This window comes from Meles meles, chromosome 15 (assembly GCF_922984935.1).
Source record: "Meles meles chromosome 15, mMelMel3.1 paternal haplotype, whole genome shotgun sequence".
Lineage (NCBI taxonomy): Eukaryota > Metazoa > Chordata > Mammalia > Carnivora > Mustelidae > Meles > Meles meles.
The window spans coordinates 80,427,244-80,499,332 of NC_060080.1; positions in this window are offsets into that span (position 1 = coordinate 80,427,244).

Genomic DNA, 72,089 nt, shown 5'->3' on the forward strand with positions numbered 1-72,089 from the left:
AACTCCAATTCTCCTGAAGCTGTTCCAAAAAATTGAAGCAGAAGGAAAACTTCCAGACTCTTTTTATGAAGCCAGCATTACCCTGATCCCCAAACCAGGCAAAGACCCTACCAAAAGGGAGAATTTCAGACCAATATCACTGATGAATATGGATGCAAAGATTCTCAACAAGATCCTAGCAAACAGGATCCAGCAGCACATTAAAAAGATTATCCACCATGACCAGATGGGATTCATCCCTGGGTTGCAAGGTTGGTTCAACATTCGCAAATCAATCAATGTGATAGAACAAATCAATAAGAGAAGAGAGAAGAACCACATGGTCCTCTCAATTGATGCAGAAAAAGCATTTGACAAAATCCCGCATCCGTTCCTGATGAAAACGCTTCAAAGTATAGGGATAGAGGGAACATTCCTGAATTTCATAAAATCTATCTATGAAAGACCCACAGCAAATGTCATCCTTAATGGGAAAGAGCTTGCAACCTTCCCGTTGAGATCAGGAACACGACAAGGATGTCCACTCTCACCACTCTTGTTCAACATAGTATTAGAAGTTCTAGCAACGGCAATCAGAAAACAAAGAGGAATAAAAGGTATACAAATTGGCAAGGAAGAAGTCAAAGTCTCTCTCTTCTCAGATGACATGATTCTTTACATGGAAAACCCCAAAGACTCCACCTCCAAACTACTAGAACTCATACAGCAATTCAGTAACGTGGCAGGATACAAAGTCAATGTACATAAATCAGTGGCTTTCTTATACACTAACAATGAAAATACAGAAAGGGAAATTAGAGAATCGATTCCATTTACTAGAGCACCAAGAACCATAAGATACCTGGGAATAAACCTAACCAAAGAGGTAAGGGACCTGTACTCAAGGAACTACAGAACACTCATGAAAGAAATTGAAGAAGACACAAAAAGATGGAAGACTGTTCCATGCTCTTGGATTGGAAGAATAAACATTGTTAAAATGTCTATACTGCTTAGAGCAATCTATACTTTTAATGTCATTCCGATCAAAATTCCACCGGTATTTTTCAAAGAGCTGGAGCAAATAATCTTAAAATTTGTATAGAATCAGAAGAGACCCTGAATTGCTAAGGAAATGTTGAAAAACAAAAACCAAACTGGCGGCATCACGTTACCTGATTTCAAGCTTTACTACAAAGATGTGATCACCAAGACAGCGTGGTACTGGCATAAAAACAGACACATAGACCAGTGGAACAGAGTGGAGATCCCAGATATGGACCCTTAACTCCATCGTCAAATAATCTTCGACAAAACAGGAAAAAATATTCAATGGAAAAAAGACAGTCTCTTCAATAAATGGTGCTGGGAAAACTGGACAGTGATATGTAGAAGAATGAAACTCGACCATTCTCTTACACCATACACAAAGATAAACTCGAAATGGATCAAAGACCTCAACGTGAGACAGGAATCCATCAGAATCCTAGAGGAGAACATAGGCAGTAACCTCTTCGATATCAGCCACAGCAACTTCTTTCAAGATATGTCTCCAAAGGCCAAGGAAACAAAAGCGAAAATGAACTTTTGGGACTTCATCAAGATCAAAAGCTTCTGCACAGCAAAGAAAACAGTCAACAAAACAAAAAGGCAACCACGGAATGGGAGAAGATATTTGCAAATGACAGTACAGACAAAAGGTTGATATCCAGGATCTATAAAGAACTTCTCAAACTCAACACACACAAAACAGAGAATCATATCAAAAAATGGGCAGAAGATATGAACAGACACTTCTCCTACGAAGACATACAAATGGCTATCAGACACATGAAAAAATGCTCATCATCACTAGCCATCAGGGAGATTATCATTTGTCTCCCTCCTGATCAAGAAGATGGGATCAGGAGGGAGACAAATGATAAGAGACCCTTAATCTCCCACTGATCCATCCAGGTGCCCCAAGAAACCCTTAATCTCACAAAACAAACTGAGGGTTGCTCGAGGGTGGGGGATTGGAGAGGAGGTGGGTGGGTTATAAATGTAGATTATATGATGTCCACAAAAACTATTCATTTAAATGGAGAAGTCCATCACACAGTTTTACTTCTATATCTTGTAATTTTCTAGAAAAATAAATCTGAAAATAATTCTTAGAGAACACCAATTCTTACTAATCATGACACAAGAATGCAAATTCTTTTACTAATCTACATGTAAATGTATGTCCTAAGTGGAGACTGCTTTTACCTGGTATTTCAGGCAAAATTCTCAGTTTTAAGCAACAGAAATTGATTGGCTATTTAGGTAAAGATGACTCATCCAGAAAATGCCAGGCTCCCAAAATCAATGGAAGGTTGGAGATGCAGTCCTGGAAACCAATGAGAAAATTAGATATAAGGCAGCACTGGGAGGCCTAGAAAAGTCATAGAGCAGAACACATGGGTCAGCATACCAAGACTTCCATGACAATGAAAGAACTTCCACCGTCCTATACATCTTCAAGTTCAAAGTCTCAAGAATATCCAGTTGGCTAAGTCTTAGATGGCTGCCTAGCTCATGCGTCCACCCACCTGGCTGCTCTGGGTCAGAAAATCTGAGGTGTTAATTCTCTTTGTATGTAGGACCTCCTCCACCAAGACACCTACACAGGATAAGAAATACCCTACCCTTAAAATAATGGGGTGTATTATTGGAGGAAGGGAAGTTGATGCTGAAGAGCTAAAATAACAACAATAAGGAGTAAACAATAACAAAGAAAATAACAAGGTGAATCATCATTTAGGATTCACTTGACATAAATTAACATATGCCCTGGAATATGAAAATGAACCACTCATTGGGTTGATCTGTAATTAAGATCTTGTATTTTATGAAGATGATTTGAAGACATAGTTTGCTGCTTTCAGTTAATCTTTAAGGAAGTCTTAGAGCTGATAGATTTTTTTTCCAGATGTTAACTGGGAAACTCCTGGTATCACTTAAACATAGGATATGTGTCAATTAGGCAATTATTAAAATCATCTTAGCTAATAACTGGAAAGAATTGAATCCTATTGTTGTTTGTTTAACCAAAATTGAATAATTCAAATACCACAGAGAACATTACTAAGTACTTCCCTTTATATTATTCTTCTTCTTTTTTTTTTTTTTTAATTTATTTTTTCAGCGTAACAGTATTCATTCTTTTTGCACAACACCCAGTGCTCCATGCAAAACGTGCCCTCCCCATCACCCACCACCTGTTCCCCCAACCTCCCACCCCTGACCCTTCAAAACCCTCAGGTTGTTTTTCAGAGTCCATAGTCTCTCATGGTTCGCCTCCCCTCCCCAATATCCATAGCCCGCTCCCCCTCTCCCAATCCCACCTCCCCCCAGCAACCCCCAGTTTGTTTTGTGAGATTAAGAGTCATTTATGGTTTGTCTCCCTCCTCTATGTCTTCATGTTCTTTCTTTTCTCTAAATTGATGTCCCCTCCATGAGACACAATTTCATCACGTTTTAAAGTCCTTCTGAGTAATGTTTTTGATCCAATCAGTAGACTTCACTGAGTCCCTACTCTGTGCTAGTTTATGCCCAGAACTGAAGTTACAAATAGAATGAGGACACAGTCTTGATCCTCAGAAAAGTCATAGTCTAGCTGAGAAGTCAGACATTGGCCTGAGCTAGAGAGCTCACAGTCTAATGCAGGAGATGGATACCTAAGTAGATAATAATAATTAACAATAGCGATACAGGCAGGATGTTATGGGAGATACCAGGAAGGACTGGGCAGTAGAGATGAGGGGAGGATCAGAGAAGGCTCACTGGAGTAGGTGACATCTGAACTGGGGAAAAGATCTCAACACACCACAGGCAGGGCAAGGAAGAAAACACAATGGACTGTGTGAAGATCACCAGAAGCAGTCTGGTTTTGTGTGGTTTCCCCTCAGATTTGTGCTTGTGGTTGTACTCAGTGTAATGTAGGGGTTGCAGAAATATGTGTATGTTTTTGTAACCTTATAAAAACAGAGGGCCAAGTGATAGTAAAATGTGATGATGCCAAAGCTGGAAGAGATTCTGTAGAAATAGGACAGGATGAGGTCAAAAGCAGAGGGTGTGAATCCCAGTCCTTCCCCCTTACTAGCTGTGTAATCTTAAGTGGGTAACTCAATTCTCCAAGCCTCAGTTTTCTTCATCTATAAAATGGAGAGAAACTCACATTAAGCTATTCATTCCAAGGAGTAAATGAATAGAGAAAGGTTGAACACAACGCTTGGTACAAAAATGTTGTTCATTGACTACTATTTTGTTTTTCTCTTCTCCTCCACTTCCAGAAAATACAAACAAGGCAATTTCTTCTTGCTAAGATTGTGTGCACTTGATTTCTTCATGTATCACCTAGGACGGGTTGACACAGCTGAGTTTCTCATGGTTTTACCTAATTGAATCTGAACACCATCAGAATAGGTCAAAGCAATATCCAAGAACCGTTTATTTCACACATTGGTGACATGTACTCTTCAGTAACAGGGGACGTATTCACGGATGCTGCCATCACACCAGGTTAGATGCTCCTTTCTGAATTGTCAGTGATACTGGATTAGGAATGTTGTCTAAGGGAAAAGACATAACATGTGACTCAGCAGGTTGTTTGGGGCATATTTTGCTTCCTCTGCTTTCTGTGAGACCAAACCCATGAAGAGTTTATGGGTCCTTTTCAAAAGTTAAAATCACAATTCAGATGATTATAAATCATGTTATAATAAATCAAATTAATGATTCTGCTATAACAGTCATAAAACAACAAAGTAACATCCCACAGTGTAAAAGGTTTGGTTTAAATAACCTATCCAAAAGATGCCAATTGAGGTTTTTCTCCAGCACTTACATGTTCATTTTTACATCAAATAATAAGCCCTTTTTCTGAGCCTCTTCACAAGTCAAGGTTCTTCTCATTCATTCATTGATTCAAAAAGCATTAATTGAGTTTCTTTTGCTGGGCAATTATTCTAGTCACTGAATGGGTAGAGATTAAAAAAAAGACAAAATCCTTGTTACTGAGTTGCTGTCTGGTTGGGTAAACTATCTGAAGATGACACCTTACAAAATAATGTTGAAGCTATTTTTATTTTTATCTTTCAGAAAGTATTAAGAAAACCCCCTCCTTTCCATCGCTTTTGTAAAATTCTGCCCCACTCCACCTCAGCCCTGGTTGTGAGATTGCCTACTGTAGGTGCAGGCTAAATAATTCCACTGGATTGTCAAGGGTTATCAGCAAGGAAATCCTGGAGTCTTAGAACGTCTTGAGAGTAAAATGTTCCTGACAGATGTATTCCCTCAGAATAAAATGAAAAAAATAAGAATCAAAGTTGGTTAGTAAGTGGTTGTCACCAGCACTGGAGATGGAAAGACCAACCTGAATCTGACATGCTAGTGCTGGCAGCATTAGGGTGGCTGGACACTGCCATCTCATCCCAGTACCATTTTGCAAAGCAATTTTGTGCACCTTCTTCTGTTCAGTCCTCACCACAGCCCTTAAATCTGGGGTTCTTATTCCCATTTCACCTAGACTAAGAGAAGTTGTGTGACTGCCCTAGGTTATCCAGCTCGCAAGAAGCAGGTCAAAAGGACAAATCAGAGGGACTTAGATCAGCAGAGCTCAGGCATTAAATACCTAACTTGGTTGGCCTCTTGGCAGTTGGAGATCAAGATAGACCAGCTCAAAAAGAGTGGGATAAAAAAAAAAAAAAAAAAAAAAAGAGTGGGATAGACTCATGAAAGAGAATGTAAAGACTTGCCTGGGAACTGAAACCTACCAGGACTTTAGACTCTGACTTTCAAACCAGAGGTTACTTTAAAGTTCATCCAGAAAACTTTAGAATCTGGTCACTTCTCCAAATCTCTAAAGTTAATGAATAGTCCAGTTAGGTAAGAAGTTCCAGTGTCTTGACTCCTAGGCCAGTTCTCAACTTCACCACATTATTTGCTGGCTAGAAAGGTCAGTGGAAGTTCAACTGTTAGTAAAAACTTGAAGGAGCCTAGACTTATCTTTGACGGTAGTTGTTCTCAATGAACCAAACTCCCAGTGTTCATATACCCCTGCATTTTTCCTTTCCCTTTGAATCGAAGCTGATTCTGTGTTCTTCTTTAACCCATTGACCATAGAGGAAGTGACAGGGTACCAGTTTCCATGCTAAGCCTTAAAAGGGCCTGGCAGCTTTCTTTTTTGTACACTGGAAGAAGACAGTCACTGTGGAAGAAGTTTGACTATTTGGAGACTGCCCCCCCCGAGAGATATCTAATCTAGCCATATGGAGAGACCACACAGAGAAGAACTGAGGCCCCTGGCTAACAGCCTCAGCTGAGCTTTGAGCCAACAAGTTAACACCACCTTCCCAGCCATGAGAGTGGGGCCATCTTGCAAGTGCACCCTTGAGTCCAGGTCAAAACTATCAGCCATGTAGAGCAGAGTTGAACTGTCTCAGCCAAGTCTTACCCAAATTACAGGATTGCGAACAAATAAACAGAAAGGTTATTGGAGTGAGCCACCAAGTTTGGAGACGATTTGTTACATACCAGGAAGTAGCTACAACAGTGAAGGTATGTGCTGGTGGCTCCAAGAATCTGGAACTACCAAATTCGGAAGACTTATCTCCTTAGTTGGACAGAGCCACACACTGCATCCACTGGCTTATCTCTAACATCCTTCTGGTTCTAAAGATCTTTGAGCTTGTGACTCCCTATGACTCTTCCCTATGACTCTAAACAAGCCTGCTGTCTGCATGATAAAGAGATTGTTGCCCCCCAGAAGGTGACGGGCCTGACAGGGATTGCTTTTCTCAACAAGGGTTAGAAATGTAGGTGACAAGAAGGGAGGGAGACTGGTATTCTAGAGGTAGAGGGATACAGAAGAAGAAGCTCCAAGAATTTGGGTGCTGGCAACAAGGAGATGAAACTCAGAGTTGGTCTCCATAAAGGACATTTGGGAACATTTACAGATTAATTACCCAGGCATCCATAGAAAAAGCACCGTGCAAGCCAGAGACAGGCAGGTCAACAGAAATTGACTTGAGAAAGTAACTTTTGATTCATTCAGTATTAGAGGAAGCACTTTAAAAACTACTGGACCTGGGGGAGTCAAGATGGTGGGGAAGTAGGAGGAGGCGCCGTTTCAACCTGTACCCTAAAGTGAGCTGATTACCTACCAAAGAACTCCAATCACCCATGAAATCAGCCTGAGATCAGAATTATACACGTCTGGATTTCTACAGGAGCAGAAGACGCCAATGGCAGATAAAGCAGAGTGGGAACATCGGACTGATATCGGAAGATAAACAAAAGGGGGAGGGAGCCACCAGAGGTGACCAATTGGAAAGTACCACCCCAATATGAGAGTGCCCTGCATCTGGGGACCAGCATTAACTTGGAGTCTGGTTGAAAGCACTCAAAAAAAAAAAGCAAAGGATCATGGGGGGAAATATTGGGAATCGGGGCAGCTAGGGACAGGAGCCTAAGTCCCCAGACCCAGGACAGCCTCCCTGGCGCTGAGTCAGAGAGAGTGCGGTGGAGAAATCAGGTCTTGGTCCCTGAGCCGCCAGGGCACCTGAGCCACCAACGAGCCCGAGAACGAGTGGGGTCTGGCTCCCTTGAGGGGCTGGGAGCCTGGCCAGATGGCAATCCTGAAATGCGAGCATCCCACACCCTCCCCTGGGAGAGGTGCTCATAGGTGCTAGCCTGGAGCTCTGGCATCCGGAGAAACCAGACATTCCCAGCCCAGGCCAGTGGGAAAATCTCAGTGTCCAATCGCAGCTTGGAACCTCTCTGGTGGTTTGGAGCTGCCCAGACAGCTGCCGCTGCCCTGGTATTGGGTACAACGAGGTGATCCTGCATCCCCAGGGACCGCGACTCAGAAGCTACTCTGCCAGCAGCTCTGCAGAGCATTCTGAGGCTTCTCTCTGAGAGGGAGGTCGGGGTGCAGTTTGGTCTCCTCTAAACCTCCTTTAAAACCATCAAAAGCTGTCAAGGCAAGAGAAAACAGATGAAAGAACATAAAAACCTCCAGAGAACAAAAGCCTGAAAAAAAAAAACACAGTTTCCTCAGAGCACACCCCCTTGAGGGAGGCTGGAGAACCTAACTCAGGGAACATCATTGTCTGAAAACCCCCGTGGCAGGCCCCTCCCCCAGAAAACCAACCAGGAAGGAAGAAAAAAAAAGACTACAAGAGAAAAACCACCACTACTTCATAAATACAACTTTTATTTTTAACTCTTTACCAATATTCTGGGTTTTTTTATACATACAGATAATTTTTTAACCTATTTACCATCACACTGAGATGTCCAGTACATCAAATTCCAAAATAACCTTCTAGCCTGGACTTTTTTTTTTTTTTTTTTTTTTTTTTAGTTTTTTTAACTTTTTAAATCTTTTTAACTTTTTTTTTTCTCATTTTATTTATTTTTTCAGCGTAACAGTATTCATTCTTTTTGCACAACACCCAGTGCTCCATGCAAAACGTGCCCTCCCCATTACCCACCACCTGTTCCCCCAACCTCCCACCCCTGACCCTTCAAAACCCTCAGGTTGCCCCAACCTCCCACCCCTGACCCTTCAAAACCCTCAGATTGTTTTTCAGAGTCCATAGTCTCTTATGGTTCGCTTTCCCTCCCCAATGTCCATAGCCCGCTCCCCCTCCCCCAATCCCACCTCCCCGCAGCAACCCCCAGTTTGTTTTGTGAGATTAAGAGTCATTTATGGTTTGTCTCCCTCCCAATCCCATCTTGTTTCATTTATTCTTCTCCTATCTCCTACCCCCCCATGTTGCTTCTCCATGTCCTCATATCAGGGAGATCATATGATAGTTGTCTTTCTCCGATTGACTTATTTCACGAAGCATGATACGCTCTAGTTCCATCCACGTCGTCGCAAATGGCAAGATTTCATTTCTTTTGATGGCTGCATAGTATTCCATTGTGTATATATACCACATCTTCTTTATCCATTCATCTGTTGATGGACATCTAGGTTCTTTCCATAGTCTGGCTATTGTAGACATTGCTGCTATAAACATTCGGGTACACGTGCCCCTTCGGACCACTATGTTTGTATCTTTAGGGTAAATACCCAGTAGTGCAATTGCTGGGTCATAGGGTAGTTCTATTTTCAACATTTTGAGGAACCTCCATGCTGTTTTCCAGAGTGGTTGCACCAGCTTGCATTCCCACCAACAGTGGAGGAGGGTTCCCCTTTCTCCACATCCTCTCCAGCATCTGTCATTTCCTGACTTGTTCATTTTAGCCATTCTGACTGGTGTGAGGTGATATCTCATTGTGGTTTTGATTTGTATTTCCCTGATGCCGAGTGACGTGGAGCACTTTTTCATGTGTCTGTTGGCCATCTGGATGTCTTCTTTGCAGAAATGTCTGTTCATGTCCTCTGCCCATTTCTTGATTGGATTGTTTGTTCTTTGGGTGTTGAGTTTGCTAAGTTCCTTATAGATTTTGGATACTAGCCCTTTATCTGATATGTCGTTTGCAAATATCTTCTCCCATTCTGTCAGTTGTCTTTTGGTTTTGTGAACTGTTTCCTTTGCTGTGCAAAAGCTTTTGATCTTGATGAAATCCCAACAGTTCATTTTTGCCCTTGCTTCCCTTGCCTTTGCCGTTGTTCCTAGGAAGATGTTGCTACGGCTGAGGTCGAAGAGGTTGCTGCCTGCATTCTCCTCAAGGATTTTGATGGATTCCTTTCTCACATTGAGGTCCTTCATCCATTTGGAGTCTATTTTTGTGTGTGGTGTAAGGAAGTGGTCCAATTTCATTTTTCTGCATGTGGCTGTCCAATTTTCCCAGCACCATTTATTGAAGAGATAGCCTGGACTTTTTGATACATACACCCTTTTTTTCTTTTGCTTTTCTATTTAAAACAATTTTTTTTAATTTTAACTTAGTTTAGTCTAGTTTATTCTTTTTAATTTTTATTTTCTACTCTATATATAGAGTTAAACTTCAAGGCAACCCCCTTTCCCCAATCAATACTACCCCTATAGGCAAACCAATTTTTAATCCCCCTGTAAGTTAGGAAAGTTGAGTCCGTTAACAAAACATCAAGATACATCCAGGAAGAATCAAAATAACCTTACTCGCCCACACTGAGAATTTATAACCACTCTCCAACTTTTTCTTCTGCCAGTGTTTCTGTGTATTTGTGTTTGTCCTGATAGTATATAAATCTTATACGTGGGGTTCTTTCTGATGAGGTTCTTCCTTTTTTTTTGCTTATATATATATATATTTTTCTCTTGTCATATACTTTTGTTTTATTTGATTATTTACAGCATAACTGTGTTCATTGTTTTGGCATCACACCCACTGCTGCATGCATTACGTGCCCTCCCTATTGCCCGCCACCTGGTTTCTCAACCTCCCACCCCCCCCGCCCCTTCAAAACCCTCTGGTTGTTTTTCAGAGTCCATAGTCTCTCATGGTTCATCTCCCCTTCCAGTTTCCCTCAATTCCCGCTCCTCTCCATCTCCCCATGTCCTCCATGTTATTTGTTATGCTCCACAAATAAGTGAGACCATATGATACTTGACTCTCTCTGCTTGACTTATTTCACTCAGCATAATCTCTTCCAGTCCCATCCATGTTGCTACAAAAGTTGGGTATTCATCCTTTCTGATGGAGGCATAATACTCCACCGTGTATATGTACCACATCTTCCTTATAAATTCATCCGTTGAAGGGCATCTTGGTTCTTTCCACAGTTTGGCGACCGTAGCCATTGCTGCCATAAACACTGGGGTACAGATGGCCCTTCTTTTCACTACATCTGTATCTTTGGGGTAAATACCCAGCAGTGCAATTGCAGGGTCATACGGAAGCTCTATTCTTTTTTTATATATATATATATATTTTTTTTTATTTGTTTATTTACAGTATAACAGTGTTCATTGTTTTGGCATCACACCCAGTGCTCCATGCAGTACGTGCCCTCCCTATTACCCACCACCTGGTTCCTCAACCTCCCACCCCACCCCCCCCACCCCCCCCCCGCCACCCCTTCATAACCCTCTGGTTGTTTGTCAGAGTCCATAGTCTCTCATGGTTCATCTCCCCTTCCAGTTTCCCTCAACTCCCTCTCCTCTCCATCTCCCATGTCCTCCATGTTATTTGTTATGTTCCATAAATAAGTGAGACCATATGATACTTGACTCTCTCTGCTTTACTTATTTCGCTCAGCATAATTTCTTCCAGTCCCGTCCACGTTGCTACAAAAGTTGGGTATCCGTCCTTTCTGATGGAGGCATAATACTCCATTGTGTATATGGACCACATCGTCCTTATCCATTCATCCGTTGAAGGGCATCTTGGTTCTTTCCACAGTTTGGCGACTGTAGCCACTGCTGCAATAAACACTGGGGTACAAATGGCCCTTGTTTTCACTACATCTGTATCTTTGGGGTAAATACTGAGCAGTGCAATTGCTGGGTCATAGGGAAGCTCTATTCTTAATTTCTTCAGGAATCTCCACACTGTTCTCCAAAGTGGCTGCACTTGCATTCCCACCAAACATGTAAGAGTGTTCCCCTTTCTCCACATCCTCTCCAACACAGGTTGTTTCCTGTCTTGCTAATTTTGGCCATTCTAATTGGTGTCAGGTGGTATCTCAATGTGGTTTTAATTTGAATCTCCCTGATGGCTAGTAATGATGAACATTTTTTCATGTGTCTGATAGCCATTTGTATGTCTTCATTGGAGAAGTGTCTGTTCATATCTTCTGCCCATTTTTTGATATGATTCTCTGTTTTGTGTGTGTTGAGTTTGAGGAGGTCTTTATAGATCCTGGATATCAACCTTTTGTCTGTACTGTCATTTGCAAATATCTTCTCCCATTCCGTGGGTTGCCTTTTTGTTTTGTTGACTGTTTCCTTTGCTGTGCAGAAACTTTTGATCTTGATGAAGTCCCAAAAGTTCATTTTCGCTTTAGTTTCCTTGGCCTTTGGAGACATATCTTGAAAGAAGTTGCTGTCGCTGATATCAAAGAGATTGCTGCCTATGTAATCCTCTAGGATTCTGATGGATTCCTGTCTCACGTTGAGGTCTTTTATCCATTTCGAGTTTATCTTTGTGTATGGTGTAAGAGAATGGTTGAGTTTCATTCTTCTACATATCGCTGTCCAGTTTTCCCAGCACCATTTATTGAAGAGACTGTCTTTTTTCCATTGAATATTTTTTCCTGATTTGTCAAAGATTATTTGACCATAGTGTTGAGGGAACATATCTAGGCTCTTCACTCTTTTCCACTGGTCAATGTGTCTGTTTTTATGCCAGTATCTTGCTGTCTTGGTGATCACAGCTTTGTAGTAAAGCTTGAAATCGGGTAACGTGATGCCGCCAGTTTGGTTTTTGTTTTTCAACATTTCCTTAGCAATTTGGGTCTCTTCTGATTCCATACAAATTTTAGGATTATTTGCTCCAGCTCTTTGAAAAATATCGGTGGAATTTTGATCGGAATGGCATTAAAAGAATAGATTGCTCTAGGCAGTATAGACATTTTAACAATGTTTATTCTTCCAATCCAAGAGCATGGAACAGTCTTCCATCTTTTTGTGTCTTCTTCAATATCTTTCATGAGTGTTCTGTAGTTCCTCGAGTATAGGTCCTTTACCTCTTTGGTTAGATTTATTCCCAGGTATCTTATGGTTCTTGGTGCTATAGTAAATGGAATCGATTCTCTAATTTCCCTTTCTGTGTTTTCATTGTTAGTGTATAAGAAAGCCACTGATTTCTGTACATTGACTTTGTAGCCTGCCACCTTACTGAATTGCTGTATGAGTTCTAGTAGTTTAGGGTGGAGTCCTTGGGGTTTTCCATATAAAGAATCATGTCATCTGTGAAGAGAGAGAGTTTGACTTCTTCATTCCCAATTTGGATACATTTTATTTCTCTTTGTTGTCTGATTGCCATTGCTAGTACTTCTAATACTATGTTGAACAAGAGTGGTGAGAGTGGGCATCCTTGTCGTGTTCCTGATCTCAACGGGAAGGCTGGAAGCTTTTTCCCATTGAAGATGATATTTGCTGTGGGTCTTTCATAGATAGATTTTATGAAGTTCAGGAATGTTCCCTCTATCCCTATACTTTGATCCTTTTTAATCAGGAACGGATGCGGGATTTTATCAAATGCTTTTTCTGCATCAATTGAGAGGACCTTGTGGTTCTTCTCTCTTCTCTTATTGATTTGTTCTATCACATTGATTGATTTGCAAATGTTGAACCAACCTTGCAACCCAGGGATGAATCCCACCTGGTCATGGTTGATAATCTTTTTAATGTGCTTCTGGATCCTGTTTGCTAGGACATTGTTGAGAATCTTTGCATCCATATTCATCAGTGATATTTGTCTGAAATTCTCCTTTTTGGTAGGGTCTTTGCCTGGTTTGGGGATCAGGGTAATGCTGGCTTCATAAAAAGAGTCTGGAAGTTTTCCTTCTGCTTCAATTTTTTGAACAGCTTCAGGAGAATTGGAGTTATTTCTTCTTTGAAAGTTTGGTAGAATTCCCCAGGGAATCCGTGAGGTCCTGGGCTCTTGTCTTTTGGGAGGTTTTTGATCACTGCTTCAATCTCGTTACTAGATATTGGTCTATTCAGGTTGTCAATTTCTTCCTGGTTCAATTTTGGGAGTTTGTAGCTTTCCAGGAATGCATCCATTTCATCTAGGTTGCTTAGGTTATTGGCATATAACTGTTGGTAATAATTTCTGATGATTGTTTCTATTTCCTTGGTGTTAGTTGTGATCTCTCCCTTTTCATTCATAATTTTATTAATTTGGGCTTTCTCTCTTTTCTTTTGGATTAGTGTGGCCAATGGTTTATCGATCTTATTGATTCTTTCAAAAAACCAGCTTCTAGTTTCATTGATACGTTCTACTGTATCTCTCATTTCCACCTCATTGATCTCTGCTCTAATCTTGATTATTTCCCTTCTTGCGTGTGGAGTTGGTTTGATCTGTTGTTGATTCTCCAGTTCTTGAAGGTGTAGAGACAGCTGGTGTATTCTGGATTTTTCAATTTTTTTGAGGGAGGCTTGGGTGGCTATGGATTTCCCCTTAGAACCGCCTTTCCTGTATTCCATAGGTTTTGGACCGATGTGTCTTCATTGTCCTTGGTGTCCATGAATTGTTTAAGTTCATCTTTGATCTTCTGGTTGATCCAAGCATTCTGAAGCAAGGTAGTCTTTCGCTTCCAGGTGTTTGAGTTCCTTCTGAACTTTTCCTTGTGATTGAGTTCCAGTTTCAAAGCATTGTGATCAGAGAATATGCAGGGAATAATGTCAGTCTTTTGGTATCGGTTGAGTCTTGCTATGTGACCCAGTACATGGTCTGTTCTGGAGAAGGTTACATGTGCACATGAGAAGAATGAGTATTCTGTTGTTTTAGGGTGGAATGTTCTGTATATGTCTATGAGGTCCATCTGGTCCAATGTTTCATTCAATGCTCTTATTTCTTTATTAATTTTCTGCTTCGATGATCTGTCTATTTCTGAGAGAGGCGTATTAAGATCCCCTACTATTATTCTATTCATATCAATATGACTCTTTATCTTGATTAATAGTTTTCTTATGTAATTGGGTGCTCCCATATTGGAGGCATAGATATTCACAATTGTTAGATCATCTTGGTGGATAGTCCCTTTAAGAATTATGTAGTGTCTTCTGTATCTCTGACTACAGTCTTTAGTTTAAAATCTAATTTATCTGATATGAGAATCGTTACCCCGGCCTTCATTTGAGGCCCATTGGCATGAAAGATGCTTCTCCATCCCTTCACTTTCAGTCTGGGTGTATCCTTAGGTTCAAAATCGGTCTCTTGTAGACAACATATGGATGGGTCCTGTCATTTTTTCCAATCTGCAACCCTGTGTTGTTTTTTGGGCGCATTTAGGCCATTCACATTGAGAGTGATTATTGAGAGATAGGTTTTTATTGACATCGTGTTACCTTTGAAGTCTTTCTGTCTACAGATTGTTTCTATATTTCTGTTCAATGATATTCTTAGGATTTTTTCTCTTTTATATGACCCCCCCTTAACTATTCCTGCAGTGTCGGCTTGGTGGTTGCATAGTCTTTCAAGCCTTGCTGGTCTTGGAATCTCTTTATCTCTCCATCTATTTTGAATGTTAACCTTGCTGGATAAAGTAATCTTGGCTGCATGTTCTTCTCATTTAGTACTCTGAATATATTTTTCCATCCCTTCCTGGCTTGCCAGGTCTCTGTGGAAAGGTCTGACGTTATTCTAATGGGCTTTCCTCTGTATGTAAGGAGCTTCTTTGTCCTAGCTGCTTTTAAGACGGCCTGTCGTGAAACATAATTCCTCATTTTAAGTATAATGTGTTGGGAGGACTTTCAAGCATCTATAATCTTGGGGGGAACCTCTCTGCCTCTAGTACATGAACGTTGTTTCCATTCGTGAGATTGGGAAAATATTCATAGACAACTTCTTCCACGATAACTTCTAGACTTCCTTCTTTTTCCTCCCCTTCAGCAATTCCAATAATTCTGATGTTGGAACGTTTCATGGCATCATTTATTTCCCTGATTCTGTTTTCGTGACTTCTGAGCTGTTTGTTCCAGGCTTCCTCCTGATCCTGATCCTTTCTCTCTATCTGTTTGTCCTCCAGATCACTAATTCTATCTTCTGTCTCAGTTACCCTAGCTTTTAGAGAATTTAGATTAGATTGGAACTCATTGAGAGCATTTTGTGCATCATCCCTGGTGTCTTTCAGTTCTGCCCTAACATTGAGAACATCATCCCTGGTGGCTTTCAGTTCTGCCCTTACCAATTCTGTTTAGTCATCCATGGCTTTCTCGAACCTAGCTATTGCCTGGATAATTGTTAGTCTGAATTCCTTTTCTGACATATTGTCTATGTCGATAGCCATTAGCTCTGTTGCAGAAGGTCCATCCTCTGTATTTTTCTTCTGTTGGGTATTCCTCCTCCTAGTCATTTTGGTAAGAGATGACTGAATGGATGCAGCTGGATTTATCAATTGTGGTGTAGTCAAGGTGCACCCTGGAACGCTTCTGTGCAATTAGAGTCCCCCACCCAAATGAGAGAAAAAAGAAAAGAAAAAAGAAATAGAGAAGAAGAAAGAAAAAGAAAAGAAAAAAGGGGAAAAAAGGGAGAGAGAGAGAGACAGGAAAAAGAGGGAAGATAAAAGAGAAGGCTCAGCCCAAATGGGCTCCAAGGTAAGATTTATGAAGTAAACAAACAAAAACAGACAAACAAAAAGACTGATAAAAGTATATGAATAGAGAAGTCAAGATGGCGGGGAAGTAGGATGAGGCACCATTTCAATCTGTACCCTAAAGTGAGCTGATTACCTACCAACCACTCCGACCACACATGAAATCAGCCTGAGATCAGAATTATAGACGTCTGGATCTCTCCAGGAGCAGAAGACGCCAGTGGCAGGTAAAGCAGAGTGGGAACATCGGATGATATCGGAAGATAAACAAAAGGGGGAGGGAGCCACCAGAGATGACCGATTGGAAAGTAATACCCCAATACGAGAGTGCCCTGCATCTGGGGACGAGCATTAACTTGGAGTCTGGTTGAAAGCACTCAAAAAACAAAGAGCAAAGGATCGCGGTGGGGTAAATAGTGGGAATCTGGGCAGTTAGGGTCAGGGACCTAAGTCCCCGGACCCAGGACAGCCTCCCCTGGCACTGAGCCAGAGAGAGTGTGGCGGAGAAATCAGGTCTCTGTCCCTGAGCCGCCAGTGCACCTGACCCGCCAGCGTGCCCGAGAACGAGTGGGGTCTGGCTCCCATGAGGGGCTGGGAGCCTGGCCAGATGGCAATCCTGAAATGCGTGTATCCCACACCCTCCCTTGGGAGAGGTGCTCATAGGTGTTAGCCTGGGGCTCTGGCATCCGGAAAAACCATACATTCCCAGCCCGGGACAGTGGGAAAATCTCAGTGTGCAATCTCTGATCAGAACCTCTCTGGCGGTCTGGAGCTGCCTAGACAGCCACTGCTGCCCTGGTATTGGGAACAACGAGGAGCTCCTGCATCCCCAGGGACAGTGACTCAGAACCCACTCTGCCAGCAACACTTGCAAAACATTCTGAGGCTTCTCTCTGAGAGGGAGGTCGGGGTGCAGTTTGCTCTCCTCTAAAACTCCAAAAACCATCAAAAGCTGTCAAGGCGAGAGAAAACAGATGAAAGAACATAAGAACCCCCCAGAGAACAGAAGCCTGAAAAAAACAGGTTCCTCAGAGCCCACGCCCTTGAGGGGAGTGGGAGGACTTAATTCAGGGAACATCATTGTCTGAAAACCCAGGTGGCAGGCCCCTCCCCCAGAAAACCAACCAGGAAGGAAGAAAAAAAAAAAAGAAGACTACAAGAGAAAAACCACCACTACTTCATAAATACAACTTTTATTTTTAACTCTTAACCAATATTCTGGTTCTTTTTTTTTTATACATTCAGATAAATTTTTAACCTATTTACCATCACACTGAGATGTCTGTCGAGTACATCAAATTTTTTAATAAACTTCTAACCTCAACTTTTTGATACATACACCCATGTTTTTCTTTTGCTTTTCTATTTTTTAAATTCTTTTTTAATTTTAACTTAGTTTAGTCTAGTTTATTCTTTTTTAATTTTTATTTTCTACTATACATATAGAGTTAAACTTCAAGGTAATCCCCTTTCCCCAAAAATGCTACACCTATAGGCAAACCAGTTTCTAATCCCTCTGCAACTTAGGAAAGTTGAGTCCCTTAAGAAAAACATCAAGATACATTCAAGAAGAATCAAAATAACCTTTCTCACCCACAATGAGAATTTATAACCACTCTCCCAATTTTTCCTTCGGTCAGTGTTTCTGTGAATTTGTGTTTCTCCTGATAATATATAAATCTTATACTTGGGGTTCGTTCTAATGAGGTTCTTTCCTTTTTTTGCTTATATATATATATATATATATATTTCTCTTGTCATATACTTTTATCAGTCTTTTTGTTTGTCTGTTTTTGTTTGTTTACTTCATAAATCTTACCTTGTGGTCCATTTGGGCTGAGCCTTCTCTTTTATCTTCCCTTTTTTTCCTGCTCTCTTTCTCTCTCTTTTTTTTCCTTTTTTCTTTTCCCTTTTTTTCTTTCTTCTTCTCTATTTCTTTTTCTTTTCTTTTCTGTCTCATTTGGGTGGGGAACCCTGATTGCACAGAAGCGTCCCAGGGTGCACCTTGACTGCACCTCAATCGATAAGTCCAGCTGCATCTGTTCAGTCATCTCTTACCAAAATGACTAGGAGGAGGAATACCCAACAGAAGAAAAATACAGAGGATGGACCTTCTGCAACAGAGCTAATGGCTATCGACATAGACAATATGTCAGAAAAGGAATTCAGACTAACAATTATCCAGGCAATAGCTAGGTTGGAGAAAGCCATGGATGACCAAACAGAATTGGTAAGGGCAGAACTGAAAGCCACCAGGGATGATGTTCTCAAAGTTAGGGCAGAACTGAAAGCCACCGGAGATGGATGTTCAAAATGCTCTCAAAGAGTTCCAATCTAATCTAAATTCTCTAAAAGTTAGGGTAACTGAGACAGAAGATAGAATTAGTGATCTGGAGGACAAACAGATAGAGAGAAAGGATCAGGAGGAAGCCTGGAACAAACAGCTCAGAAGCCACGAAAACAGAATCAGGGAAATAAATGATGCCATGAAACGTTCCAAAGTCAGAATTATTGGAATCCCTGAAGGGGAGGAAAAAGAAAGAAGTCTAGAAGATATAGTGGAAGAAGTTGTCTATGAAAATTTTCCCAAACTCACAAATGGAAACAACGTTCATGTACTAGAGGCAGAGAGATTTCCTCCCAAGATTTTAGATTCTCAAAAGTTCTCACAACACCCTATAGTTAAAATGAGGATTTATGTTTCACGACAGGCCCTCTTAAAAGCAGCTAGGACAAAGAAGCTCCTTACATACAGAGGAAAGCCCATTAGTATGACGTCAGATCTTTCCACAGAGACCTGGCAAGCCAGGAAGGGCTGGCAAAATATATTCACAGTAATACATGAGAAGAAAATGCAACCATGAATACTCTATCCAGCAAGACTGACATTTAAAATGGATGGAGAGATAAAGAGTTTCCAAGACCGGCAAGGCTTGAAAGACTATGCAACCACCAAGCCGACACTGCAGGAATAATTAAGGGGGGTCCAAAAAAGAGAAAAAATCCTAAGAATATCATTGAACAGAAATATAGAAACAACCTATAGACAGAAAGACTTCAATAAAAACCTATCTCTCAATAATCACTCTCAATGTGAATGGCCTAAATGCACCCATAAAACGACAGAGGGTTGCAGATTGCATGAAACGACAGGACCCATCCATATGTTGTCTACAAGAGACCCATTTTGAACCTAAGGATACACCCAGACTGAAAGTGAAGGGATGGAAAAGCATCTTTCATGCCAATGGGCCTCAAAAGGAGGCCAGGGTAGCGATTCTCCTATCAGATAAATTAGATTTTAAACGAAAGACTGTAGTCAGAGATACAGAAGGACACTACATCATTCTTAAAGGGACTATCTGCCAAGATGATCTAACAATTGTGAATATCTATGCCCCCAATATGGGAGCCCCCAATTACATAAGAAAACTATTAATCAAGATAAAGAGTCATATTGATATGAGTACAATAATAGTAGGAGATCTTAATATGCCTCTCTCAGAAATAGACAGATCATTGAAGCAGAAAATTAATAAAGAAATAAGAGCATTGAATGAAGCATTGGACCAGATGGACCTCATAGACATATACAGAACATTCCACCCTAAAACAACAGAATACTCATTCTTCTCAAGTGCACAAGGAACCTTCTCCAGAATAGACCACATACTGGGTCACAAAGCAGGACTCAACCGATACCAAAAGACTGACATTATTCCCTGCATATTCTCAGATCACAATGCTTTGAAGCTGGAACTCAGTCACAAGGAAAAGTTCGGAAGGAACTCAAACACCTGGAAGCGAAAGACCACCTTGCTTCAGAATGCTTGGATCAGGATGGAGAAGCATCGTTCATGCCAATGGGCCTCAAAAGAAGGCCGGGGTAGCAATTCTCATATCAGATAAATTAGATTTTAAACTAAAGACTGTAGTCAGAGATACAGAAGGACACTACATCATTCTTAAAGGGACTATCCGCCAAGATGATCTAACAATTGTGAATATCTATGCCCCCAATATGGGAGCACCCAATTACATAAGAAAACTATTACTCAAGATAAAGAGTCATATTGATATGAATACAATAATAGTAGGGGATCTTAATACGCCTCTCTCAGAAATAGACAGATCATCGAAGCAGAAAATTAATAAAGAAATAAGAGCATTGAATGAAACATTGACCAGATGGACCTCATAGACATATACAGAACATTCCACCCTAAAACAACAGAATACTCATTCTTCTCACGTGCACATGGAACCTTCTCCAGAATAGACCACGTACTGGGTCACAAAGCAGGACTCAACCGATACCAAAAGACTGACATTATTCCCTGCATATTCTCAGATCACAATGCTTTGAAACTGGAACTCAATCACAAGGAAAAGTTCAGAAGGAACTCAAACACCTGGAAGCGAAAGACCACCTTGCTTCAGAATGCTTGGATCAACCAGAAGATCAAAGATGAACTTAAACAATTCATGGAAACCAAGGACAATGAAGACACATCGGTCCAAAACCTATGGAATACAGGAAAGGCAGTTCTAAGGGGATATCCATAGCCATCCAAGCCTCCCTCAAAAAAATTGAAAAATCCAGAATACACCAGCTGTCTCTACACCTTCAAGAACTGGAGAATCAACAACAGATCAAACCAACTCCACACGCAAGAAGGGAAATAATCAAGATTAGAGCAGAGATCAATGAGGTGGAAACGAGAGATACAGTAGAACGTATCAATGAAACTAGAAGCTGGTTTTTTGAAAGAATCAATAAGATCGATAAACCATTGGCCACACTAATCCAAAAGAAAAGAGAGAAAGCCCAAATTAATAAAATTATGAATGAAAAGGGAGAGATCACAACTAACACCAAGGAAATAGAAACAATCATCAGAAATTATTACCAACAGTTATATGCCAATAACCTAAGCAACCTAGATGAAATGGATGCATTCCTGGAAAGCTACAAACTCCCAAAATTGAACCAGGAAGAAATTGACAACCTGAATAGACCGATATCTAGTAACGAGATTGAAGCAGTGATCAAAAACCTCCCAAAAGACAAGAGCCCAGGACCTCACGGATTCCCTGGGGAATTCTACCAAACTTTCAAAGAAGAAATAACTCCAATTCTCCTGAAGCTGTTCAAAAAATTGAAGCAGAAGGAAAACTTCCAGACTCTTTTTATGAAGCCAGCATTACCCTGATCCCCAAACCAGGCAAAGACCCTACCAAAAAGGAGAATTTCAGACAAATATCACTGATGAATATGGATGCAAAGATTCTCAACAATGTCCTAGCAAACAGGATCCAGAAGCACATTAAAAAGATTATCCACCATGACCAGGTGGGATTCATCCCTGGGTTGCAAGGTTGGTTCAACATTTGCAAATCAATCAATGTGATAGAACAAATCAATAAGAGAAGAGAGAAGAACCACAAGGTCCTCTCAATTGATGCAGAAAAAGCATTTGATAAAATCCCGCATCCGTTCCTGATTAAAAAGGATCAAAGTATAGGGATAGAGGGAACATTCCTGAACTTCATAAAATCTATCTATGAAAGACCCACAGCAAATATCATCTTCAATGGGAAAAAGCTTCCAGCCTTCCCGTTGAGATCAGGAACACGACAAGGATGCCCACTCTCACCACTCTTGTTCAACATAGTATTAGAAGTACTAGCAATGGCAATCAGACAACAAAGAGAAATAAAATGTATCCAAATTGGGAATGAAGAAGTCAAACTCTCTCTCTTCACAGATGACATGATTCTTTATATGGAAAACCCCAAGGACTCCACCCTAAACTACTAGAACTCATACAGCAATTCAGTAAGGTGGCAGGCTACAAAGTCAATGTACAGAAATCAGTGGCTTTCTTATACACTAACAATGAAAATACAGAAAGGGAAATTAGAGAATCGATTCCATTTACTATAGCACCAAGAACCATAAGATACCTGGGAATAAATCTAACCAAAGAGGTAAAGGACCTATACTCGAGGAACTACAGAACACTCATGAAAGATATTGAAGAAGACACAAAAAGATGGAAGACTGTTCCATGCTCTTGGATTGGAAGAATAAACATTGTTAAAATGTCTATACTGCCTAGAGCAATCTATACTTTTAATGCCATTCCGATCAAAATTCCACCGATATTATTCAAAGAGCTGGAGCAAATAATCCTAAAATTTGTATGGAATCAGAAGAGACCCAAATTGCTAAGGAAATGTTGAAAAACAAAAACCAAACTGGCGGCATCACGTTACCCGATTTCAAGCTTTACTACAAAACTGTGATCACCAAGACAGCGTGGTACTGGCATAAAAAGAAACACATTGACCAGTGGAAAAGAGTGAAGAGCCTAGATATGGTCCCTCAACACTATGGTCAAATAATCTTTGACAAATCAGGAAAAAATATTCAATGGAAAAAAGACATTCTCTTCAATAAATGATGCTGGGAAAACTGGACAGCGATATGTGGAAGAATGAAACTCGACCATTCTCTTACACCGTACACAAAGATAAACTCGAAATGGATAAAAGACCTCAACGTGAGACAGGAATCCATCAGAATCCTAGAGGATTACATAGGCAGTAATCTCTTTGATATCAGCGACAGCAACTTCTTTCAAGATATGTCTCCAAAGGCCAAGGAAACTAAAGCGAAAATGAACTTTTGGGACTTCATCAAGATCAAAAGTTTCTGCACAGCAAAGGAAACAGTCAACAAAACAAAAAGGCAACCCACGGAATGGGAGAAGATATTTGCAAATGACAGTACAGACAAAAGGTTGATATCCAGGATCTATAAAGATCTCCTCAACTCAACACACACAAAACAGAGAATCATATCAAAAAATGGGCAGAAGAATCTTTGCATCCATATTCATCAGTGATATTGGTCTGAAATTCTCCTTTTTGGTAGGGTCTTTGCCTGGTTTGGGGATCAGGGTAATGCTGGCTTCATAAAAAGAGTCTGGAAGTTTTCCTTCTGCTTCAATTTTTTGGAACAGCTTCAGGAGAATTGGTGTTATTTCTTCTTTGAAAGTTTGGTAGAATTCCCCAGGGAATCCGTCAGGTCCTGGGCTCTTGTTTTTTGGGAGGTTTTTGATCACTGCTTCAATCTCATTACTAGATATCGGTCTGTTCAGTTTGTCAATTTCTTCCTGGTTCAATTTTGGGAGTTTGTAGCTTTCCAGGAATGCATCCATTTCATCACAAGATCCTAGCAAACAGGATCCAGCAGCACATTAAAAAGATTATCCACCATGACCAGGTGGGATTCATCCCTGGGTTGCAAGGTTGGTTCAACATTCGCAAATCAGTCAGTGTGATAGAACACATCAATAAGAGAAGAGAGAAGAACCACATGGTCCTCTCAATTGATGCAGAAAAAGCATTTGACAAAATCCAGCATCCGTTCCTGATGAAAACGCTTCAAAGTATAGGGATAGAGGGAACATTCCTGAACTTCATAAAATCTATCTATGAAAGACCCACAGCAAATATCATCCTCAATGGGAAAAAGCTTGCAGCCTTCCCGTTGAGATCAGGAACACGACAAGGATGCCCACTCTCACCACTCTTGTTCAACATAGTATTAGAAGTTCTAGCAACGGCAATCAGACAACAAAGAGAAATAAAAGGTATCCAAATTGGCAAGGAAGAAGTCAAACTCTCTCTCTTCACAGATGACATGATTCTTTATATGGAAAACCCCAAAGACTCCACCCCCAAACTACTAGAACTCATACAGCAATTCAGTAAGGTGGCAGGATACAAAGTCAATGTACAGAAATCAGTGGCTTTCTTATACACTAACAATGAAAATACAGAAAGGGAAATTAGAGAATCGATTCCATTTACTATAGCACCAAGAACCATAAGATACCTGGGCATAAACCTAACCAAAGAAGTAAAGGACCTATACTCGAGGAACTACAGAACACTCATGAAAGAAATTGAAGAAGACACAAAAAGATGGAAGACTGTTCCATGCTCTTGGATTGGAAGAATAAACATTGTTAAAATGTCTATACTGCCTAGAGCAATCTATACTTTTAATGCCATTCCGATCAAAATTCCACCGACATTTTTCAAAGAGCTGGAGCAAATAATCCTAAAATTTGTATGGAGTCAGAAGAGACCCCGAATTGCTAAGGAAATGTTGAAAAACAAAAACAAAACTGGCGGCATCACGTTACCCGATTTCAAGCTTTACTACAAAGCTGTGATCACCAAGACAGCGTGGCACTGGCATAAAAACAGACACATAGACCAGTGGAACAGAGTGGAGAGCCCAGATATGGACCCTCAACTCTATGGTCAAATAATCTTCGACAAAACAGGAAAAAATATTCAATGGAAAAAAGACAGTCTCTTCAATAAATGGTGCTGGAAAAACTGGACAGCGATATGTAGAAGAATGAAACTTGACCATTCTCTTACACCGTTCACAAAGATAAACTCGAAATGGATAAAAGACCTCAACGTGAGACAGGAATCTATCAGAATCCTAGAGGAGAACATAGGCTGTAACCTCTTCGATATCAGCCACTGCAACTTCTTTCAAGATAAGTCTCCAAAGGCCAAGGAAACAAAAGCAAAAATGAACTTTTGGGACTTCATCAAGATCAAAAGCTTCTGCACAGCAAAGGAAACAGTCAACAAAACAAAGAGGCAACCCACGGAATGGGAGAAGATATTTGTAAATGACAGTACAGACAAAAGGTTGATATCCAGGATCTACAAAGATCTTCTCAAACTCAACACACACAAAACAGATAATCATATCAAAAAATGGGTAGAAGATATGAATAGACACTTCTCCAACGAAGACATACAAATGGCTATCAGACACATGAAAAAATGTTCATCATCACTAGCCATCAGGGAGATTCAAATTAAAACAACATTGAGATACCACCTGACACCAGTTAGAATGGCCAAAATTAGCAAGACCGGAAACAATGTGTGTTGGAGAGGATGTGGAGAAAGGGGAACCCTCTTCCACTGTTGGTGGGAATGCAAGTTAGTGCAGCCACTTTGGAGAACAGTGTGGAGATTCCTGAAGAAATTAAAAATAGAGCTTCCCTATGACCCTGCAATTGCACTGCTGGGTATTTACACCAAAGATACAGATGTAGTGAAAAGAAGGGCCATTTGTACCCCAATGTTTATTGCAGCAATGGCTACGGTCACCAAACTGTGGAAAGAACCAAGATGCCCTTCAACGGATGAATGGATAAGGAAGATGTGGTCCATATACACAATGGAGTATTATGCCTCCATCAGAAAGGACGAATACCCAACTTTTGTAGCAACATGGACAGGACTGGAAGAAATTATGCTGAGCGAAATAAGTCAAGCAGAGACAGTCAAGTATCATATGGTCTCACTTATTTGTGGAGCATAACAAATAACATGGAGGACATGGGGAGATGGAGAGGAGAGGGAGTTGAGGGAAACTGGAAGGTGAGATGAAGCATGAGAGACTATGGACTCTGAAAAACAACCAGAGGGTTTTGTGGGGGGAGGTGGGAGGTTGAGGAACCAGGTGTTGGGTAATAGGGAGGGCACATACTGCATGGAGCACTGGGTGTGGTGCAAAAACAATGAACACTGTTACGCTGAAAATAAATAAAAAAAACTAATTTTCAAAAATAAAAATGGAATGAAAAAAAAACCCCACTTTGAGATACTGCCTATGTGTGTTTTTTTGTTTTGTTTTGGTTTTTTTTTTTTTTTTAATTCATTGGATAAAACTAGGCCATATTCTGAGCACTGCTTCTGGATTAAGTTACTACTCATGGCAACTAATTTGAAGAGAAAAAAGAGTTAATTCTTACTGAGTATCTGCTGTGCCCTAAAATTTTACCTACCTTCCTTAAATTAAATTAAATTCCTAAAATTTTACCTACCTTCCTTAAATTAAATTAAATTCCTAAAATTTTACCTACCTCCCTTAAATATGCAGAACAGTTCCACTTTGTAGGACCATTACCCCAATATTATAAATGAAGACATAAGATGAAGGCAATCAAATAACTTGTCCTAAGGCAACCAGCAAATACATGGCAGAGACAAGATTCAATCCCAGATCTATCTTGTTTCAAAACCCATCCATGTTTCATCGTATCAGGCTTCTTTGACTGAAGTCTATTGAAAACCTGCTCTTAGTTAAGAATTCAAATCCTTTGTTCAGAAATGTAAGATGGATTTCTGAATCCCTTTTCATGTGCATCATGTCAATATTTTGGAAAGTATATCATGCTGAGATGTTTCTTCTTACATGTTATGATTTGTTGAATAGCCAGTAAATCAGGCACCTAATCTCATCTGCCACTTTAAGCAACAGTTTCCCAAGTGAGTGTTCTGGAAGTGTTCCTAGTGGAAGGAACTACAAACTTCCTTCTATCCTTGAGTTCTGTGGCAGGACCTCAGATTTCAACTGACATATCACACATTAAGAGCAATAACAAGCATATACACTTATTTACTATTTTTTAAAAGATTTTATTTATTTATTTGACAGAGAGAGATCACAATTAGATAGAGAGGCAGCCAGAGAGAGAGAGAGAGGGAAGCAGGCTCCCTGCTGAGCAGAGAGCCCGATGCGGGACTCATCCCAGGACCCCGAGATCATGACCTGAGCTGAAGGCAGCGGCTTAACCCACTGAGCCACCCAGACGCCCCTTATTTACTATTTTTGATGTGTATTTGAAAGTCCTCAGAAGAAAAATGAAGACCTGAAGAAGCTGCTGCCTTAAAAGCTTCTGTACCTTTATACACAAAGAACAATAAACTGTGGGCTGTGACAGGACAAAGGGGTTTGAGCTTGGGGCAGTAAATTGTGGGACAGTGAAAAGCAAATGCATGAGAGAAACAGATGGAAGATCAAGGGTGATTTTAGTAGTTCTGTTTGTCCAGGTCTATTGCAGTGTTGACTCCCAGTCTTGGGTGATACCATGTTGTCTTTCTTTAGAGGAAGGGCACCTTTCTCATGGGAAATATTATGATCAAGCACTTTTATGTAGAAAGGGAAGGTCAGAGAGTCCTTCTGCATCTACAATTTCTCAAGTACCTTTGGCTCAAAATAGGCACGATGCCAAGGCAGTGTATTTTGGGGTAGCATGCTCGGCTCCCCTTCACTACTTTTTGTTTGTTATGCTTTTTAGAAGTTGTGCCAGCAGAACGTGGCTCGACCATTTGTGTTTGATTACAAACAAGTAAGACAATGGTCAATTCAGGTTTTTCGAATATTTCAAAACCCAAGCAAATAAGCTAGTCTGCTTAACTTTTCCAGGTGTTCTTCCTTTTTTGTTGTTGTTGTTGTTAAACTAGGAATTAGTATGGTAATATTCCTGAGAGAAGAGACAAAATCTTACAACCGGAATCTAGCTGAAAATGATTATGAAATACAGATGGGGTCACATTTCCCAGAGCCTGGTTCTGGTTATAATGTTCTACTTCCCTCCAGAGATAATGCGTATTTGGCCAAAAGAAAAAATTCTCCCAAGTTATCATAAGTGGTTAGTCACTACAGCAACATTTAAAAATTCTTTAAAAACTACCAGAGCAGTGTTCAAAATTATATCTATATGGTTATAGATACAGATACAGGTAGAGGTAGAGATATAGATACTACTGCAGATCTAGACTTAGATACAGATACAGATATCACACACACACACACACACACACACACACACACACACACACACAAATGGGCCCAATAATTTGGAACTTACCTCTTAGTTTCAAAGATATAGTACTGGCATATTTAAACTAGACAAGGGTTGCATCTCCTTTAAGATGATAAAGAGGGATTCTTTCTTTTTTGTATGTTATTTTTTAATTTTTTAAATTTTTAATTAATATATAATGTATCATTAGTCGCAGGGTACAGGTCTGTGAATCACCAGGTTTACACACTTCATAGCACTCACCATAATACGTACCTTCCCCAATGTCCATAACCCAACCACTCTCTCCCTCCCCTCCTCCCCCTGGCAACCCTCAGTTTGTTGTGTGAGGTTTAGTGTCTCTTATGGTTTGCCTCCCTCCCAATCTCATCTTATTTCATTTATTCTTTTCCTACCCCCCAACCCCTCTACGTTGTCTCTCCACTTCCTCATATCAGGGAGATCATATGATAGTTGTCTTTCTCTGACTGACTTATTTCACTAAGCACAATATCCTCTAGTCATATCCATGTCGTTGCAAATGGCAAGATTTCATTTCTTTTGATGGCTGCATAGTATTCCATTGTGTGTGTGTATGTGTGTTTATATACATATATATACATATAAATATATATATAAATATATATATAAATATATATATATTTATAAATAAATTATATCTATAAATATATAAACATATATATATATATATATTCCATTCATCTGTTTATGGTCATCTAGGTTATTTCCATAGTTCCATAGTTTGGCTATTGTGGACATTGCTGGTATAAACATTCAGATGCACATGCCCCTTTGGAACACTATATTTGTATCTTTAGGGTAAATACCCAGTAGTGCAATTGCTGGGGTGTAGGGTAGCTCTATCTACAACTTTTTGAGGAATCTCCATGCTGTTTTCCAGAGTGGTTGCACCAGCTTGCATTCCCACCAACAGTGCAGGAGGTTTCCCCTTTCTCTGCATCCTCGCCAACATCTGTCATTTCCCGACTTGTTAATTTTAGCCATTCTGACTGGTGCGAAGTGGTATCTCATTGTGGTTTTGATTTGTATTTCCCTGATGCCGAGTGATGTGTAGCACTTTTTCATGTGTCTGTTACCCATCTGGATGTCTTCTTTGCAGAAATGACTGTTCATGTCTTCTGCCCATTTCTTGATTGGATTATTTGTTCTTTGGGTGTTGAGTTTGCTAAGGTCTTTATAGATTTTGGATACTAGCCCATTGTCTGATATGTCGTTTGCAAATATCTTCTCCCATTTTGTCAGTTGTCTTTTGGTTTTTTAACTGTTTCCTTTGCTGTGCAAAAGGTTTGATCTTGATGAAGTCCCAATAGTTCATTTTTGCCCTTGCTTCCCTTGCCTTTGGTGATGTTCCTAGGAAGATGTTGCTGTGGCTGAGGTCAAAGAAGTTGCTGCCTGTATTCTCCTCAAGGATTTTGATGGATTTCTTTCTAACACTTTTTCCTACATCCATTTTAAGTCTATTTTCATGTGTGGTTTAAGAAAATGGTCCGGTTTCATTTTTCTGCATTTGGCTGTCCAATTCCCCCAACAGCAGTTGTTGAAGAGACGGTCTTTTTTTTCCATTGGAAGTTCTTTCCTGCTTTGTCGAAGATTAGTTGACCATAGAGTTGAGGGTCTATTCCTAGGCTCTCCATTCGATTCCATTGATCTATGTGTCTGTTTTTGTTCTGGTACCATACTGTCTTAATGATGACAGCTTTGAAATAGAGCTTAAAGTTTATAATGGTAATGCCAATACTTTGGTTTTTGTTTTCAACATTCCTCTGGTTATTCGAGGTCTTTTCTGGTTCCGTATAAATCTTAGGATTATTTGTTCCATTTCTTTGAAAGAAGTGGATGGGATTTGATAGGGATTGCCTTGAATGTGTAGATTGCTTTAGGTAGCATAGACAGTTTCACAATATTTGTTCTTCCAATCCAGGAGCATGGAACATTTTCCATTTCTTCGTGTCTTCCTCAATTTCTTTCATGAGTACTTTATAGCTTTCTGAGGATAGATTCTCTGCCTCTTTGGTTAGGTTTATTCCTAAGTATCTTATGGTGTGGGGTGCAATTGTAAATGGGATTGCCTCCTTAATTTCTCTTTCTTCTGTCTTGTTGTTGGTGTAGAGAAATGAAACTGATTTCTGTGCATTGATTTTCTATCCTGACACTTTACAGAATTCCTGTACAAGTTCTAGCAGATTTGGAGTGGAGTCTTTGGGTTTTCCACATATAGTATCATATCATCTGCAAAGAGTGATAGTTTGACTTCTTCTTTGCCAATTTGGATGCCTTTAATTTCTTTTTGTTGTCTGATTGCTAAGGCTAGGACTTCTAGTACTATGTTGAAAAGCAGTGGAGATAATGGACATTCTGTCCTTTTCCTGACCTTAGCGGAAACCTCTCAGTTTTTCTCCATTAAGAATGATATTCATGGTGGGGTTTTCATAGATGGTTTTTATGATATTGAGGTATGTATCCTCTATCCCCACACTTTGAAGAGTTTTGATCAGGAAGGGATGCTGTACTTTGTCAAATGCTTTTTCAGCATCTATTGAGAGTATCATATGGTTCTTGTTCTTTCTTTTATTAATGTAGTGTACCACATTGATTGATTTGTGGATGTTGAACCAACCTTGCAGCCCTGGAATAAATCCCACTTGGTCGTGGTGAATAATCCTTTTAATGTACTGTTGAATCCTATTGGCTAGTTTTTGGTGAGAATTTTCGCATCTGTGTTCATCAAGGATATTGGTCTGCAGTTCTCTTTTTTGATGGGATCCTTGTCTGGTTTTGGGATCAAGGTGATGCTGGCCTCATAAAATGAGTTTGGAAGTTTTCCTTCCATTTCTATTTTTTGGAACAGTTTCAGGAGAATAGGTATTAATTCTTCTTTAAGTGCTTGGTAGAATTCCCCTGGGAAGCCATCTGGCCCTGGGCTTTGGTTTGTTTGGAGATTTTTTTTTTAATTTTATTTATTTGACAGAGAGGGAGATCACAAGTAGGCAGAGAGGCAGGCAGAAAGAGAGAGGAAAGGAAGAAGCAGCAGGGAGCCCGATGAGGGGCTCAATCCCAGGACTCTGAGATAATGACCTGAGCTGAAGGCAGAGGTTTAACCCACTGAGCCACCCAGGCACCCTTGTTGGGAGATTTTTGATGACTGCTTCAATTTGCTTACTTGTTATGGGTCTATTCAGGTTTTCTATTTCTTCCTGGTTCAGTTGTGGTGGTTTATATGTCTCTAGGAATGCATCCATTTCTTCCAGATTGTCAAATTTGCTGGCATATAGTTGTTCATAATATGTTCTTATAATTGTTTGCATTTCTTTGGTGTTGGTTGTAATCTCTCCTCTTTCATTCATGATTTTATTAATTTGGGTCCTTTCTCTTTGCTTTTTGATAAGGCTGGCTAGGGGCTTATCAATCTAGTTAATTCTTTCTAAGAACCAGCTCCTAATTTCCTTGATGTGTTCTATTGCTTTTTGTTTGTTTGTGTTTGTTTCTATTTCATTGATTTCTGCTCTGATCTTTATTATTTATCTTCTCCTGCTGGGTTTAGGTTTTCTTTGTTGTTTTTTCTCCAGCTACTTTTTGTGTAGGGTTAGGTTGTGTATTTGAGAATGTTCAACCTTTCTTGCATCTTGAGAAAGGCTTGTGTTGCTATGTATTTTACTCTCAGGTCTGCCTTTTTTGTGTCCCACAGATTTTGAACCATTTTGTTTTCATTACCATTTGTTTCCATGAATTTTTTTTTTAAATATTTTTTAATTTCCTGATTGACCCATTCATTCTTTAGAAGAATGCCCTTTTGTCTCTATGTATTTGGGTTCCTTCCAAATTTCCTCTTGTGATTGAGTTCTAGCTTCAGAGCATTGTGGTCTGAAATATGCAAGGAATGATCCCAATCTTTTGATCCTGGTTGAGACCTGGTTTATGACCCAAGATGTGATCTATTCTGGAGAATGTTCCTGCGCATTAGAGAAGAATGTGTATCCTGTTGCTTTGGGATGGAATGTTCTGAATATATCTGTGATGTCCATCTGGTCCAGTGTGTCATTTAAGGCCTTTATTTCCTTCTTGATCTTTTGCTTGGATGCTCTGTCCATTTCAGTAGAGGTAGTATTAAAGTCCCTTACTGTTATTGTATTATTGTCGATGTGTTTCTTTGATTTTGTTTACTAATTGGTTTATATAGTTGGCTGCTCCCTTGTTGGGGCATGGATACTTAAAATTGTTAGATCTCCTTGTTGGACGGACCCTTCGAGTATGATATAGTGTCCTTACTCATCTCTTATTATTGTCTTTGGCTTAAAATCTAATTGATCTGATATAAGGATTGCCACCCCAGCTTTCTTTAAATGTCCATTAGCATGGTAAATTGTTTTCCACCCCCTCACTTTAAATCTGGAGGTGTCTTTGGGTCTAAAATGAGATTCCTGTAGACAGCATATTGATGGGTTTTGTTTATTATCCATTATGATGCCCTGTGTCTTTTGATTGGGGCATTTAGCCCATTTACATTCAGGGTGACTATTGAGAGATATGAATTTAGTGCCATTGTATTGCCTGTAAGGTGACTATTAGTGTATATTGTCTCTGTTCCTTTCTGGTCTACACTTTTAGGCTCTCTCTTTGCTTAGAGGACCTCTTTCAACTTTTCCTGTAGAGCTGGTTTAGTGTTTACAAATTCTTTAAGTTTTAGTTTGTCCTGAGAGCTTTTTTATCTCTCCTCCTATTTTCAATGACAGCCTAGTTGGATATAGTATTCTTGGCTGCATGTTTTTCTTGTTTAGTGCTCTGAAAATATCATGCCAGTTCTTTCTGGCCTGCCAGGTCTCTGTGGATAAGTCAGCTGCCAATCTAATATTTTTACCATTGTATGTTAAAGACTTCTTGTCCCAAAGTGCTTTCAGGATTTTCTCTCTGTTGCTAAGACTTGTAAATTTACTATTGGATGACGGGGTGTGGACCTATTCTTATTGATTTTGAGGGGGGGTTCTCTGCACCTCCTGGATTTTGATGCTTGTTCCCTTTGCCATATTAGGGAAATTCTCTACAATAATTCTCTCCACTATACCTTCTGCTCCCCTCTTTCTTTCTTCTTCTTCTGGAATCCCAATTATTCTAATGTTGTTTCGTCTTATGGTATCACTTACCTCTCGAATTCTCCCCTCGTGGTCCAGTAACTGTTTGTCCCTCTTTTTCTCAGTTTCTTTATTCTCCATCATTTGGTCTTCTATATCACTAATTCTCTCTTCTGCCTCATTGATCCTAGAAGTAGGAGCCTCCATTTTTTATTGCACCTCATTAATAGCTTTTTCAATTTCAACTTGGTTAGATTTTCATTCTTTTATTTCTCCAGAAAGGGCTTTGATTTCTTCAGAGAGGGTTTCTCTGATGTCTTACATGCCTTTTTTGAGCCCAACTAGCACCTTGAGAATTGTCATTATGAACTCTAGATCTGACATATTACGAATGTCTGTATAGATTAGGTCCCTAGCCTTTGGTACTGCATCTTGTTCTTTTTCTGTGGTGAGTTTTTCCACCTTGTCATTTGATCCAGGTAAGAATATATGAAGGAGGGGTGCCTGGGTGGCTCGGCGGGTTAAAGCCTCTGCCTTCAGCTCAGGTCGTGATCCCAGGGTCTTGGGATTGAGCCCCACATCAGGCTTTCTGCTCAGCAGGGAGCCTGCTTCGCCACCCCCCCCTCCCACTCTTTCTCTGCCTGCCTCTCTGTCTACTTGTAATCTCTGTCTGTCAAATAAATAAATAAAATCCTTTTTTTTTTAAAGAATATATGAAAGAGCAAATAAAATTCTAAGAGAGTGGCAAAGACCCCAGGAAAATATGCTTTAAGAGACCCCAAATCATGGGGGGAAGAAAATGGGTAAGAAGAAATTCAGAAAAAAAAACAAAGAAAAAATATAAAAAAGAAAATATATACATAGACTGGTGAATAGAACAGGGTCGCCCACTTAAAATTGGGAGTATTTGGTCTCTTTGAAGAAACTACTTCCTAAAATTTAAAGAAAAAAATTGAAAACGTAAATAAGGGTACACATGATGAAGGGATGGAATAGGAGTATAAAGATGATTTTTTTTTTAATTTCTAAAAAGAGCTGATAAGATAAGTTGGTTGGGAGATGTAGCTCAGGGCAGACTAAAACAAAGCCCTCTGCTAGATTTAGGGTATATTTTGATCTATTAGAAGAAGTTGTATCCCAAATTATTTTGGAAGAAAAAACCCTATGCGTATACAAAAAATAAAGTTAGATACAATGAAGGATAAAATATGATTATAATAATGAAGGTTCAAAAACGATTTTTTTTCCCATTTTATTTATTTTTTTTCGCATTTTATTTATTTTTTCAGTGTAACAGTATTCATTCTTTTTGCACAACACCCAGTGCTCCATGCAAAACGTGCCCTCCCTATTACCCACCACCTGTTCCCCCAACCTCCCACCCCTGACCCTTCAAAACCCTCAGGTTGTTTTTCAGAGTCCATAGTCTCTTATGGTTGGCCTCCCCTCCCCAATGTCCATAGCCCCCTCCCCCTCTCCCAGCCCCACCTCCCCCCACCACCCCCAGTTTGTTTTGTGAGATTAAGAGTCATTTATGGTTTGTCTCCCTCCCAATCCCATCTTGTTTCATTTACTCTTCTCCTATCCCCCTATCCCCCCATGTTGCTTCTCCATGTCCTCATATCAGGGAGATCATATGATAGTTGTCTTTCTCCGATTGACTTATTTCACTAAGCATGATACGCTCTAGTTCCATCCACGTCGTCGCAAATGGCATGATTTCATTTCTTTTGATGGCTGCATAGTATTCCATTGTGTATATATACCACATCTTCTTGATCCATTCATCTGTTGATGGACATCTAGGTTCTTTCCATAGTCTGGCTATTGTAGACATTGCTGCTATAATCATTCAGGTACACGTGCCCCTTCGGATCACTATGTTTGTTTCTTTAGGGTAAATACCCAGTAGTGCAATTGCTGGGTCATAGGGTAGTTCTATTTTCAACATTTTGAGGAACCTCCATGCTGTTTTCCAGCGTGGTTGCACCAGCTTGCATTCCCACCAACAGTGGAGGAGGGTTCCCCTTTCTCCACATCCTCGCCAGCATCTGTCATTTCCTGACTTGTTAATTTTAGCCATTCTGACTGGTGTGAGGTGATATCTCATTGTGGTTTTGATTTGTATTTCCCTGATGCTGAGTGACGTGGAGCACTTTTTCATGTGTCTGTTGGCCATCTGGATGTCTTCTTTGCAGAAATGTCTGTTCATGTCCTCTGCCCATTTCTTGATTGGATTGTTTGTTCTTTGGGTGTTGAGTTTGCTAAGTTCCTTATAGATTTTGGATACTAGCCCTTTATCTGATATGTCGTTTGCAAATATGTTCTCCCATTCTGTCAGTTGTCTTTTGGTTTTGTTAACTGTTTCCTTTGCTGTGCAAAAGCTTTTGATCTTGATGAAATCCCAATAGTTCATTTTTGCCCTTGCTTCCCTTGCCTTTGCCGTTGTTCCTAGGAAGATGTTGCTACGGCTGAGGTCGAAGAGGTTGCTGCCTGCATTCTCCTCAAGGATTTGGATGGATTCCTTTCTCACATTGAGGTCCTTCATCCATTTGGAGTCTATTTTCATGTGTGGTGTAAGGAAGTGGTCCAATTTCATTTTTCTGCATGTGGCTGTCCAATTTTCCCAGCACCATTTATTGAAGAGGCTGTCTTTTTTCCATTGGACATTCTTTCCTGCTTTGTCGAAGATGAGTTGACCATAGAGTTGAGGGTCGATTTGTGGGCTCTCTATTCTGTTCCACTGATCTATGTGTCTGTTTTTGTGCCAGTACCATGCTGTCTTGATGATGACAGCTTTGTAATAGAGCTTGAAGTCCGGAATTGTGATGCCACCAACTTTGGCTTTGTTCTTCAATATTCCTTTGGCTATTCGAGGTCTTTTCTGGTTCCATATAAATTTGAGGATTATTTGTTCCATTTCTTTGAAAAAAATGGATGGTATTTTGATAGGGATTGCATTAAATGTGTAGATTGCTTTAGGTAGCATAGACATTTTCACAATATTTATTCTTCCAATCCAGGAGCATGGAACATTTTTCCATTATTTTGTGTGTCTTCCTCAATTTCTTTCATAAGTAGTTTATAATTTTCTGTGTATAGATTCTTAGTCTCTTTGGTTAGGTTTATTCCTAGGTATCTTATAGTTTTGGGTACAATTGTAAATGGGATTGACTCCTTAATTTCTCTTTCTTCAGTCTTGTTGTTGGTGTACAGAAATGCAACTGATTTCTGTGCATTGATTTTATATCCTGACACTTTACTGAATTCCTGTACAAGTTCTAGCAGTTTTGGAGTGGAGTCTTTTGGGTTTTCCACATATAGTATCATATCATCTGCGAAGAGTGATAGTTTGACTTCTTCTTTACCAATTTGGATGCCTTTAATTTCTTTTTGTTGTCTGATTGCTGAGGCTAGGACTTCTAGTACTATGTTGAATAGCAGTGGTGATAATGGACATCCCTGCCGTGTTCCTGACCTTAACGGAAAAGCTTTCAGTTTTTCTCCATTGAGAATGATATTTGCGGTGGGTTTTTCATAGATGGCTTTGATAATATTGAGGTATGTGCCCTCTATCCCCACACTTTGAAGAGTTTTGATCAGGAAGGGATGCTGTACTTTGTCAAATGCTTTTTCAGCATCTATTGAGAGTATCATATGGTTCTTGTTCTTTCTTTTATTAATGTGTTCTATCACATTGATTGATTTGCGGATGTTGAACCAACCCTGCAGCCCTGGAATAAATCCCACTTGATCGTGGTGAATAATCCTTTTTATGTGCTGTTGAATCCTACTGGCTAGTATTTTGGAGAGAATTTTTGCGTCTGTGTTCATCAAGGATATTGGTCTGTAGTTCTCTTTTTTGGTGGGATCCTTGTCTAGTTTTGGGATCAAGGTGATGCTGGCCTCATAAAATGAGTTTGGAAGTTTTCCTTCCTTTTCTATTTTTTGGAATAGTTTCAAGAGAATAGGAATTAGTTCTTCTTTAAATGTTTGGTAGAATTCCCCTGGGAAGCCGTCTGGCCCTGGGCTTTTGTTTGTTTGGAGATTTTTGATGACTGTTTCAATCTCCTTACTGGTTATGGGCCTGTTCAGGTTTTCTATTTCTTCCTGGTTCAGTTGTGGTAGTTTATATGTCTCTAGGAATGCATCCATTTCTTCCAGATTGTCCAATTTGTTGGCGTAGAGTTGCTCATAGTATGTTCTTATAATTGTCTGTATTTCTTTGGTGTTAGTTGTGATCTCTCCTCTTTCATTCATGATTTTATTGATTTGGGTCCTTTCTCTTTTCTTTTTGATGAGTCTGGCCAGGGGTTTATCAATCTTATTGATTCTTTCAAAGAACCAGCTCCTAGTTTCATTGTTTTTTTCTATTGTTTTTTCTGGTTTCTATTTCATTGATTTCTGCTCTGATCTTTATGATTTCTCTTCTCCTGCTGGGTTTAGGGTTTCTTTCTTGTTCTTTCTCCAGCTCCTTTATGTGTAGGGTTAGGTTGTGTACTTGAGACCTTTCTTGTTTCTTGAGAAAGGCTTGTACTGCTATATATTTTCCTCTCAGGACTGCCTTTGCTGTGTCCCACAGATTTTGAACTGTTGTGTTTTCATTATCATTTGTTTCCATGAATTTTTTCAATTCTTCTTTAATTTCCTGGTTAACCCATTCATTCTTTAGAAGGATGCTGTTTAGTCTCCATGTATTTGGGTTCTTTCCAGCTTTCCTCTTCTGATTGAGTTCTAGCTTCAGAGCATTGTGGTCTGAAAATATGCAGGGAATAATCCTAATCTTTTGATACCGGTTGAGACCTGATTTCTGACCCAGGATGTGATCTATTCTGGAGAAGGTTCCATGTGCACTAGAGAAGAATGTGTATTCTGTTGCTTTGGGATGAAATGTTCTGAATAGATCTGTGATGTCCATCTGGTCCAGTGTGTCATTTAAGGCCTTTATTTCCTTGTTGATCTTTTGCTTGGATGATCTGTCCATTTCAGCGAGGGGAGTGTTAAAGTCCCCTACTATTATTGTATTATTATTGATGTGTTTCTTTGATTTTGTTATTAATTGGTTGGTATAGTTGGCTGCTCCCACGTTAGGGGCATAGATATTTAAAATTGTTAGATCTTCTTGTTGGACAGACCCTTTGAGTAGGATATAGTGTCCTTCCTCATCTCTTATTATAGTCTTTGGCTTCAAATCTAATTGATCTGATAGAAGGATTGTCACCCCAGCTTTCTTCTGATGCCCATTAGCATGGTAAATTGTTTTCCACCCCCTCACTTTAAATCTGGAGGTGTCTTCGCGTCTAAAATGAGTTTCTTGTAGGCAACATACTGATGGGTTTTGTTTTTTTATCCATTCTGATACCCTGTGTCTTTTGATTGGGGCATTTAGCCCATTAACATTCAGGGTAACTATTGAGAGATATGAATTTAGTGCCATTATTAGCCTGTAAGGTGACTGTTACTGTATATTGTCTCTGTACCTTTCTGATCTACTACTTTTAGGCTCTCTCTTTGCTTAGAGGACCCCTTTCAAGATTTCCTGGAGAGCTGGTTTGGTGTTTGCAAATTCTTTCAGTTTTTGTTTGTCCTGGAAGTTTTTTATCTCTCCTTCTATTTTCAATGATAGCCTAGCTGGATAGAGTATTCTTGGCTGCATGTTTTTCTCGTTGAGTGCTCTGAATATATCATGCCAGCTCTTTCTGGCCTGCCAGGTCTCTGTGGATAAGTCTGCCGCCAATCTAATATTTTTACCATTGTATGTTACAGACTTCTTTTCTCGGGCTGCTTTCAGGATTTTCTCTTTGTCACTAAGACTTGTCAATTTTGCTATTAGGTGACGGGGTGTGGACCTATTCTTGTTGACTTTGAGGGGGGTTCTCTGCATCTCCTGGATTTTGATGTTTGTTCCCTTTGCCATATTAGGGAAATTCTCTCCAATGATTCTCTCCAGTAGACCTTCTGCTCCCCTCTCTGTTTCTTCTTCTTCTGGAATCCCAATTATTCTAATGTTGTTTCGTCTTATGGTGTCACTTATGTCTCGAATTCTCCCCTCATGGTCCAGTAGCTGTTTGTCCCTCTTTTGCTCGGCTTCCTTATTCTCTGTCATTTGGTCTTCTATATCACTAATTCTTTCTTCTGCCTCATTTATCCTAGCCGTGAGAGCCTCCATTTTTGATTGCACCTCATTAATAGCTTTTTTGATTTCAACTTGGTTAGATTTTAGTTCTTTAATTTCTCCAGAAAGGGCTTTAATATCTCCAGAGAGGGTTTCTCTAATATCTTCCATGCCTTTTTCTGAGCCCGGCTAGAATGTTCAGAATCGTCATTCTGAACTCTTGATCTGACATATTACCCATGTCTGTGTTGATTAGGTCCCTAGCCTTCGGTACTGTCTCTTGTTCTTTTGTTTGTGGTGATTTTTTCCACCTTGTCATTTTGTCCAGATAAGAGAATATGAAGGAGCAAATAAACTACTAAAAGGGTGGCAAAGACCCCGGAAAAATGCGCTGTAACCAAATCAGAAGAGACCCCAAATTGTGGGGGGGAGAAAGGGGATAAAAACAGCTTCTGAAAAAAAAAAGAAAAAAAAAAAAGAAAGAAAAAAATTTAAAAAATAAAACAAATAAAAAATATAAAAAAGAAAGAAAAAATATATATATTTAGATGAACTAGTCAAGAAATGTTAAAAAAGAAAAGGGTAAAAGTTTAAAAAAAAATTTAGCAGAAGAAGAAAAAAGAAAAAAAATTGAAAAAAGAAAAAAAAATTGAAGTAGCCGCAAGACTAAAGAATCATGGGGAGAAAGCCATGAGTTCCGTGCTTTGCTTTCTCCTCCTCTGGAATTGCTCTGCTGTCTTAGGAATTGAATCTGCTTTCTCCTTGATAGATGAACTTCGTCCTGGCTGGATATTTTGTTGATCTTCTGGGGGAGGGGCCTGTTGTAGTGACTCTCAAGTGTCTTTGCCTGAGGCGGGATTGCACCGCCCTTACCGGCGGCCGGACTAAGTAATCAGCTCGGGTTCACTTTTGGGAGCTTCTGTTCCCTGAACGCTTTCCGTAGAGTTCCGGAGGACGGGAATGAAAATGGCGGCCTCCCAGTCTCCAGCCCGGAGGAGCCGAGAGCCTGGGGCCCCACTCCTCAGTGCGCCCCCAGAGGACAGCACCCAATCACTCCCGTATCCCCAGCCTCTAGCCGCGCTCCGAGCTCACCCAGCCCGCGACCAGTTCAAGGTAACCCCGAGCTGAGAGTTTAGTCCTCGGCTCTGTCTCTGCAGCCGGCTTCTCCGTTCTAATACCTGCGAGCTCTCCAACACTCCGACACCCCCGATCCTTCTATGACCCTGTGGGGCCTGGGGCCACGCTTGCCCCGTGTGGGCTTCACCCCGGTTTAGCCCCTGGAGCAATGTCCCTCAGTGGAAAAGACTTGTAAAAGTCCTGATTTTGTGCTCCGTTCCTCCACCGCTTGCCGGGAGCCGGCCCCTCCCCCCGTGGTCTATCTTCCCGTCGTTTTAGATTCACTTCTCCGCCAGTCCTACCTTTCAGAAAGTGGTTGATTTTCTGTTTCTAGAGTTGCTGTTCTTCTTCTCTTCACTCTCCCGTTGGATTTGTAGGTGTTTGCAATGTTTAGATAAGCTATCGAGCTGATCTCCTGCTACCTGATGTAGTCTCAGGCTGCTACTTCTCCGCCATCTTGACTCCTCCCCCCAAAAAACGATTTTTTTAATGAAAGGTATTGTTAAGATAAACTACGTTAAAAAGTTAAAAGAGGAAAGAGTAAAAGTTAAAAAAATAGCAGAAGGAAAAAATAAAATAAAATAAATTCTCTTTGCAAGACTAAAGGATCATGGGGAGAAAGCCATGAATTCCATGATTTGCTTTCTCCTCTGGAATTCCGCTGTTCTCCTTGGTAATTGAAGTTGGTCTAGGCTGGATTTCTTGTTGATCTTCTGGGTGAGGGGCCTGTTGTAGTGATTCTCAGGTGTCTTTGCTTGAGGAAGAATTGTACCACCCTTACCAAGGTCTGAGCTAAGTAATAAGCTCAGTTCACTTTCAGGAACTTTTGTTCCCTGAACACCTTCTGTAGTGCGCCGGAGGATGGGAATGAAAATGGTGGCCTCCCAATCTCTGGCCTGGAGGAGCTGAGAGCTCATGGCCCCACTCCTCAGAGCGCCCTCAGAGAAAAGTGCTCAATCACTCCCATCTCCCTGGCCTCTGGCCGTGCTCCAAGCTCACCCAGCCTATTACCAAGCATCTCTGTCTCTGGCACACAGCTCTGCCTGGAGTCTCCAAACCCCAAAGATCCCTACACTCTTCCAGGGGGCCTCCCCGGATCTTGTGGAGTCCATGCTCGTCGAGCAGTGGCCTGTGCCACGGATCACAATTTAAGGTAACCCCGAATTGAGAGCTCACTTCTCAGCTCCACCTCTGTAGCCGGCTTCCCTGTTCTAATACCTGTGAGCTCTGTGACACTCCAACACTCCCGATCCTTCTGTGACCCCGCGGGACCTGAGACCACGCTGTCCCAGTATGGGCTTCACCCTGGCTTAGCCTCTGGAGCTATGTCCCTCAGTGGAGCAGACTCTTAAAAGTCCTGATTTTGTGCTCCATTGGTCTTCCACTTTCAGGGAGCCGGCCCCTCCCCCCATGGCTCTCCTCCCATCACTTTGGATTCACTTCTCTGCTGATTCTACCTTTCAGAAAGTGGTCAATTTTCTGTTTCTAGAATTGCTGCTCATCTTCTCTTTGATCACCTGTTGGATTTGTAGGTGTTTGGAATCATTTGATCAGCTATCTAGCTGATCTCCTGCTGCCTGATATTAACTCAGCTTGCTACTTCTCCACCATTTTGACTCCTCCCTTGCCTGCCTGTTTCTATCTTATTTGTACACTAAGTTTATGTCCTCCAAAATCAAAGTTAATCCCATTTCCCACTTAAAATGCCAACATCCCAACACAGTTTCTTCTGATGTTTCAAACTCCCTTTCTTTTCAATCTCTATTTTTCTTAATTTAAATCCAAGTAGCCATCATCAGTTTCAGATGTAGTGTTCAATAATTCAGCATTTGCATGTAACCCCCAGTGCTCATTACATCATGTGCCCTCCTTAATGCCCACCACCAAGTTACCACATCCCCCCACCAACCACCCCTCAGCAAACACCAGGTAGTTTCCCAGAGTCATGAGGCCCTCTTGGTTTCTCTTGCTCTGATTTCTTGCCATTCACTTTTCCCTCCCTTCCCCTATGATCCTCTGCATTATTTTTTATAGTCCACAGATGAATGAAACCATATGATAATTGTCTTTCCCTGACTTTTTTCACTTAGCAAAATACCCTCCAGTTCCATCCACATCAGTGTAAATGCTAGGTCTTCATCCTTTCTGATGGCTGAGAATAATCCATTGTATAGATGAACCACATCTTATTATCCATTCATCCGTTGAAGGGTATCTTGTCTCCTTCCACAGTTTGGCTATTGTGGACATTGCTGCTATGAACCCTAGGGCGCAAGTGTCATTTTTTTTTCACTACATCTGTGTCGTTGAGATAAATACCCAATAGTGCAAATGTTGGGTCATAGTGTAGCTCTATTTTTAACTTCTTTTTTTTTAAGATTTAGTTTATTTATTTCTTAGAAAGAGAGCAGAAGCAGGGAGAGCTGCAGACAGAACAGGCATAGCAGGCAGAGGGAGAAGCAGCCTCCCTGCTGAGCAAGGAGCCTGATGTGGGAATCCCAGAAACCTGGGATCATGATCTATGCTGAAGGCAGACACTTAACCACATGAACCACCCAAGTGTCCCTATTTTTAAGTTATTGAGGAACATCCATACTGTTTTTCAGAGTGGCTGTACCAGCTTGCATTCCCACCAATGGTGTAAGAGTGTTCCCCTTTTCCCACATCCTTCCCAACATCTGTTTTTTCCTGTCTTGTTAATTTTAGCCATTCTAACTGGTATAAAGTGGTATCTCATTGTGGTTTTGATTTGTAGTTCCCTGATGACAAGGGATGTAGAGTATTTTTTCATGTGTCTATTGATGATTCTATCAGGGTCTGTAAAAATAGGCTTCTAGATCCTATTCAGGATGAAAGGGTCCTGGAGTAAGGATCCTAGAACCTCGGTGAGGTTGATAAGTTCATCAAATATTGCCCAAATGCCAACTGCTTTGTTGACAAATATAGTAATATAATTATATAGGGAAGTATTTGACAATTATTTTCCAGCCAACACTTCAGAAATTAATTTACTTGTTCCCACATTTGGCACATGGTAAGTAGTGGTCATTCCTGGCACCTCATTATATAAATGAGCAACAGAAGGCATTTACCTTTGAAAAAAATAATTAAATTTAATTTTTTTGGTGTTCCAAAATTCATTGTTTATGCACAACACCCAGTGCTCCATGCAATATATGCCCTCCATAATACCTTTCACCAGGCTCATGACACCCCATACCACCCCCCAAAATCTTCAGTTTGTTTATTAGAGTCCAGAGTCTCTCGTGTTTTGTCTCCCCCTCTGATTTCCCCCCAACTCACTTCTCTCCATCTCCCAGTGTCCTCCATGTTATTCCCTATGCTCCACAATTAAGTGAATCCACATGATAATTGACTCTCTTTTTGACTTATTTCACTCCGCATAATCTCTTCCAGTCCCTTCCATGTTGATACAAAAGCTGGGTATTCATCCTTTCTGTTAGAGGCATAATACTCCATGGTATATATGGACCATATTTTCTTTATCTATTCCTCTGTTGAAGGACATCTTGGTGCTTTCCATAGTTTGGCCACTGTGGCCATTGCTGCTATGAACACTGGGGTACAGATGGCCCTTCTTTTCACTATATCTGTATCTTTGTCGTAAATACCCAGTAGTATAATTGCAAGGTCATAGGGTAGCTTTTTTTTTTTACTTTTTAAGGAATCTCCACACTGTTCTCCAAAGTGGCTGCACCAACTTGGATTCCCACCAACAGTGTAAGAGGGTTTCCTTTTCTCCACATCCTCTCCAACACTTGTTCTTTACTGTCTTATTAATTTTGGCCATTCTAACTGGTGGTTTTGATTTGAATCTCCCTGATGGCTAATGATGATGAACATTTTTTCATGTGTCTGTTAGCCATTTGTATGTCTTCTTTGGAGAAGTGTCTGTTCATATCTTCTGCCCATTTTTTGACATGGTTCTCTCAATTGAGGCAGAAAAAGGATTTGATAAGATACAGCATCCGTTCCCGTTTAAAATGCTTCAAAGTCTAGGGATAGAGGGAACATTCCTCAACTTCTCAAAATCTATCTATGAAAAACCCACAGCGAATATCATCCTCAATGGGGAAAAGCTGACAGCCTTCCCTTTGAGATCAGGAACACGACAAGGATGTCAACTCTTGTCACTCTCTTCAACATAATATTAGAAGTCCTAGCAATAGCAATTAGACAACAAAGAGAAATAAAAGGTATTCAAATTGGCAAAGAATAAGTCAGACTCTCTCTCTTCGCAGATGACATGGTACTTTATATGGAAAACCCAAAAGACTCCACCCCCAAACTACTAGAACTCATACAGCAATTCAGTAACGTGGCAAGATACAAAGTCAATGTACAGAAATCAGTGGCTTTCTTATACACTAACAATGAAAACACAGAAAGGGAAATTAGAGAATCGATTCCATTTACTAGAGCACCAAGATACCTGGGAATAAACCTAACCAAAGAGGTAAAGCATCTATACTTGAGGAACTACAGAACACTCATGAAAGAAATCGAAGAAGAGGGAGGAGGAGTCAAGATGGCAGAGAAGTAGCAGGCAGACTACATCAGGTAGCAGGAGATCAGCTAGATAGCTTATCTAAACATTGCAAACACCTACAAATCCAATGGGAGATCGAAGAGAAGAACAGCAATTCTAGAAACAGAAAATTGATCACTTTCTGAAAGGTAAGACTTGTGGAGAAGCGAATCCAAAGTGACGGGAAGATAGACCGCAGGGTGAGGGGCCAGCTCCCGGCGAGGGGCAGAGCAATGGAGCACAAAATCAGGACTTTTAAAAGTCTGTTCTACTGAACAACATCGCTCCAGAGGCTAAACCAGGGTGAAGTCCACAAGGGGTCAGCATAGCCCCAGGTCCAGCGTGTTCACAGAAGGATCAGAGGTGTCTGAGTGTCGCAGAGCTTGCAGGTATTAGAACAGGGAAGCTGGCTACAGAGACAGAGCCAAGGAGTGAGCTCTCAGCTCTGGCTTACCTTGAACCAGTCGCAGGCTGGATGAGCTCAGAGCGCGGCCAGAAGCCAGGGACACTGGAGTGATTGGGTGCTCTTCTCTGAGGGCGCACTGAAGAGAGGGGCCCTGAGCTCTCGGCTCCTCTGGGCCGGAGACTGGGAGGCCGCCACTTTCATTCCCGTCCTATGGAACTCTATGGAAACCATTCAGGGAACAAAAGCTCCCGAAAGCGAACCCGAGCGGATAAAAGCCCTTTCTGGAGAAATAAAAGAATAAAAGAACTAAAATACAACCAAGTTGAAATCAAAAAAACTGTTAATGGGGTGCAATAAAAAATGGAGGCTCTCACTGCTAGGAACAATGAGGCAGAAGAGAGAATTGGTGATATAGAAGATCAAATGACAGAGAATAAAAGAAGCTGAGCAAAAGAGGGACAAAAAGCTCCTGGACCACAAGGGGAGAATTCGAGAGGTAAGTGATACCATAAGATGAAACAACATTAGAACAATTGGGATTCCAGAAGAAGAAGAAAGAGAGAGGGGAGCAGAAGGTATAGTGGAGAGAATTGTTGGAGAGAATTTCCCTAATATGGCAAAGGGAACAAGCATCAAAATCCAGGAGGTGCAGAGAACCCCTCTCAAAATCAATAAGAATAGGTCCACACCCCATCACCTAATAGTAAAATTTACAAGTCTTAGTGACAAAGAGAAATCCTGAAAACAGCCTGGGAAAAGAAGTCTGTAACATACAATGGTAAAAATATTAGATTGGCAGCAGACTTATCCACAGAGACCTGGCAGGCCAGAAAGAACTGGCATGATATATTCAGAGCACTAAACAAGAAAAACATGCAGCCAAGAATACTATATCCAGCTAGGCTATCATTGAAAATAGAAGGAGAGATAAAAAGCTTCCAGGACAAACAAAAACTGGGAATTTGAAAACACCAAACCAGCTCTACAGGAAATATTGAAAGGGGTGCTCTAAGCAAAGACAGTGCCTAAAAGTGTAGACCAGAAAGGAACAGAGACAATATACAGTAACAGTCACCTTACAGGCAATACAATGGCACTAAATTCATATCTCTCAATAGTTACCCTGAATGTTAATGGGCTAAATGCCCCAATCAAACACACAGGGTATCAGAATGGATAAAAAACCAAAACCCATCAGTATGTTGCCTACAAGAAACTCATTTTAGATGCGAAGACACCTCCACATTTAAAGTGAGGGGGTGGAAAACAATTTACCATACTAATGGACATCAGAAGATAGCTGGGGTGGCAATCCTTCTATCAGATCCATTAGATTTTAAGCCAAAGACTATAATAAGAGATGAGGAAGGACACTATATCATACTCAAAGGGTCTGTCCAACAAGAAGATCTTAACAATTGTAAATATCTATGCCCCTAACATGGGAGCAGCCAACTATATAAACCAATTAATAACAAAATCAAAAAACAAATCAACAATAATACAATGATAGTAGGGGACTTTAACAACCCCTTCACTCAAATGGACAGAACATCAAAGCAAAAGATCAACAAGGAAATAAAGGCCTTAAATGACACACTGGAACAGATGGACATCACCGATATATTCAGAACATTTCATCCCAAAGCAACAGAAAACACATTCTTCTCTAGGGCACATGGAACATTCTCCAGAATAGATCACATCCTAGGTCACAAATCAGGTCACAACCAGTATCAAAAGATTGGGATCATTCCATGGGATGGGATTGGGATATTTTCAGACCACAATGCTCTGAAGCTAGAACTTAATCACAAGAGAAAATTTGGAAAGAACCCAAATACATGGAGACTAAACAGCATTCTTCTAAAGAATGAATGGGTCAACCGGGTAATTAAAGAAGAATTGAAAAAATTCATGGAAACAAATGATAATGAAAACACAACTGTGGAAAATACATGGGACACAGCAAAGGCAGTCCTGAGAGGAAAATATATAGTGGTACAAGCCTTTCTCAAGAAAAAAGAAATGTCTCAAATACACAACCTAACCCTACAACTAAAGGAGCTGGAGAAAGAACAAGAAAGAAAGCCTAATATCCAAATTGGCAATGAAGAACTCAAACTCTCTCTCTTCGCAGATGACATGATTCTTTATATGGAAAACCCCAAAGACTCCACCCCCAAACTACTAGAACTCATACAGCAATTCAGTAACTTGGCAGGATACAAAGTCAATGTACAGAAATCAGTGGCTTTCTTATACACTAACAATGAAAACACAGAAAGGGAAATTAGAGAATCGATTCCATTTACTAGAGCACCAAGAACCACAAGATACCTGGGAAGAAACCTAACCAAAGAGGTAAAGGACTTGTACTCAAAGAACGACAGAACACTCTGAAAGATACAAAAGAAGACACAAAAGGATGGAAGACCATTCCATGCTCTTGGATTGGAAGAATAAACATTGTTAAAATGTCTATACTGCCTAGAGCAATCTATATTTTTAAAGCCATTCTGATCAAAATTCCACCGGTATTTTTCAAAGAGATGGAACAAATAATCCCAAAATTTGCATGGAATCAGAAGAGACCCCGAATAGCTAAGGAAATGTTGAAAAACAAAAACCAAACTGGTGGCATCACATTACCCGATTTCAAGCTTTACTACAAAGCTGTGATCACCAAGACAGCGTGGTACTGGCATAAAAAACAGACACATAGACCAGTGGAACAGAGTGGAGAGCCCAGATATGGACCCTCAACTCTATCGTCAAATAATCTTCGACAAAACAGGAAAAAATATTCAATGGAAAAAAGACAGTCTCTTCAATAAATGGTGCTGGGAAAACTGGACAGTGATATGTAGAAGAATGAAACTCGACCATTCTCTTATACCGTACACAAAGAAAAACTCAAAATGGATAAAAGACCTCAGCGTGAGACAGGAATCCATCAGAATCCTAGAGGAGACCATAGGCAGTAACCTCTTTGATATCAGCCACAGCAACTTCTTTCAAGATATGTCTCCAAAGGCAAAGGAAACAAAAGTGAAAATGAATTTTTTGGGACTTTGTGAAGATCAAAGGCTTCTTTTTGCACAGCAAAGGAAACAGTCAACAAAACAAAGAGGCAACCCACGGAATGGGAGAAGATATTTGCAAATGACAGTACAGAGAAAAGGTAGATATCCAGGATCTATAAAGAACTTCTCAAACTCAACACACACAAAACAGAGAATCATATCAAAAAATGGGCAGAAGATATGAACAGACACTTCTCCAACAAAGACATACAAACGGCTATCAGACACATGAAAAAATGCTCATCATCACTAGCCATCAGGGAGATTCAAATTAAAACCACATTGAGATACCACCTGACACCAGTTAGAATGGCCAAAATTAGCAAGACAGGAAACAACGTGTGTTGGAGAGGATGTGGAGAAAGGGGAACCCTCTTCCACTGTTGGTGGGAATGCAAGTTGGTGCAGCCACTCTGGAGAACTGTGTGGAGATTCCTCAAGAAGTTAAAAACAGGTTCTCTATGACCCTGCAATTGCACTGCTGGGTATTTACCCCAAAGATACAGATGTAGTGAAAAGTAGAGCCATCTGTACCCCAATGTTCATAGCAGCAATGGCCACAGTCGTCAAACTGTGGAAAGAACCAAGATGCCCTTCAACGGACTAATGGTTAAGGAAGATGTGGTCCATATACATGATGGAGTATTATGCCTCCATCAGAAAGGATGAAAACCCAACTTTCGTAGCACTATGGACGGGACTGGAAGAGATTATGCTGAGCGAAATAAGTCAAGCAGAGTCAAGTATCATATGATCTCACTTATTTGTGGAGCATAACAAAGAACATGGAGGACACGGGGAGATGGAGAGGAGAAGGGAGTTGAGGGAAACTGGAAGGGGAGATGAACCATGAGAGACTATGGACTCTGAAAAACAACCAGAGGGTTTTGAAGGGGCAGGGGGGGTGGGAGGTTGAGGAACCAGGTGGCGGGTAATAGGTAGGGCACATACTGCATGGAGCACTGGGTGTGGTGCAAAAACAATGAATACTGTTACGCTGAAAATAAATTTAAAAAAAAGGAAAGAAAGAAAGAAAAAAAAAGAAAGCCTAAACCAAGGAGGAAAAGAGAAATAATAAGGATCATAGCAGAAATAATGAAATAGAAATCAAAAAGACAATAGAACAAATCAATGAAACTAGGAGCTGGTTCTTTGAAAGAATTAATAAGATTGATAACCCCTGGCCAGATTTATCAAAAAGAAAAGAGAAAGAACCCAAATAAATAAAATCATGAATGAAAGAGGAGAGATCACAACTAACACCAAAGAAATACAGACAATTATAAGAACATAGTATGAGCAACTCTATGCCAACAAATTTGACAATCTGGAAGAAATGGATGCATTCCTAGAGACATATAAACTACCACAGCTGAACCCGGAAGAAATAGAAAACCTGAACAGACCCATAACCAGTAAGGAGATTGAAACAGTCATCAAAAATCTCCAAACAATAGCAGTAATGGCCACAGTCACCAAACTGTGGAAAGAACCATGATGCCCTTCAATGGATGAATGGATAAGGAAGATGTGGTCCATATACACGATGGAGTATTATGCCTCCATCAGAAAGGATGAATACCCAAATTTTGCAGCAACATGGACAGGACTGGAAGAGATTGTGCTGAGTGAAATAAGTCAAGAAGAGAGTCAAGTATCATATGGTTTCACACTTTTGTGGAGCATAACAAATGACATGGAGGACCTGGGGAGATGGAGAGGAGAAGGGAGATGAGGGAAATTGGAAGGGGAGATGAACCATGAGAGACTATGGACTCTGAAAATCAACCTGAGGGTTTTGAAGGGGCAGGGGGTGGGAGGTTCTGAATCCAGGTGGTGGGTAATCGGGAGGGCATGTATTGCATGGAGCACTGGGCGTGGTGCAAAAACAATGAATACTGTTACGCTGAAAAGAAATTTTTAAAAAGTGGGAAAAAAAATCTCCAAACAAACAAAAGCCCAGGGCCAGACGGCTTCCCAGGGGAATTCTACCAAACATTTAAAGAAGAGCTAATTCCTATTCTCCTGAAATTGTTCCAAAAAATAGAAATGGAAGGAAAACTTCCAAACTCATTTTATGAGGCCAGCATCACCTTGATCCCAAAACCAGACAAGGATCCCATCAAAAAAGAGAACTACAGACCAATATCCTTGATGAACACAGATGTGAAAATTCTCACCAAAAACTAGCCAATAGGATTCAACAGTACATTAAAAGGATTATTCACCACGACCAAGTGGGATTTATTCCAGGGCTGCAAGGTTGGTTCAACATCCGCAAATCAATCAATGTGATACAACACATTAATAAAAGAAATAACAAGAACCATATGGTACTCTCCATAGATGCTGAAAAAGCATTTGACAAAGTACAGCATCCTTTTCTGATCAAAACTATTCAAAGTGTAGGAATAGAGGGCACATACCTCAATATTATCAAAACCATCCATGAAAAACCCACCCAAATATCATTCTCCATGGAGAAAAACTGAAAGCTTTTCCATTAAGATCAGGAACACTGCAGGGATGTCCATTATCACCACTGCTATTCAACATAGTACCAGAAGTCCTAGCCTCAGCAATCAGAAAACAAAAGGATATAAAGGCATCCAAATCGGCAAAGAAGAAGTCAAAATATCACTCTTCGCAGATGATATGATACTATATGTGGAAAACCCAAAAGACTCCACTCCAAATCTGCTAGAACTTGTATAGGAATTCTGTAAAGTGTCAGGATAGAAAATTAATGCACAGACATCAGTTTCATTTCTCTACACCAACAACAAGACAGAAGAAAGAGAAATTAAGGAGGCAATCCCAATTACAATTGCACCCAAAACTATAAGATACCCAGGAATAAACCTAACCAAAGGGGCTAAGAATCTATACTCAGAAAACTATAAAGTACTCATGAAAGAAATTGAGGAAGACACAAAGAAATGGAAAAATGTTCCATGCTCATGGATTGGAAGAACGAATATTGTGAAAATATCTATGCTACCTAAAGCAATCTACACATTTAATGCAATCCCTATCAAAATCCCACCCATTTTTTTTCTAAAGAAATGGAACAAATAATCCTCAAATTTATATGGAACCAGAAAAGACCTCGAATAGCCAAAGGAATATTGAAGAACAAAGCCAAAGTTGGTGGCATCACAATTCCGGACTTCAAGCTCTATTACAAAGCTGTCATCAGCAAGACAGCATGGTACTGGCACAAAAACAGACACATAGATCAATGGAACAGAATAGAGATCCCAGAAATAGACCCTCAACTCTATGGTCAACTACTCTTTGACAAAGAAGGAAAGAATGTCCAATGGAAAAAAGACAGTTCTTCAATAAATGGTGTTGGGAAAATTGGACAGCCACATGCAGAAAAATGAAACTGGACCATTTCCTTACATCACACATGAAAACAGACTCAAAATGGATGAAGGACCTCAATGTGAGATAGGAATCCATCAAAATCCTTGAAGAGAACACAGGCAGTAACCTCTTCGACCTCAGCTGCAGCAACATCTTCCTAGGAACATCACCAGAGGCAAGGGAAGCAAGGGCAAAAATGAACTATTGGGATTTCATCAAGATCAAAAGCTTTTGCACAGCAAAGGAAACAATTAACAAAACCAAAAAGACAACTGACAGAATGGGAGAACATATTTGCAAAGGACATATCAGATAAAGGGCTAGTGTCCAAAATCTATAAAGACCTTAGCAAACTCAATACCCAAAGAACAGATAATCCAGCCAAGAAATGGGTGGAAGACATGAACAGACATTTCTGCAAAGAAGACATCCAGATGGCCAACAGACACATGGGAAAGTGCTCCACATCACTTGACATCAGGGAAGTACAAATCAAAACCACAATGAGATACCACCTCACACCAGTCAGAATGGCTAAAATTAACAAGTCCCGAAATGACAGATGCTGGCGAGGATGCGGAGAAAGGGGAAACCTCCTGCACTGTTGGTGGGAATGCAAGCTGGTGGCACCACTCTGGAAAACAGCGTGGAGATTCCTCAAAAAGTTGAAAATAGAACTGCCGTATGACTCAGCAATTGCACTACTGGGTATTTACCCTAAAGATACAAACGTAGTGATCCAAAGGGGAACGTGCACCCGAATGTTTATACCAGTAATGTCTACAATAGCCAAACTATGGAAAGAACCTAGATGTCCATCAACAGATGAATGCATAAGGAAGATGTGGTATATATATACACAATGGAATACTATACAGCCATCAAAAGGAATGAAGTCTTGCCATTTGTGACGACGCGGTTGGAACTAGAGGGTGTCGTGCTTAGTGAAAGTCAGTCAGAGAAAGACAACTATCATATGATCTCCCTGATATGAGGAAGTAGAGATGCAACATGGGGGGTTAGGGTGGTAGGAGAAGAATAAATTAAACAAGATGGGATCGGGAGGGGGACAAACCATAAGTGACTCTTAATCTCACAAAACAAACTAAGGTTTGCTGGGGGGAGGGGTGTTGGGAGAGGATGGTGGGTTTATGGACACTGGGGAGGGTATGTGCTATGGTGAGTGCTGTGAAGTGTGTAAACCTGGTGATTCACAGACCTGTACCCCTGGGGATAAAAATATATTATATGTTTATAAAAAATAAAATAAATAAATATAAAAAACAAAAAGAAAAAAATCGAAGAAGACACAAAAAGATGGAAGACCATGCCATGCTCATGGATCAGAAGAATAAACATTGCTGAAATGTCTATACTGCCTAGAACAATCTACACTTTCAGTGCCATTCCAATCAAAATTCCACGTGCATTTTTCAAAGAGCTGGAACAAACAATCCTAAAATTTTATGGAACCAGAAGAGACTCCAAGTTGCTAAGGAAATGTTGAAAAAGGAAATCAAAACTGGGGGCATCACGTTGCCTGATTTCAAGCTTTACAACAAAGCTGTGATCACCAAGACAGCATGGTACTGGCATAAAAACAGACACATAGGCCAGTGGAACAGAGTAGAAATCCCAGATATGGACCCTGAACTCTATGGTCAAATGATCTTTAACAAAGCAGGAAAGAATATACAGTGGAAAAATGACAGTCTCTTCAATATATTGTGCTGGGGAAATTGGACAGCTATGTGTCAAAGAAGGAAACTCGACCATTTTCTTACACCATACACAAAGATAAACTCGAAATGGATAAAAGACCTCAAGGTGAAGGAGGAATCTATCAAAATCCTAGAGGAGAACATAGGCAGTAACCTCTTTGACATCAGCCACAGCAACTTCTTTCAAGATATGTCTCCAAAGGCAAAGGAAACAAAAGTGAAAATGAACTTTTGGGACTTTGTCAAGATCAAAGTCTTCTTTTTGCACAGAAAAGGAAACAGTCAACAAAACAAAGAGGCTGCCCATAGAATGGGAGAAGATATTCCCAGATGGCACTACAGACGAAGCGCTGACATCCAGGATCTATAAAGAACTCCTCAAACTCAACATACCTTTGAAAATTTTGATAAAAATAGCTACTGAAGCTGGTTACCAATTAAGAAGAAAGAACTTTTGTTGAGCATATCTAGGACCTGACTTCATCCAGCTTCTGATTAAAACAGACTCATAATAGTCCTCGCATCTTGTGGGTGCACTGTGTCAGTGCATTTCTTCTCATTATGTGGATTAACAGTTTTTCCAATATTCAACATTTTAAAGCAGTTGCTACTCCTCAAATTGTATGAAAGCTTAACAGCTTTGTGGTCATAATTTTTGATCCTCAGAAACCTGTCTGCAGCCTTGGGATTGGCTTCCTGCAATATTCTCAAAAGGTGCATATAGTTCAGATTACCACACCACGAACTATATAGCAACTCATGTTTAAAAGCAGTATTGTTGGTAATCATTCATACAATTCTTTAAGAACGATTTTCACTGCTTAGGTGTTCTGGAGTTGGGCTCCTAAATAAAGGATAGAAATGAATAATAAACAAATATTAACAATATTTGAATAGGTCTCTGGATTCTGATCATTCCCTAGTTCCGGGAAATCAGCAGCACTTGAATCTTGGCTCCCCCATTATTTGGAATTTATACCTTTCAAAACATGCATAAAGTCTAAATCAAGGCTTATGCTTCACTGGTTATTTCAACCTGCACAGACTTTGTAATTGTCTTTATCTGATAGCCATTACTCCTAGAACCATTTATTTGAAATACTTAATCAGAGACTCCTTCCTATTATCACTTAAAACTTTATATATGCCAGTTAAGTGTTCCCAAGATTGCAAGTTCCTTGAGGTCACTTCCTAGAAGCTTCTATTTTTTTTTGTACCACTTTGTCACTAAGCACAGTCCTAATTTCACAGTATATGCTAAAGTAAAAAACAATTAAAATTTCATCTTTTTCAGTGGGCAAGGGAGAAATGATAAATCCTCACTCTTCTTATTTGGAATAATGAGAAAAAAAGTATAGTGGAATGTTGACAGGAAATCTCCCTATTGCCTAGAAATTGATTCTAGAGCATGGATTAGTAAAAATTTTCCTCAACGATGGGACCAGACTCATTTCTTCAGGGCTTAATTAAAGGGAACAAAATCTACTGAACCAACTGTCTGCATCTATCATCTAATAACTAGTCATCTAGGTATTCTTTATCTACCCCTCATTAATCATCTGTATTTGAAAAAAAATCAATTAATTACTATTTCTCATCTGTTCATCTGTCTATTTATACCTAAAGGCTCAGGCATGGAGAAAGAAGAGGGAGTCTTTAGTTTCTTTGGCCTCGGCCTCATGGGGAATTATCTATTAGTTTTCAAAGATTATCTCATTCTTTCTCTAAAGTGTGAGGGGTGTGTGGATATGGTACTCCAAGAGAATCTCTTACAAAGTTTGAAAGATGCCATCAAAAAGGGACACTGCAGTTTATTTCCCATTTGGATACATGCTTAGTTGGTAGACTAGCCTAAGCCTGTATGAAAAGGATAGGAGAAAAAGGAGGAGAAGGAGGAAGGATGATGTATCCATGGGATCCCATGACATGTAGTTAGGTTTGAGCCAGCATGTTGACACTCCATCTAGGGCCTAAGAGTAAAAACTTTGGGGGTATACTTCTGGGGGTAGGATATAAAATAAAAAAGATATAGCCAGCTTTCCTCTGGAGAGCTATGCAGTTGGGAGGCCTTGCAGTGACTTCCAAGGAACTCACCCCTGTGTCCATAAGACCCAGCATGACCTGGCTGGTGCCATAGTCCTGACACCTGGGCACAGCTGGTCAGAGAAGAGATGACTATTGACAAAATGAAGACCACAACAAGAGTTGGATAAGTTTGGTTGTATTCACTATTTTCTTTCACTCCCCTCCCCAACAGCATCAACACAGAAGAAGAACAACACTTTGCAGCAAAGGGCAGAAGATGTGTCCCAGAAACATTCACCCACACACCCACGCACACTCATACACACACATTGTAAGGAGTGACCATCCCAGCTGAAGCCTGCTCTGGAGGTGGGGGAAGAGATGCATTTTCAACTAGACTGAGTATTGTTAATGGCCAAGATGTTAAGGGAAAAGAAAAGGGACTTGACTGAGCACAACTGAAAAGAATGATAGGGAAAAAAGTGTTTCATAGCTGTAACTTACTATGTAGAACCAGATGGAGGTTTTTATTTGTTTGTTTGTTTCTCTGTTTTCTTCTCTTTGCTCTTTCCTTCCTTCCTTTTCTCCTTTCTGTCTCTCTTCTTCTTATTTTTCTCATCTTTTGATAGATGTGTCCATAAACGTTCAACTACAAGTCTTTTCATGAAATCTGGTTGTCACTGCTAGGACCTGAAGTCTGTTAGAGGACCTAGGAGACATTTTCCCAGACTGGTTCCCCAGAAGAAAATAGGAGAGAATGGTTCAACTTTAAGAGATTTATCAACAAAGTGCTTTCAGGAAAGCTAGTCAGGGAGTGGGAAGGAATGGAGAAATCAGGCCAGAAGAGAGGAGGAAGCTGAACAAGAGTGATCTCAGGCATGGCTTTGCAGGAGCTAGCTTCAACCTGATCCTGCAGAGAACTATGGACTGTGGATTCTGCCTCTGATCATCCCCATCCAAGTCAAGTGAACTGGGACTGTCCTACCCCAAAGCTGGGAGTCACCAGTTAAGGGGCACCCATGGTGGAGGCGCTGGGGTAAATACCCAGAACATCTGGATATCTGCCCTGCAAAAGAGGGCTCCAGGAGCCCATAAGCAATCCTCTTATTGGGAAACAAAAGTTGTAAAAATGAGATCCAAGAGGATATGGACAGAGAATCAACATTATCTGCTACACACATTTACCTAAAATTTTAGTGGAAGAGTACTTGGAGAATGCTGGACCATGGTATACCTTGATTAGTTGTAAGCTGTGTCGCATGCACAAACACACACACACACACACACACACACACACACACACACACACACGAAGATGCACACACATTCATGAACACCTACCTGTACATATGCACACACACCGATGCACACACACACACACACATGCATACACAATGTTACTACTAATAAAGTATAAACACTTGTAAATTTTTAAATTAACTTGTTTGAATGTAAGATTTTCCCTATTGTAATGTCACTCTTACTAGCAATCCCATGTGTCTCCTGTATTGGGAGAGAAAGAGTTGAAGGTACAGCTGGAACAGAGAATGGCATGTAACTCAGGACTGCCTTATTTCCGCTGCTGTTCACCCTCGCAGGATCTTGCTATCGTGCTGATGATCGTTGTGGCAATTAGAAATGATTTAGAGCTTATGAGTTCTGGTTTTATAATTACTTTGGATTTTTAAAAAAAATCTATGAATAAATGTGGTTTTATTTCTAAATAAGCCTATAAGAAGGTGTACTGCTTGCTGGAAAAAATATGCCAAAAATCTTCACCGTAGTAGATCCCAGAGAGCAGCCTAGTGAAGAAGTAAGGCAGTATATACTAATGATTAGAAGTGTGCAGTTAAGCTGCCTAGGGTCAAATCCTGGTTTTGCTAATAATAAAATATATTTCAGTGGACAATTCAGTTAATTTGTTACACTTAAATACCCTCATCTATAAATAGGAATGAGACTGGTGCTTGCTTTATCAGGCTGTTGGAGATTAAAGGACATAATGTGGGAGGAGTGCTTCAACATGGTGCTACATAGAATAAGTGCTCCATACATGTTCAGTTTTATTAAGAACATAGTTTCAGGAGTTGGAAAAGCCTACATAATTCTCTTTGTGTCCTTGGACAGGTGAGCCCAAGTTCTTCTCAGTAAAGTGAAGATAATATTAGCATGACTGGATTTCTGTGGGGATTAAATGCATAATATTTGAAATCACCTGGCCAACCTGAATTCCTTAATAAGAGTCAGCTTCCTGTCCTTTCACTGATTACACCAATACTCTCCACAGACGAAGGAGAAATGGCTGTTACATCCTCAGCATGAACGTGTTCACATTCACTCTTTCATTCAATCTCTTTTGCATATGTACAACCGGAAGCCTACTTTAATCTTTTGACTTTGAGAAGGTGACAGCAGGGACCATTCTACCTCCAAGAAGATTTAATGTTGGAATACTCTCCCTTAAATAAAGCTGAGATTTGCATCCATCTAAACATAACTCTGTTATGTTATATCCTGGAGCAATATAAACTTGAACAGTTCTGGACTTAATTCAGTTGGCCATCAGAACTAAAAACTTTCCCTTAAATTAAGAACATACTAGGAGAGATGAAGGACTCATGGGTTCAGTAGCACATTAGGTGGAGCGTTTCCTATGCCTTGACTATAGCAAGGCTTCAAGTGGCCATGGAAGCCAGTGTATCCACAGAGTAGCCCAATCTGTCATATTCCCTTCAAAACTAGACTTTGGAGTCTGCTCTATAGCTTCTGGCTAGTTGGTCCTCAGACCTCATTCTTTTTTTGGTGGGCAAAGTAGTCTGAATTTTATTTAGCAGACTGAGTTGAGGTTGGGGTTGGATAATTAGATACTTTCTTCAGAAAATTGTTTAAATGGGGGAGAAGTTGCTTAGAGTATGAAGCATAAAATAAGCCATTAGTTTTATTCTCAGTTACATTAAGGTCTTAGAACAAAACATTTCACAGGGAGCAGATTCAGGGTCTCTATTTGAATTATATGGGCAGCTGGATGTAAAGTGGACAGCCTCTGTGTTAATGACTTCCAGCAATAGTGCGACAGGCAGGAGAGTGAAGGTATGCTTCCTGGTTCATCCCTGTCTTCCCAAATACCCATTTTTATTGCAGCATTATTCACAATAACCATAATGTGGAAACAATCAAATGTCCATCAATAGGAAAATGAATAAATAAAAGGTGGTATATACATACAATGGATTTATTGCACCTTAAAAAAAAGAAGGAATTCCTGTAGAGTGCAATAACATGGATTCCACTTACAAGAGGTATCTAAAATAGTGGAACACAAGAAGATAAAGGCCACAAAAGCAAACAGAAACATGTAGGGGGATATCAAACTAAAATATTTCAATGTAGTGATGCAAACCATCAACACAATGAAAAGTCAAACTACAGACAGAAAATATTTATAAGCCACATATCTGATAAGGAATTGATATCCAGAATGTACAATGAAATCAGACATCAAAATAAATAAATAAATGAAAAAACCCATATAAAAATGGGCAAAGGACCTGAACAGACATTTTCCCAAAGAAGATATACAAAATGGCCAAGAAGTACACGAAAAGGTGCCTAACATCACTCATCATCAAGGGAATACAAATCAAAACCACAATGAGTTATCATCTCACACCTGTTATAACATCAAAAAGCAAATGATAACAAATGCTGGTGATGATGTGGAGAAAAGGAAACCCTTGTGCAGTGTTGGTGGGAATGTAAACTGTTGCAAATACTATGGAAAATAGTAGGGAGGTCCCTAACAGTATGCAGTTAACAGTATGGAGGTTCCTAAGAAATTAAACACAGTACTATATAATCCAGTAATCCCACTTCTGGGTACATATCCAAAGGAAACAGAAGAATTATGTCAAGGAGTTACACATTTACTGCCAAGTTCATAGCAGTATTACTTACAACACCCAAGGTGTGGAAACAACCTAAGTGTCTGTGAACTCTTAAATGGATAAAGAAAATGTGCCATCTATATACAATAGGATATTATCCAGCCTTACAAAAGAAAGAAATCTTGTAATTTGTGACAACATAGATGAGACTAGAGGGCATTGTGCTACGTGAAATAAGCTATACAGAGAAAGATAAATACTACACGGTATCACTTATATGTGAAATCTTAAAAAAAAGTTGAAATCATAGAAAAAGAGGAGAGAAGTGATTGTTAGGCCTGGGAGTGGGGAAATAGGGAGAGGTTGGTAAAAGGCCACAAACTTTCAATTATAGAATGAATAAAGTCTGAGGATTTAATATATAATATGGTGACTATGATAACATTGTATTGTATAATTGAAATTTCCAGGGAAAGTAGAGCTTAAATGTTCTCAGCAAGAAAAAAAAAGGGTAAATAAGGGAGGTGATGGATTAGTTAACTTAGTGGGGGAAACCCTTTCACAATGTTTACATATACCAAATCTTCTCATTTAATATCTTACAGTTTTGTCAATTATACCTCAATAAAGCTTAAAAGAAAACAGGAAAATATAAAGAGGAAGATAGTGGGAGAAGTGGTTTTCAAAGAGACATATTCCTTAACCATGCATTATGAAAGCTACGAATCAAGTGTTGACTACTTACAGATGATCAGGCTATGGGTGGGATATGGTGTTCAAACCAGAATGGTAAATGACATAAAAATAAGGCAACAACATAGAACAGCACTGAGCCTTTGACTCAGTATTCCCTACTGGATGCCCGGCCAGTCCCTGGCCCTACATGGGGCTCTGAGGAAGGCAAGGATCCTGTTCTCTGTGAAGGCACTTTCCGAGGCAGATCAATAGAGCACACCAGTTACACAGAATGAGGTCCCATGAGGGTTTAAAGAGCCCATTTTGAACTCAGTGGACAGCGGCCAGTCCAGCTCTCAGTGTCCTGCCAGACAATGCACTAGCTGGAACGTGAAGATGAAGAAGAGGTAGGGTGATGATGAGAGGTAAAGGGCACTGTTGTCCCAGAGAAAAAGTAAGAAAAGCCACAGACGTGATAACTGCCTGATGGTGAAGATCTCCAGGGGACGTTCTGGTGTCCACGTGGAATGTGAGACAGGAGCCCAGGCAGGGAGTTTGAATGAGCAACTCTGAGAGCTGCGGATGAGATTTTAAGTGGTCCTAAAGGACCCTTGGAGAGGCTTTAAAGGACCTGTCCAGTAAGGAACCTTTCAGAAGCAAATGGCCTTAAACCTCGTCCAAATGAATGTATTGACTCTTGCAAGTAAAAATGGGAAAGGGAAAAAAGGGAAGAGAAAACTGAAGCAAGTTAGAAGTTTAACACCACCACTACCACCCCCCAAACTAAACACCATATGTAAGCAGAGTGGGAAGGTTGTTGCCAGGAGATGGGTGGAAGGGGATATTGGGAATTAATCAAGGGGTGTAAAGTTTCAGTTACGTAAGACGAATAAGTCCAGAAATCGGCTATACAACATCATGCCTGTCGTTAACAGTACTGCAGTGTATACTTAATAATGTGCTGAGGATAGATCTCATGATCAATGTTCTTACCACAATTTAAAAAAATGAAATCTTTTGTATTGAAAACTCAATGAGAGCATCAGAAGAGGTTGCAAGGAAGGCCACAGCAGGAACCTCTGCTCTGCACTCACATTTTCCTCCTTTTTTTTCAGACAAAATGGAGTGATTTGACATTCTTGCATCCACCCTTTCAATTCCTGGTTCAGTCACAGACCAACATCTAAAGCTGTGTCATATGTCAAAGATGGGCACATAAATTAGTTGATTTTCTTCCCTTTCTCTGGCCTTGAACAATCTCTCCATTTTTTACCTCCATGATAAGAACAGGAAGGTACACTAGCCATCAGGGAGATTCAAATTAAAACCACATTGAGATACCACCTGACACCAGTTAGAATGGCCAAAATTAGCAAGACAGGAAACAACGTGTGTTGGAGAGGATGTGGAGAAAGGGGAACCCTCTTCCACTGTTGGTGGGAATGCAAGTTAGTGCAGCCACTTTGGAGAACAGTGTGGAGATTCCTGAAGAAATTAAGAATAGAGCTTCCCTATGACCCTGCAATTGCACTGCTGGGTATTTACCCCAAAGATACAGATGTAGTGAAAAGAAGGGCCATCTGTACCCCAATGTTTATTGCAGCAATGGCCACGGTCGCCAAACTGTGGAAAGAACCAAGATGCCCCTCAATGGATGAATTTATAAGGAAGATGTGGTACATATACACAATGGAGTATTATGCCTCCATCAGAAAGGATGAATACCCAAATTTTGTAGCATCATGGACGGGACTGGAAGAGATTATGCTGAGTGAAATAAGTCAAGCAGAGAGAGTCAAGTATCATATGGTCTCACTTATTTGTGGAGCATAACAAAGAACATGGAGGACATGGGGAGATGGAGAGGAGAGGGAGTTGAGGGAAACTGGAAGGGGAGATGAACCATGAGAGACTATGGACTCTGAAAAACAACCAGAGGGTTTTGAAGGGGCAGGGGGGGTGGGAGGTTGAGGAACCAGGTGGTGGGTAATAGGGAGGGCACGTACTGCATGGAGCACTGGGTGTGATGCCAAAACAATGAACACTGTTATGCTGTAAACAAACAAACAAACAAAAAAGAACAGGAAGGTAAATGGGATGACAGCTTTAAATTCCAAGGTTGCCTTGTCCAAACACACACACGCACACACACACACACACGGAAACGTGTGTTTTTATGTGGAAGTCTGTGGGAACTACTGATCTACCTGAAAGTGAAGGGCTTTTGTGCAGCCCCAATTGTTTCATCAAGCATACAGCAGCCTCAATGATTTCTTGCTTCCATCATTAAAGTGCAATCTTAGTCTGCATAAGGACATAAGAAATCTTTCTGTCTCCAGGACAATTTTTATAACTGTATTCCCATATCATTTGTCTTTGTTTTGTTTGTTTGTTTATTTGTTTTCCCCCTCATAATCCTCTTGCCAACGTCTGTTTTAAGGAAAGTGGGGTATCATAGACCATTAGGTGTTCGAAGGAGTCCTGGAGACTTCTTATCTAAGAAGGATAAAGATTTACGCTCAACATAGTCACACAATTATTAGCAACAGAACTGCTTTGAGATGCCAAGGTCTTAGAAAGTCCACTCTTCCTTCCAGACATACCCAGGCTGCTTCATTTGACTGTGTCACAAAATGACCCTTCTCTTGATAATACAGCTTTCTATTGCCTTCCGTGATTGCTCTGAATGCTCTGGGTAGAGAGCATCTAGATGTTCTCAGACATCTAGTCTGAGCATCTAGATGTTCTCAGACATCTAGTCTTCTCTCTCTTATCTTCTCTTGTATTAGGGCTGATAAGCCCAGAAATCACATCATACTTTCCCTTCCAGAAAACGTTTACACAGCCTTTTCTCCTAAGAGGCAACCTGGCCGCTCAGATGGAATCCATCTGTTTTCCAACTTCCATCCTATTCTTCTGCCTTCCTCAAAGCTGCTCCCACATTCCCTGTCCCTTGGTTTCTGCCTTTCTTAAAATCTGCCACAGTATTTCAGGATCCCCACATCACCACTAGCTTTGCTTTGAAGAAAACAAAGAGGACGGTCATGAGGACATTTTAAATTCCAGAACCTTATGAGATTCTCCCAAGTCCAGTTTCCAGTTAAGTTGACTCCTTCTGTATCCTGAGACTGGAGTTTCTCAAAGGCATCCTAATTTTCCCCATTTTCTGCATTTTTGAATATGGCATACCTACTCCTTCCCCCAGAAACCTCCTTTCTCTCTATATAAGACCAAAGAAGAAACTGGAGCAGGAAACAGGGCGCGCCTTTTAATGTACATTTCAGTATTCTCAGTGAGGACAGATATTGTGCCTTTAGACAATTTCCATTCTCTTCACTAAAGGAAACTAATAGTTTTATCTTCCTGCATATTTTGAAAATAAAATATTCTGATTTTTAAATGGAAAAAGGGAGCGTATTATACTTCTTCAAAAGTCAAAGGATATATAAGAAAAGTCTAGGTCCCAAGCAGTTCTGCCACAAAGAAATGTAAGTTTATTTAAACCATTATTTACTAAGTCTGTTGAACTGATGCTGGAATCTCTGGAACCTAGGCTGTCGGTGCATATTGACATCCTAAGCCATACGTGCCTAGAAACATTTGTCTACTATAAAGGCAGTGCTGTCTTGCTGTAAGTGTTTCCTTCCTTATAATCCCATGTACCTGAGCCACTCCTTCAGAAGATAATTTCTCTACCTGAAATGTTTAGTCTCATATTTGCTACACATAAGACATGACATGTCCCAGGTATTATTTCCACTAAACAAAGACATGTGGATGAAACAATATATTGATGAGAGAGTTTCTGACTGCAAGTGAAAAACCTCTCAACTCACAGTGACCTAAGCAATTAAAGGATTTTTGTTCCCCCCTAAGGCAAGAAGTCCTAAGGCACAGGGACTCTAATCCTGATTAATTCATCAGCTCTGTGACATCATCTAGGATTGGGACTCTCTCCATTGTTCTTGTCCCATCCTCAGCATTGCCACTGTGTCAAAGGCCAGCTGATCTCAGGGTCATACATATGCCATGCCGATATGAACAACGCAGAACAAGAGAAAAGAAAGGCCTCTTTAATAGAGGAAGTCATTGTCTTTCTATCAATCCCTATCAGGAAAAATCAGACCCTCCATAATCAGCTATCACTGCAGGTTGATAATTGAAGCAGCAAAGTTCAAGTCTCAAAAAATAATTGATTCTTAATCTCTTACTGGGCTGAATGTAGGCCAACTCCTTTCTCATTCTTTCAATCATGTTTCCTTAATTATCAATATAGGGTCTGATCTCCTCTCCTGCCATGGACTTCTCCTTTGTTCTACTTAAATACCACAAATTCCCTTCCCTGTCATTAGCCACTAGGCAATTCCTTTTTTTTTTTTTTTAATTTATTTACCCGAGAAAGAGAGGGAGAGAGAATGAGCAGGGGGGAAAGCAGAGAGAAAGAGGGACAAGTAGGCTCCTCGTTGAGCATGGAGCCCAATGCAGGGATTGATGTCAGGATCCTGAGATCATGACCTGAACTGAAATCAGGAGTCGGGCATTGGACCACCTGAGCCACCCAGGCTCCCCTGGCCACAAGACAATTCTTAAAGGAGGTCTTAGTTTATACCAGTGTACTAAAGAAAGTCTACAATTTTGATGTCTTATGGAAGTGGGACTTGATCAATCCCTAGCTACTGGCTGGTAGCTTCCTTCACCCTTCATCCATCATCCTTCAGCCTCCCCATGATGAATTATTAGGAAACAATAAGGTCTAATTTAAAATTCTTAGTCTGTGGTCTAATTTCTGAGTAAATGATGGAGCACAAACAGCACTGAGATTGTATCAGCAAGAAATGAGGAGAGACTATTTGGTCATCATCCAATAACACTTGTTGTAAGCATCCTGTTATCTGAGTATTAAGCACACAAAATTAATCAGTCCCTTGAAGATGCATGCTCATACCCACTCATGTGTACCTCCCTGAACTGCCTTGAACTCAAATGAGTACTTGGTAATGAGGAAGCATTGTTACCCTTCTGAGGCCCCAGCAACAAGGATCTCCAAGAACTGCTGACCATTAGAATGAGAATACCACTAAAAACTACTAGCATGTATTTATATTGTCGTTTGGGGTTTAAATAACACCAGCTTTAATTGTGCAAATATCATATGCTGTGCAACTATAAATAAGAGTTACTTCAGGGAAGAATATCCCAACCCAAATATTTGTAGCTGAAAACATACATTTAAAAAAGAACAAAAAGGGGGAGGAGTCAAGATGGTGGAGAAGTAGCAGCCTGAGACTACATCAGGTAGCAGGAGATCAGCTCGATAGCTTATCTAAACATTGCAAACACCTACAAATCCAACAGGAGAGCGAAGAGAAGAAGAACAGCAACTCTAGAAACAGAAAATCAACCACTTTCTGAAAGGTAGGACTGGCGGAGAAGTGAATCTAAAACGACGGGAAGATAGACCGCGGGGGGGGGGGGGGGGGCCGGCTCCCGGCAAGCGGCGGAGCAACGGAGCACAAAATCAGGACTTTTAAAAGTCTGTTCCACTGAGGGACATTGCTCCAGAGGCTAAACCAGGGTGAAGCCCACGCGGGGTCAGCATGGCCCCAGGCCCCGCAGGGTCACAGAAGGATTGGGGGTGTCAGAGTGTTGGAGAGCTCGCAGGTATTAGAACGGAGAAGCCGGCTGCAGAGACAGAGCCGAGGACTGAACTCTCAGCTCGGGGTTACCTTGAACTGGTCGCGGGCTGGGTGGGCTCGGAGCGCGGCTAGAGGCTGGGGATACGGGAGTGATTGGGTGCTGTCCTCTGGGGGCGCACTGAGGAGTGGGGCCCCAGGCTCTCGGCTCCTCTGGGCCGGTGACTGGGAGGCCGCCATTTTCATTCCCGTCCTCCGGAACTCTAGGGAAAGCGTACAGGGAACAGAAGCTCCCAAAAGCGAACCGGAGCCGATTAATTAGTCCGGCTGCCGGTAAGGGCGGTGCAATCCCGCCTCGGGCAAAGACAGTTGAGAGTCACTACAACAGGCCCCTCCCCCAGAAGATCAACAAAATATCCAGCCAGGATGAAGTTCATCTATCAAGGAGAAAGCAGGTTCAATTCCTAAGACAGCAGAGCAATTCCAGAGGAGGAGAAAGCAAAGCACGGAACTCATGGCTTTCTCCCCATGATTCTTTAGTCTTGCGGCTACTTCAATTTTTTTTTCTTTTTTCAATTTTTTTTCTTTTTTCTTTTTTCTTCTTCTGCTAAATTTTTAAAAAACTTTTACCCTTTTCTTTTTTTAACGTTTTTTGACTAGTTCATCTAAATATATATATTTTTTCTTTCTTTTTTATATTTTTTTATTTGTTTTATTTTTTAAATTTTTTTCTTCTTTTTTTCTTTTTTTTTTCCAGAACCTGTTTTTATCGCCTTTCTCCCCCCCACAATTAGGGGTCTCTTCTGATTTGGTTACAGCGCATTTTTCCGGGGTCTTTGCCACCCTTTTAGTAGTTTATTTGCTCCTTCATATCCTCTTATCTGGACAAAATGACAAGGCGGAAAAAATCACCACAAACAAAAGAACAAGACACAGTACCGAAGGCTAGGGACCTAATCAACACAGACATTGGTAATATGTCAGATCAAGAGTTCAGAATGACGATTCTGAACGTTCTAGACGGGCTCAAAAAAGGCATGGAAGATATTAGAGAAACCCTCTCTGGAGATATTAAAGCCCTTTCTGGAGAAATTAAAGAACTAAAATCTAACCAAGTTGAAATCAAAAAAGCTATTAATGAGGTGCAATCAAAAATGGAGGCTCTCACGGCTAGGATAAATGAGGCAGAAGAAAGAATTAGTGATATAGAAGACCAAATGACAGAGAATAAGGAAGCCGAGCAAAAGAGGGACAAACAGCTACTGGACCATGAGGGGAGAATTCGAGACATAAGTGACACCATAAGACGAAACAACATTAGAATAATTGGGATTCCAGAAGAAGAAGAAACAGAGAGGGGAGCAGAAGGTCTACTGGAGAGAATCATTGGAGAGAATTTCCCTAATATGGCAAAGGGAACAAACATCAAAATCCAGGAGATGCAGAGAACCCCCCTCAAAGTCAACAAGAATAGGTCCACACCCCGTCACCTAATAGCAAAATTGACAAGTCTTAGTGACAAAGAGAAAATCCTGAAAGCAGCCCGAGAAAAGAAGTCTGTAACATACAATGGTAAAAATATGAGATTGGCGGCAGACTTATCCACAGAGACCTGGCAGGCCAGAAAGAGCTGGCATGATATATTCAGAGCACTCAACGAGAAAAACATGCAGCCAAGAATACTCTATCCAGCTAGGCTATCATTGAAAATAGAAGGAGAGATAAAAAACTTCCAGGACAAACAAAAACTGAAAGAATTTGCAAACACCAAACCAGCTCTCCAGGAAATCTTGAAAGGGGTCCTCTAAGCAAAGAGAGAGCCTAAAAGTAGTAGATCAGAAAGGTACAGAGACAATATACAGTAACAGTCACCTTACAGGCTAATAATGGCACTAAATTCATATCTCTCAATAGTTACCCTGAATGTTAATGGGCTAAATGCCCCAATCAAAAGACACAGGGTATCAGAATGGATAAAAAAACAAAACCCATCAGTATGTTGCCTACAAGAAACTCATTTTAGACGCGAAGACACCTCCAGATTTAAAGTGAGGGGCTGGAAAACAATTTACCATGCTAATGGGCATCAGAAGAAAGCTGGGGTGGCAATCCTTCTATCAGATCCATTAGATTTGAAGCCAAAGACTATAATAAGAGATGAGGAAGGACACTATATCCTACTCAAAGGGTCTGTTCATCAAGAAGATCTAACCATTTTAAATATCTATGCCCCTAACGTGGGAGCAGCCAACTATATCAACCAATTAATAACAAAATCAAAGAAACACATCAATAATAATACAATAATAGTAGGGGACTTTAACACTCCTCTCACTGAAATGGACAGATCATCCAAGCAAAAGATCAACAAGGAAATAAAGGCCTTAAATGACACACTGGACAGATAGACATCACAGATCTATTCAGAACATTTCATCCCAAAGCAACAGAATACACATTCTTCTCTAGTGCACATGGAACCTTCTCCAGAACAGATCACATCCTGGGTCACAAATCAGGTCTCAACTGGTATCAAAAGATTGGGATCATTCCCTGCATATTTTCAGACCACAATGCTCTGAAGCTAGAACTCAAACCCAAGAGGAAATTTGGAAAGAACCCAAATACATGGAGACTAAACAGCATCCTTCTAAAGAATGAATGGGTTAACCAGGAAATTAAAGAATTGAAAAAATTCATGGAAACAAATGATAATGAAAACACAACAGTTCAAAATCTGTGGGACACAGCAAAGGCACTCCTGAGAGGAAAATATATAGCGGAACAAGCCTTTCTCAAGAAACAAGAAAGGTCTCAAGTACACAACCTAACCCTACGCATAAAGGAGCTGGAGAAAGAACAAGAAAGAAACCCTAAACCCAGCAGGAGAAGAGAAATCATAAAGATCAGAGCAGAAATCAATGAAATAGAAACAAAAAAAAAAAAACAATAGAAAAAATCAATGAAACTAGGAGCTGGTTCTTTGAAAGAATCAATAAGATTGATAAAACCTTGGCCAGACTCATCAAAAAGAAAAGAGAAAGGACCCAAATCAATAAAATCATGAATGAAAGAGGAGCGATCACAACTAACACCAAAGAAATACAGACAATTATAAGAACATACTATGAGCAACTCTACGCCAACAAATTGGACAATCTGGAAGAAATGGATGCATTCCTAGAGACATATAAACTACCACAACTGAACCAGGAAGAAATAGAAAACCTGAACAGGCCCATAACCAGTAAGGAGATTGAAACAGTCATCAAAAATCTCCAAACAAACAAAAGCCCTGGGCCAGACGGCTTCCCAGGGGAATTCTACCAAACATTTAAAGAAGAACTCATTTCTATTCTCCTGAAACTGTTCCAAAAAATAGAAATGGAAGGAAAACTTCCAAACTCATTTTATGAGGCCAGCATCACCTTGATCCCAAAACCAGACAAGGATCCCACCAAAAAAGAGAACTACAGACCAATATCCTTGATGAACACAGACGCAAAAATTCTCGCCAAAATACTAGCCAGTAGGATTCAACAGCACATAAAAAGGATTATTCACCACGATCAAGTGGGATTTATTCCAGGGCTGCAGGGTTGGTTCAACATCCGCAAATCAATCAATGTGATAGAACACATTAATAAAAGAAAGAACAAGAACCATATGATACTCTCAATAGATGCTGAAAAAGCATTTGACAAAGTACAGCATCCCTTCCTGATCAAAACTCTTCAAAGTGTAGGGATAGAGGGCACATACCTCAATATTATCAAAGCCATCTATGAAAAACCCACCGCAAATATCATTCTCAATGGAGAAAAACTGAAAGCTTTTCCGTTAAGGTCAGGAACACGGCAGGGATGTCCATTATCACCACTGCTATTCAACATAGTACTAGAAGTCCTAGCCTCAGCAATCAGACAACAAAAAGAAATTAAAGGCATCCAAATTGGTAAAGAAGAAGTCAAACTATCACTGTTCGCAGATGATATGATACTATATGTGGAAAACCCAAAAGACTCCACTCCAAAACTGCTAGAACTTGTACAGGAATTCAGTAAAGTGTCAGGATATAAAATCAATGCACAGAAATCAGTTGCATTTCTGTACACCAACAACAAGACTGAAGAAAGAGAAATTAAGGAGTCAATCCCATTTACAATTGTACCCAAAACTATAAGATACCTAGGAATAAACCTAACCAAAGAGGCTAAGAATCTATACACAGAAAATTATAAACTACTCATGAAAGAAATTGAGGAAGACACACAAAAAAATGGAAAAATGTTCCATGCTCCTGGATTGGAAGAATAAATATTGTGAAAATGTCTATGCTACCTAAAGCAATCTACACATTTAATGCAATCCCTATCAAAATACCATCCATTTTTTTCAAAGAAATGGAACAAATAATCCTCAAATTTATATGGAACCAGAAAAGACCTCGAATAGCCAAAGGAATATTGAAAAAGAAAGGCAAAGTTGGTGGCATCACAATTCCGGACTTCAAGCTCTATTACAAAGCTGTCATCATCAAGACAGCATGGTACTGGCACAAAAACAGACACATAGATCAGTGGAACAGAATAGAGAGCCCACAAATCGACCCTCAACTCTATGGTCAACTCATCTTTGACAAAGCAGGAAAAAATGTCCAATGGAAAAAAGACCGCCTCTTCAATAAATGGTGCTGGGAAAATTGGACAGCCACATGCAGAAAAATGAAATTGGACCACTTCCTTACACCACACACGAAAATAGACTCCAAATGGATGAAGGACCTCAATGTGAGAAAGGAATCCATCCAAATCCTTGAGGAGAATGCAGGCAGCAACCTCTTCGACCTCAGCCGTAGCAACATCTTCCCAGGAACAACGGCAAAGGCAAGGGAAGCAAGGGCAAAAATGAACTATTGGGATTTCATCAAGATCAAAAGCTTTTGCACAGCAAAGGAAACAGTTAACAAAATCAAAAGACAACTGACAGAATGGGAGAACATATTTGCAAATGACATATCAGATAAAGGGCTAGTATCCAAAATCTATAAGGAACTTAGCAAACTCAACATCCAAAGAACAAACAATCCAATCAAGAAATGGGCAGAGGACATGAACAGACATTTCTGCAAAGAAGACATCCAGATGGCCAACAGACACATGAAAAAGTGCTCCACGTCACTCGGCATCAGGGAAATACAAATCAAGACCACAATGAGATATCACCTCACACCAGTCAGAATGGCTAAAATTAACAAGTCAGGAAATGACAGATGCTGGAGAGGATGTGGAGAAAGGGGAACCCTCCTCCACTGTTGGTGGGAATGCAAGCTGGTGCAACCACTCTGGAAAACAGCATGGAGGTTCCTCAAAATGTTGAAAATAGAACTACCCTATGACCCAGCAATTGCACTACTGGGTATTTACCCTAAAGATACAAACATAGTGATCCGAAGGGGCACGCGTACCCGAATGTTTATAGCAGCAATGTCTACAATAGCCAAACTATGGAAAGAACCTAGATGTCCATCAACAGATGAATGGATCAAGAAGATGTGGTATATATACACAATGGAATACTATGCAGCCATCAAAAGAAATGAAATCATGCCATTTGCGATGACGTGGATGGAACTAGAGCGTATCATGCTTAGTGAAATAAGTCAATCGGAGAAAGACAACTATCATATGATCTCCCTGATATGAGGACATGGAGAAGCAACATGGGGGCTTAGGGGGATAGGAGAAGAATAAATGAAACAAGATGGGATTGGGAGGGAGACAAACCATAAATGACTCTTAATCTCACAAAACAAACTGGGGGTTGCTGGGGGGAGGTGGATTGGGAGAGGGGGAGGGGGCTATGGACATTGGGGAGGGTAAGTGCTATCGTGAGTGCTGTGAAGTGTGTAAACCTGGCGATTCACAGACCTGTACCCCTGGGGATAAAAGTACATTATATGTTTATTAAAAAACAAATTGGAAGGGGAGGCGAACCATAAGAGACTATGGACTCTGAAAAACACCTGGGGGTTTTGAAGGGTCAGGGGTGGGAGGTTGGGGGAACAGGTGGTGGGTAATGGGGAGGGCACATTTTGCATGGAGCACTGGGTGTTGTGCAAAAAGAATGAATACTGTTACGCTGAAAAAATAAATAAAATGGAAGAAGAAAGAAAAACAAAAAGAAAAAAAAATGACCCAGATACAGATCATTTTTTGCCTGGATCAATCCAAGTGGCTTGAAATTTATTGGCACAATCCACAAACCTAAAAGATTTTGAGCTTAAAAACATGCAAGCCCCAGATGGTTTTATTGGCTCAGACATTTTTCCATGATTATATTTTGTCAGAAAAGTCACCTAAGAACATAGATAACACTGATTTAAGTCAGACTATTCCAAATATGTCCAAAAATGATTGAATCAAAGAGAAGAACACACCAATAATAAGTTGATGTTTCATTATGAAATGCAAGATGATCTGCGTAGTTCAATAAA